The following is a 72089-nucleotide window of genomic DNA, read 5'->3' on the forward strand; positions in this document are numbered from 1 at the left end:
AAATATATACGATATGATTCCATTTACATAGAATTCTAGAAAATCTATACAATGTATAGTGAAAGAAAGCAGATCAGTGGATTCCTGGGTTTGAGGAGGTGATACAGGAAGAGGTGGGAATGATTTAAAAAGGGCACAAAGAAAACTGATGTTCACAACAGCATTATTCACAAATCCTAAACTATGGAAACAGTCTGAATGTCCATCAGCCAATGAAGGGATAAACAAAATGGAGTCTATACATACAGCAGAATACTATTCAGCTGTAAGAAGAAATGAAATCAGTGTACATGTAAGAGCATGGATGAAACCTGAGGACATTACATTGAGTGAAATAAGCCAGACACCAAAGGACAAGTATTGAATGATCTCACTAATATGAACTAAATATGATGCGTAAACTCTTGGAGGTAAACTCTACAGTACAGGTTATAGGAGATAGAATGTGGGTTGTGAATGGGAGCTGATGCTCAGTGTATGTGGAATTTTTAATAAGGTTTATTGTAAAAGTGTGGAAATGGATAGAGTTGATGTTAATACATTATAGTGAGTATAACTAACACTGCTGATTTACAAATGTGATTTTGGCTGAAAGGGTAGTCTGTAGACATAAATGTCAATCCAAAGGATGCTTGAGAATAATCTTGGGACTGTATAACAGTGATTTGGGCACTGGATGAAGAGTGTGGTTCATAGTATAAATACAGGAATGTTTTTCTTTTACAAAGTTTTAAGAACATCATGATATATGGGAAAATTACAACTAATGTAACTTATAGACAATAGTTAACAGTAATAATGTAATATTTTTGCAGCAATGACAAATAAGACAATATACCATTTCTATGAGACTATAATAGGGGGTATAAGGAGTATGAAATTTTTCCTTTTGATGTAATGAAAACATTCTAAAATTGACTGAGGTGATGACAGCACAAGTCAGTAATGAAAATGAGACCCAAATTGTAGACTTTGAGTAGACTGTACAAAGCATGGGACTGTATAAAATAGGGGCTCTTATGGTGGGAGATGGACTACACTTAACAGAACAAATATGAAAACATTCTCTCATTAACTACAACAAATACTTAATACTAATACAGGGTGTTAATAATGAGGTGGATTGGGGGAAAAATATACCAAATGTAAGACATGGGCTATAGTTATTAGTAATATCTTGACAATGACCTTTCAAATTTTGTAATTAATGTTTCACAACAATGCAAGGTGGTGGTGATGGGGGTTATGCATGGGAGAACTGTGTGAAGAGATGTATGTTTGTTTTTTAATTTCACAACTTTCACTGTACATACACAATTTCTGTATGAATGATATACTTCAATAAAAAAATTTAATGAAAAAAGGCTCAAAGAAAATTATGGAAACATAATATCTTCATTTTCTTGATACAAGTAATGATTCCTTGGATATATACACACATCAAAACTTACCAAATTCTGCATTTCATACATGTGTCATTTACTGTATGCAAATTAACCTTAAGGCTTTTTCCTTTACTTTTAAAGAAGGTTTAGATTATAGAAATGTTACATCAAAAATACAGTCAATTCCCATATACCCCACCCCCTTCCCTACCCACACATTCCCCCACTAACATCTCTCATTAGTGTGGTACATTTGTTTCAACTGATGAACACATGTAGAAACTTTGCTACTAACCGTGATCTATACTTTACATTATGTTTACACTTTACACTGCACAGTTTTATATGTTTTGACATAATGATTAATGGCCTGTATCCATCATTGCAATATTGTGCAGAACAATCCCAATATTCCACAAATTCCCCATGTTACACCTATTCTTCCCTCTCCTTCCCCTCAGAAATTTTGATGACCTCTACCTTTACATCAAGGTTACAAATTCTTTCATTACAAAATAATAATGTCTACTTTGGTCCCTATTTGCATTCCCTCCGTATATTTGTTCATTCCTCAATCTTGAGGATTTGGAATGGTGATGCCCACTCTGTTTCCATGGGAGAAGGAGCTTAGATCCCATAGGGCAGAGAGATGGAAGTGTCTTGCTTGCAGTTGTAGATAACGCTCTGCTTTTGGGGATGGGCATTGTCCATCATCATCCTTTTGTCAGTTGTCCTGGTGAGTCCAATGAACTGGAGACTAAGTGTTGCAGTTCTGCTGAGATTCAGGGCTCAACTGGCATATGAACAGACCAAAGATTTAAGCCTCTGGGACATATATTTAATGTGTATAGTACTAACTATAGGTTCAAATAAAGGGCAGAAGAACCATGTGTAGGAAAATTATAAAGGAGACTTACTCTGATATATAGGGAGATAGGAGTTATCATATATTCCATGGTAAGGCCCACGGATGGGGTGCCAATTTGCTGGGGTTGTCTGCCCTGCCTATACTGTCCACAGGTTTCTAGAGTCCTCAGGAACCCCCTGCTTGAGGCACAGTTTACTTTGGCAGTCAATGAGAATCTCCTGAGATTCTAGAGCAAAACCTCTAGAATGACATCCCAACTCACTTTGAAATCTGTTCACCACAAAACTCATTTCTGGGAAGTGGACTTGGCCTAGTGGTTAGGGCATCTATTTTCCACAAGGGAGGTCCCTTGTTTGGACCCTGGGCCTCCTTGTCCCATGTGGAGCTGGCCCACGTGCATTGCTGATATGCGCAAGGTGTGCCGTACAACGCAGAGGTCCCCTGCATAGGGGAGCCTCACGTGCAAGGAGTGCACCCCATAAGGAAAGCATGAAAGAAAGTACAGCCTGCCTAAGAATGGTATCACACACATGGAGAGCTGACACAAGATGACACAAAAGAAAGAAATACAGATTCCCGTGCCACTGACAACAACGGAAGTGAACAAGGAAGAACACGCAGCCAATGAACACAGAGAACAGACAACCGGGGTGGGGAGGAAGGGGAGAGAAATAAATAAATATCCTTAAAAAAATACATTTCTATTTAATATTTCCCCCTTTTGATCAATGTCTTCTTACAAATACATCACTATTTGGCACTCAGTAATAATCCCTTGGTGCCAGGGAGGCCCATGCGCAGCAGTCATGTCCTGCATGGAGGGGGCTTGCCTAGGGGAGGAGTCAGTGAGTTTATATCCCAAGTTTGGCTCAGAGAGAGGCCATATTTGCATAACAAGGAGGTAACATTGTTTTTTAAAAAGCCAATTACCCATGAGCCTTTCCTGTAAACTCCAAGCCTTCTAAATATTTTAATGAGCTTTGATTTTCATTCTAAAAGTATTATTTCTTTATTCTAAAAGATTTAGAAATTTACAAAGACACAGAATAGAAAAATAATCACCCATAACCATTAATCTAATTATAGCCACATTTAATATTTTGGTGACTCTATATATCTCAAGTTCTTTCTTCTAAAAGATATACTTATTTATTTATTTATGGTTTATGAAATTGTCATTTTCCTGGTACTGCATTTTTTTTTTTGTAAGGTCATCTTGCTGAATCAGCTCTCTGTGTGTGGGGCACCACTCCTGGGTGGACTGCGCTTTTTATCACGTGGTGGATCTCCTTGCAGGAGGCACTCCTTGCGCATGGTGCAATGCCACATAGTTGTACCCTTGCATGTCACAGCACTCCTTGTAAAGCTCTGCTCATGGACCAGCTCAACACATGGGCCAGGAGGCCTTGGGTATTGAACCCTGGACTCTCCTGAATGGTAGGCTGATGCTTTATCAGTTGGGCCAAGTCTGATTCCCCACATTTCTGATCTTCATCAAATGTCAGCCCCCAGGGTCTCTGAGGGGGCAGGAACCTTGGGTGGGAGAAGCCACAAGGTTGAGCAGGAGGAGAAGGGGACTTTGAGTTCTAGCTGAGCAGCATGACAGGGAAAAGGTCACTTCCCATCTCTGGGCCTCAATTTCCTCATTTGTAAAACAGGGAATTACCACCAGATCATTGCCTTAGCATTCCAGGAATCTTTGAAAGTGGCAGGGCCTGTCCTTGAACCATTTTCCCTCAGCAATGCTGGATTGGAAGCTGAGCAAAGCCACTGGGGAGGAAGAGTGACTCCCTTTTCTCCACCTATCAGGGGAGGTAGGTGCCTAACTCCAAGAGGCTTCTCCTTTCAAAAGCCCTTTACCTTTGCCACCAAATTCCCCTTAGCTACCAGATTGCAGCTCCTGGCTTGGCTCTGTCTCTCAGCTCAGAGGAGAGAGCCCTCTCCTGGGGGGCCTCAGACTGACACAGCCTCTGGCTCTGGCTACTGCTCTGCTACTTCTGGGACCTGGGCTGCCCTTGGCCAGCCTCCTCTAACTAGGTCTCCCAGAGCCTCCCCAGCCCTCTCCTGTTCTACTTCTCTGCTGGTCCTAAGATTAGGCAGTGAAGCAAGAGCCAGGGCTTGCAAAGGAGAAGAACCCAGGGAATCAAGGCCAGGATGGAGCTGGAGAGAGTGGGGCTGTATGAAGGAAGCCCAAGGCTGGAGAGGGAGCACAGTCTTGGCAGGGATGGTTGGGGGTGGGAGGGGGATCAGGCACTGTAGCACCATCTTCCCCTCATGCAGGCCTGAGGTCCACATGGTCACCTCTGCACATTCCTCCACTGGCTTCCTATTTATCCATATCCCTGGGTCTTCACAGAAGCCTTAAGGAGCCCAAAAGTCCCTTGGTACTACCCCAGCCTGTACCCACTTCACAGTGGAACATCAGAGGGGGATTCGGTGATTCCCCCCCCAAAACAGGTCATCAGGCAACTCACACCCAGCCACAAATTCCAGACAAGAACTTTAGCACCCTCAAGTGCAAGAGCTTGAAGATATCAAAGGCCTCTTCCTTCAGAGACACTCCTTCCAGTTGAGAAGACAATTGATTCAGGGGGAGGGGGGAGGCTGTGAGAGACCTCAGGGAGGGAATGAACTGCCAGCTGGGGGTGGAAAGCAAACCTAGTCTATCAAGTGGAGCAGTTCCACCAGCAAGCCAGCCTTCCCTGGAAGCCATGGGAAACAGGGAACCTGGTTCTTCTTCTGGTTCTGAGAGTGATGTCAGGAGAGACAACAAAGGAAATAAGCAAAAGATAGCTAGGGGGAAATACCTGTGCCCTTGTGTGCAAAGGTCTAAAGGATTTCTGCTCACAACAACTTTATTTCCTTAAGCATAAAAAAAAAAACCATTACATGCATCACCACTGAAAAGAAATATAGAAAAATCTGATAGATGATAGATAGATGTTTAGAGAGATATAGCAAGTGGAGACTGATTTAGAGGAAGACTGAGACAGAGACACAAAGAGAGATTCTTCTGATTGGGTACTCAAAAAAGAGTGGGAATAAATGAATGTGGAGGGGAGTTAACTTTTTCCTTTATATTGTTTTATACTATTTGAAATGTTTCTATGAGCATATGCTACTTTTATAATAAAAGACATTATCATTTTCTCCCCATCACCCCATCCACAGTTGTTTGGGGACAACCTCATTATCTTTTATGGGTAATCATAATTTTTGTGGCAATTTGTAGAACCTTAACAACCTGTTCATATCCCTTTATAGCACCAATCAGATTAGATGAGAAGTATGTGTCTGCCCGACCATCTTCCCCAGTACACTGTGACCTTCTCTAGAATGGAGATCATTGAATGTGAGCATGGAATTGATGGAAAGCTGGGATGGACTAGTGATGGAGGTTGAAGAAGAAAAAGGTCAGGATGAGAAAGATGTGAATAAGGGGAAAGGAGGGTTTCTAGTGCTTCCAGAATTCGTGCAACCCTAAACCAATTACTTATCAAGAACTAGGCATTTTACTCACGGTGGAGATAAATGGTAAACAGGACTGAAAAGGCAATGTTATATGTTTTTATAAAGAGAGAAAGAGAGGTTTATAGAAAGAGTGAATACATTTATTATGGGTGTACATATACGGTGTCTATATGGCATATGTGTACATAAAGAGTGTGCACCTATATATAGACATATGAATAATACTGTCTGTTGTGCATATGTAGCATGTGTACATATTTATTCTATGTAATAGAATTGTACATATATGTGTATATTATATACTTATGTATACTATTTATTCATATTTATGACATGTACACATACATATAGCTCATAGAAGTGTATGTGATCATATAATAGTATGCATACATGTCATTTGTGTATATAATATATATAGCATACAAATGCTCATGTATATGGTGTGTGTGCATAAACATGGTTATTTGTGTTGTTTGTGTCTCTGTGAGCTACAATGCAATGCAATAGGATATTTACAGGGTACATTAGGAGATGGTAAGAAGGAAATGCATTGCATATATTGCATAGTGTAATCAGTGTTATAGATATTTTTGAAGAAAAATGAGAAGTACCGTTAGGTTTGCTTCCATGCTATGGAGACAGATGACCCATTGAAGGGAAAAGAAACACCTGGACAATTAGGAAGGAAAACAGTTTAGAAAAACTTCAATAAAGCCAAGCAAGAAGTATATTCCAAGAAAAGAACAGTCAGCAAAATACAAATATATATAAGAAATAAAAAAGAGAAAGAAAAGCCAAGGAATGGAAAACCACAAAAGAAATCATTAGATGTCATCAGTAGGGATATAGTATTAAAGCAAGAAAGAAAAGTTTGAGGAAGAAGTGGGAGCAGATGATTCAGAGTTGAGGAAGTAGAATCAGACAAACACTGCATTCTGTCTCTTTCCAAAACTTTGGTCTTGAAATGCAGACGAGATGCTTATGAAAGAATCAGGATGAAAAACTCTGCTTTATTTGGTTCTGTGCTTCATTAGTTAGGGTCCTCCAGAGAAACAGAACAAACAGGATATATGCATGTGTTCCTATGTATATATGCATGTACATATATATTTAAAAGATTTATTATAAGGACTTGCTTCACACAAACATGAAAGCTGGCAAGTCTAAACTCTGTAAGACAGGCTGCAGGCTGGAAACTTTGATACAGGTGATAGTGAAGTCCTTAGTTTGAATTCCCCAGGGGAACTGGCAGGCTGGAAATTCCAGCAAGAGCTAGTGTTGACGTTGAGGCAGAAATTCTTCTTCTAACCTCTTAAAACCTCAATTCTGACTTTCAAGACTCCAACTAACTGAACTGAATACTCACATTCAGTGGATAAATACAGAATAAATACAGAATGTTTTTACATTTTGCCTTTAATTGTACAATTTCTGGTAATATTGAATGTTTAATAGGTGACCCATTATTAGCATGCAAGCCTCATTTTTGCTACATAGTAGAGTACACTAGAATAGTGAGTTGGCTGAGCCTGGCTAAGACCGTTGCCTTATTTTATAGACATGTTCATTAACTATATAGAAAGTAAAGTTACCAGGAATTTAATGTGTCTAATATACTTTTGTACCTTATTCAGAATTGAAAAGATAACGTTGTAATTATTAGGCATATGTTTAGTACAGGATAAAAGTACAGCAGTTCAATATTAATTAATGTATTATTTAATGCATAAGAATTCTGTGTTGCAATTAATAGTTTTAAGTTTCAGGTTTATAATACTTTACATGTTATCTCTCCATTTGAGCAGGCCATAATGCCAATTGTGTTTAAGTTTTACTTACAGTATCCTGGTATCATGGCTCCACTCAGCATGTTCTTCACACAGTGAGCAAGTCGCAGCATCGTTGATCCTAGAGAGAGTTTCTAGTATTCTACTGGCTTGGAGCATAGTGTTCTCTGGCACTATGGAACAGTGCCAGTCTGGAGGCAATATCCATTGTACACTTGGCTAGACCGAGTTATCATTGGCTGCTGTAGGAGTTTGAAACTGCAATGTAGTTTCCACCGACTTCAGGAGCAGAACCAGAGGCTGATATAGGAAATATTTCTAATTGAGGGATCAATGACCAGCCCAGCCAATAACTCACATGGAGAGGCAACCTGTAATGTATTTAAGGCCTGGTTTGAATGCACAAGAGAGTTTGACAATGTTAAAGTTTATTTCTTGTTTTTATATATATTTTAAACAATTTAATGCAATACATCATATATCAAATGACTGTTTACTTATACAATTTTACCATGAAGATAATAGTAGGTATTTTACTTTAGTAATAGAGGGAAAAAACAATTTTTCATTGTTAAAATGAAAACAGAAGATTCACAATAGAATCAAGATAATTTTTATTACCATTATTTAAATATGCACCTTGTGGTGGATGGACTTCAGACAGGTTTTATTATCACAAAGTTACTCTTTGCCAAGTTTAGTTAACAATGACTTCTAGAACTAGAACTATTTAAATGTTTTCAGTTTGGAAGATGCTTTACAAACTCTTTATAATTGACTACAACTGCACTCACTAGGTACAGTATGTTTAAATAAACTTATTAAATTACACTTACTAACCAAAGAAATTTATTAAAGAGAGCATATCTACAATTTTTTTCTTTAGCTTAATTTCACTAATGTGAGCTTGCAATTTTTTTACTCTAAAGATTTTGTACTTATAATGTTAATTTTTTTAATGGACATTTTATAAAATAAGGGAGATTACACTCAAGCTGAATAAAATTGAAACCATTATAGTTTATACAAGAATGTTCTCTTTTTTTCTATACAGAAAGCTAAAAATTTCTTTAAGTTATGAAAAAGAACAATTTTTAAAAGCATACTGATTACCACCTTTCAAAACACATTACACAATTACCTAATTTGTTTAATCATAATCCAGGAAATATCTCTCTGGAGTTTTTATGGACTTTTCTTTACATACTGAAATTTGTCAAGAGAGCCACTAATTACCTTTATTTTATGGCTGACAAAAGGTTTAAACTGGGAAATTACAGGGCAAACCAATTCTTAATTCTGCAGCCTCGCAGATATGTTTAATACGCTACACCTAGTCCTGCCCTGAAACCTCTTACAAAGAGGAGGTCCTTTCCCAATAGTTCCTATAATTAGATTTCTATATGACCTTTCCATCCTGCTTAGTCTAATTTGGGCTCCAGGAATATTTATTCACATATAACTGCATATTTAATTTTTAAAAATTTGAATAGAGATCTTTTAGGAATTTTCACTTGTTAATTTGATATTATCATCCTGATGTATGAAGACGTACACTGAGCAAATGGGCAGACACAAATAGAGTTAGACACAGAAACACAACTCTTGGATGTCACTTATAATTTGCATTACTTTATATGCTGTTTAGCTTAATTTGGGGTCCAGAAATATAATTTATATAACTGCATATTTAACCACAACAATTTCAGCAAACAGGCAGACATGAATTGTTTGGCACAAAAACATAAATTTAGTTACTTAAAACTTCCATTTTTAAAAAAAAAATAAGTGTGACTGCAAATCATTTCAAAGACTCCTGAAACTTTTCTTAATTTGCCTTATGACTGTGCAGTTTTACACTGTGACCATGCAGTTGTACAAAAGAATTTTGTTTCTTAACTAATGGATTGTAACCAAAATGTTCCCAAAGTTTTAACACAATCCTCTTTTGTTTCAGAACTTTATATTTTACCTTGAATTTAGCAGAATTTTGGGTAAGCAACAAGATTAATTTTATGTATATTTACTGAGGCTATTTGAAGCCTCAGGGAGACAGACTGGTTTCTCTCATGAATTGTCACTGTTAGGAACACTGATAGTTAAAGCAGGAGGCTTCCTTTATTCCTCGCAATCCTTGGAGATAATAAAACTCCAGTGGTAATTTAACCCTAAGATCTAAGAATTCCACTAGGCAGCAATTTAGTTTATACTTGGATTCAAGAGAGAAAGCACGGTTTCCAATACCAGGGTAGGAGACAGGGATGTCCCAGTTCTTCTCTGGACCATAGGGGCAGAAGCTATTATGAAATAACCATAGGCAAAGACAAGGGGTGAGGTTAGGCTTGAAGTAACCATAAATGAAGGAAAGGTTAGTTTAGAATTTACACTTACAATAATAGTTTCAGGCTAAATTCATTCAGTTATAATTTCAGTTATTATTCCACTGTTTTATAATACAAATGCATCTATAAATGATCTTATCTCTTAGTTACAATTTTCATTAAGTTTTAACCTTAAGGTGAATTGGATACTTTTATTAATTAAGCTACAAGAATTTTATTAGTAACAATTCTGTGAAGTTCTGCCTTTTCCTAGTAATGGAACATATTCTCATCTGCAAGTTATGCATTTAATTTACCAGCAAGAGAGTATTGGCATTTAAAGATTCATTTTGAACTACTTTTTTTTACCTTTTTACACTGAATTCTTAGGTGCCAGCAACTGACAAAAGCCAAACATAGATTTTAAAGTGGTGTTTCATTCCTTTTTCTCCTCTGTAGTTTCATAACCCTGAAGTTGCCAGCCAGACCATTTAAAAGGCTATCAAGTGATCAGAGGTCTATAGTTTTAAGCCCTAGGCTCTTTTTTTCAGACAAGTTTACAGTTCTAAAACATTTCAAAGTATTTTTACAATCTCACAGAAAGATATGGAAAAGTAGAAAACCCTGGGCAGAATGCAAATATATTTGGGCCTTGAGAACCTAGGGAGGGAACTTCATTTATTTTGATCCTGCTTTTCATCCCCTTCACCTCCCCCCTTCTAGGCAGTAGGGTACACAGCGATCAAATAGGAATGCGGCTTACGAAAAAAAGGTGTGGACTTACTGGAAAGGGGCAAGCTGCTCCTTCCTTTCCAGCTTTCTGCCAAAATGGGCAGACAGAACCTACTCAAATTTGGCACCCCTCCCAGGGACCCAGCCACCCTGCCTTGGGCATCCCCAACAAAACCTGGTGCGTGGTATGGACACAGACAGCTTCCAAGCCATGGCAAAGGGGCAGACCAGAGATGAGGCAGCAGAGCATGCGCAGACATATAGACTCTGCAGTTTTGCCCCATAAATTCACCCCCTTGCCAATGGCAAGGGAGGGTTCCAGCTCAACTAAATTCCACCACTTTACATAATGACACAACTCCAACACCAGCATTGAGCTGACAAAGACAGAAGCACAAAGGTCACTAATCTGACCCACAAGTTCTATATATATGTTTTTTCGCCCCTGCAGCCATCACAAACCTTAGACATAACACTTAACATTAACATCTGCTATAAAGACAATTCATTTGCAATTCAGCACCATAACAAAAGATTCCAGCTAGACCTTTTTCTTTGTTTAAATTTATGCCCAGGCCAAGCTTCACTAGGAAATCCAATCCATTTTCCTGTAACCAAGTTTTTTAAAATCCAGACCAATTTCTAGGATGTTAGGACTTGAACCTATAAACCGCCCTTCCTATTATAATCAAGCCTCCACTCCTTCAGTGGATATAAGACCAACAGTACCAGATTTTAACATGCAGTTAGACAAATCCAAAACACCAGGCTTTTTCTGGTTTTCCTCCTTTTTCCAGACCTACAGAGAATGTCTTCCCCCCAATTTTCTGGGGCTACTAGGGTTCTCTCGGGAGGTGATCAACCTCCCTCCCTAGCAAGTAAAGCTAGAGTTCTCCAGACTGTGCTCACACAGAGAGCCTTACCTTCTTCCATGTTTGGAGTTATTTTCATTCCCAGAATCTTTCTCTTCAGAACTTCCATTGCCCTCGATTTTTGTCGGGAAGATTTTGGTAGAGCCCACATCTTTTCTGGATTAAACTTAATCCAGGGGTGCTCAGATTTGGGGTCCATCTGAATCCTCCTGGCTTCCTTGGGGACTTGGAAGGGGCAGCAAAATGCTACCGCCTCTGGCCTTCATTTGCAACCCCAGATGAGCCCCCAAAAACACTGTAGACTTTGAGAGAGGATCAATTATTTGCGTATAGAAAGGCCAGGACTCAGGAATGATTTTGAGAAGAAAAAATGGTTTATTGATGGCTGGCTGAATTTAGGAACTTTCTCTTTCAAACCTGAGCCCTGAACAAGATTTTCAAGTTCCTATTATACAGGGAAAGGGCTAAATCGTTCTTTGTTTTAGTGCTCAATAGGTTTGAATTAGCATATATCTTCCACATTCTAGGTAAGTTTTTAGCATGGACTTCATACATTTGAGATAAGCTTTTAGCATATTTGCTATGCATTTTACCAGAATATTAAAGGTTTATAGACTTTGCATTGCTAAACTGTTTCTCCTGGACTGGTGTCGTTGCCATGGTCACCAAGGGCAGGACTGCAGCCTCTTACCGTCCCACACTCACAAGTCAAAGGCAGCTTATGTTATCTCTTAAGAGACAAAGAGCCTCCCACCCATAGCCCACATCAATATGGGAGCACTCCAAATTGAGGGCAGGAGGTCAGAGTTCTGAACTGCAGGCTGGTGCTCACATCATGAAGCAACAATCAAGCAAAGACAAATACAGCCACATTTTCAACCAACCTAGCATTTTATTTAAAGTAACTCAAAAACCTGCACAACAACCCTGTCAGATAGGTTCTTTGATTATCCACATTCTATACATGAGGAAACTGGGGCACAAAGGTTAAGTAACTTGCCCAAAGTCACACAGCTACTAAATTACTAGAGTTAAGATTCCCACCTAGGTGATCTAACTTGTGAACACCTCATCTCTTCATCAACCTGGAGTGAGGGATGCTGAATAAAAGAGTCCTAGACCTGCCTCCCTGCTTGGCCAACTCCTGCCTAGACTAGCTGAGGTCTTGCTTCTCTGGCTTTCTCCACTGCAAATGCAGAGGCTGTGAATGCAGGGACAGCCACATCAGAGCAGTTGGGCCATGGGTTTGCTGTGCTTGAGGGACCTTGGCTTAGGAGGGAACAAGTGTTGCAGGGTGTGCATCTTTCTCACAGCTGTGACGATCATAAGAGGGGTGTAAAGGACCCCACAAGAACTAAATTCAGGAACTGGCTCCAACACCCAGTATTTTATAATATGGAACAACTCACTAAACTCATTATTATTATTTTGTTGTTCTGATTGTTATTGTTAGGTTTCAAATATGTGAAGAACTGTTCATCCTCTTCTCTCTCTCACTCCCACCCTCCCAAAGCATTACAGACCGGTAAGAAGTGATTTTGAGAAACAAATACTGTCCATGTGGACAATCTGCCCCAAATCCCAATCTCCCTTTTACAGTGAGGCAGCATGACACATTTTTGAAAAAGTCTCTGAAGGTAAGCTGTGAAAAACCCTCATTATCCAAGCTTAAAAGGGCAGTTCCAAGGTTCCTGGAGCTGCTCAAAATGACTAATAGCTGCACTTTCCATATATTCCACACCTCTTGGTTCTGCAGGGGGCAGGCTGCTCATATTGACATACTGCCCCCAATATAGCACCGACCCCTCAGAGCTCACTTCCTGTGTCTGTGGATTTCACTCTCACACCATCAATGCATGAAATCTTTAGGTACCAGCATGGTCCTGTGCTAACAGATGAGGCGGTGACCTCAAGCACAGAAGCCAGGGGAGCACATCCAGGGGGGTGTGAGGAATCAGGGGAGCAGCTGGGCAGCCTGGCTGGCTTCCAACAACCACCTGTACGGCCTAAACACATTTCTAAGGAGACTCAATGGCAGACTGTGGAGACCAGGATTTTACATGGACTTCTTCACCTTGAAACAAGATCGTTTGGAAGACAAGGAATAAGCTGAGCTACAAACCGGCCTTATTTCCACTTTTCTATCGTAACTTCCAACTTTTCACAAAATAAGCTACATTCAAATGCTGAAGTGAAAGCAATTAGGCACCAGCCAGATGTACTGTGTGCTGTGTGACACATGTGTGCTTTGTAAAAGAGATATTTACAGTCAAGAGTAATCCACGAAAACATCTTTAACCATCTTTAACAGATGAGGAATCAGGGATCTGGGGCCAAATTTCACTACATCATTACTTCTTTCTTTAAAAGAGAGATATGCATTTTGAATGATGTCTTAATTATGAAAGTTGAAAATACAAAAATCCTGGATTGCAGACCCACTGAATTCAGTGATCATTTGCATTACCCAAGATGCTGACTTCATGAAAAGAGGTTTACCACTCTAATGCACACATTTGACTTATCTGTTTTGCAAAGCAAGGTGCTTTTCTAATTCTCTTCACCTCCCCTCCCCCCAACATGCTTCCTCCACCTGGACAAAACAATCAGATGGCTGCCCAGTGTTAGTCTCTTTGTAAAACTTCCCAGATCAACTTGCCTCTTAGGCAGAAGCAGCTGAAAAGTATTCACAACAATAGGAAATACAAATACTTGCTGTTTCTCCCTCTGTGCAATCTTTAGACCAAAACAGACAACCCAGGCCTACAACCACCCACACGAAACCCAACCCCCATGGACAGTTGCTCTAGGCTCTAAAGGACACCCCACGCCATCTCCCTCTTCCTTCTGTACTTTTTATCAGTCAAATGTTGGTAAAACAGGAGCCAGTGCTTGTTTTCGTCATGTTTTGCTAAAGCACAAATATCATTACTTTCATATAAATATATGTCTCTATGAAAAAAGAGAAAAAATGACTATAATCTTGGTCACTGTCCAGCAGGAACATATTTCACAGTTTATAAAGTCAGAGGTCAGATCCTCTGTTAAAATCTGTTCTCTCAGTCTGATTCTAGGACACTTTCAAACCTAGGACATTCCTTGTTCTACAAACAAATCATTTTACAGATGATTTAAATATGCCAGTGATGATTATCTAACTCTTTCTAGAATAAAAGCTATTGAAATGAGTTAAGAATTCCACACAGCAGACTACAACTGCATTAATATACAAACATGATATAAATTACTTGCCAGGTAGCAAAAATAGATTTTATCTACAACAGTTTCCATCAGTTAAGAAATTCATGTTCTTTTTTGATGCATAAAAAGAGAAACAGCTTAGTGTTCTTCTCCTGATGCAAGAGTGAAACGCACAGCATCCCGGGTCTGAGAGGGCACCACCCCTGCCAGGCACGCAGCTACTTGGCGTAAGCAGACTGCAGCATCCCCAGCATTTTGTCCCAGTGTGTGAAGTAAGGTGTGAAGTTGCAGTTAAAGCGGGAGGGATGCAGGTCGTGGTGCGCTCCGCCCCCGTACCACCCGACAGGCACCAGTCTGTGCATGGACCAGGGGAAGTCGTAGCCCGAGTGGTCCTCCACGGACAGCCAGATGTTGATCACGTGGAACACCAGGACGGTGAGCGGGTGGCACCCGAGCAGCACCACGTTCACCATGTCGAACAAGCCCAGGGAAAACAGCTCCCCCACGCCCATGTCCTGCGTGGCCAGCGCGAAAGAGGACACGTTCTGGTGGTGCACCTTGTGGAAGGTGCGCTGCAGCCAGGGCACCTTGTGGTGCAGCAGGTGCCACACGAAGAATTCGGCGTCGAAGAGCAGCAGGCAGACCACGACGTGGCGCGTCAGCTCCAGCACCGCGGGGGCGTCGGCGGGCAGGCTGGGGGGCTGCGGGCCCAGTGCAGCAGCGTCGCGGGCAGCACGAACACCGCGTGCTGGTAGAGCGTCTGCCCCAGGCAAGGCAGCAGCTGCTGCGCCCACGGCGAGAAGTCGGGGTGGACCTTGTAGCGCCGCAGCGCGGGCCCCCAGGGGCACACGGCGTCCAGCAGCACGAACGGCAGGCAGAAGCCCACGTAGGTGATGATGGAAAAGATGACGGGGAAGAACAGAGACTGCGGGAAAGCCTCGCGGCTTCTCAAGCGGTCCCAGAGGGGCTGCAGGAACAGCTGGCCCGAGCCGCAGAGGACCTGGGCGTCGGAGCTGTTCCAGTGGCTCATGGTGGGGCGGGCCAGGCTGCTGCTGCCTGCGCGTTCCGCCGGCTTTTTTGGGGACATGCGGCCCCGCCCCGAGTGATGTCAGCCGCGTTTCCTCCCCCTTTCCTGGCTGCGCAGAGCTGGATGAGGAGGTAACCCCGCAAATGAGCAGGGCTATAAACACACACCCCTAAAGCTGCCTGAATGGTCTTTTACATATGCACGCTAACTTTTCATGTCCGTGCAGTTGACCTTTTCTGTCCTTTTTAACTGACGTACAATTTGCACGCAATGCAGAGATCTTCAGTGTAGAGTTGCCCTCAGTTTTGACAACTCAATTCACCCATGTCATCACCAACGCAAGCAAGAGAGACTATTTCCAACACCATCAGAAAGTGCCCCTTTGGTAACCAATAAAGAATTACTTGTACTTTAAACGCGTGTGTGTAACTGCATGTGTGTTTTCATAAAGACGCAAACATGATTGCGTTTTGAGAAAAGATAAAACTTTTAAAAGTGACGTACCCTCTGTATTCAGGAATTTTTCTGCTCCACGCAGCCTTAATTGTAGCTCCAAGCGAAGACCAGCGGCGAAACTCGCCTTCCGCAGAAGGATCCGGGTCCCCCGGGCGCCCGTGGGGCAATCAGCGCAGGAAATGGGACAGGACCAGGCCGGTCGGTCTCAGTGTCTCCGAGAAGGCCTTTCCCGCCCTGGTCGCCGCAAACTCGAGAACCCGCGGCGCTCAGACTCACCAGGTGGGTCCCGCTGCCCGAGCCTGAGTCGACCCTCCGCGGCGCCCCAGGGGCGCACACGAGCAGCTGCGGGAATCCCGGGGCACAGCGGCCCTGGAAAGGGGCCCCGGCTGCAGAGCTTCCTTTTAAAGTTAAAAAATAATAATAAATAAAATAAAATTTTTAATTAGATTTAACACACAGAGCCGGTGCTGGTCTGGGTAAAAAGCCATTGCATTTCAGGCTGGCGTGTAAGCAGTGAAATCAGCAAACCGCCCACTTTGTTCCTCCAGAGAATGATGCGAGCGGTCCTGACGCTTCCCAGGAGGCTGGTGAAGGAGCAGATGATGTCGCGCTACCCTGACCTTCCCGTGGCAGGCTTCGCGGCGCCACCCTGCCCCGTGCCCTCCAGCCCCTTCCCCAAAACCTCGAACCAGAGAACCCGCTGCGGGGCCGCCCTCATCCCCTCTCTTTTACACCCCCGAACTGGGGTCATCTGAACTGACGCTGAGCACATGGAGGTCGGTACTGGAGACCCCCGGATCAGCATAAACGAGCCCCGCTTTTGACTGCATGGCTGACATGAGATGCACGGGACGCTTAGGGATTAGAGGCTTGCGACAAAAACTTTGGAGCCAGCGACCACTCCCAGTCTCAGCTTTGCCTCTTCTATCTTGTGGTTGTGGCCAGCGCTTCACTCCTTCCAAGCTCTCGTTTTCTTGTCCTTCCAAATGGGAGTAGTAGTAGAATCCATTTCATGAGACTGTCGTGAGTATTAAATGGAAAAAATAATATAGCAAAGCCAGCAGGTAATGTCTGCCTATCAGGTGCCAGGCGCTAGCTAAGAGCTTTACCTGAAGCGATTTTATTTACTCCTCAGGAGAGCTGGGTTCCCCACCCTGCCAAGAAGTAGGTATTATTCTTATCACTGTGTTTACAAAAGTGAAGTCATTGTGCCTGGCACTTGGTAAATACACAAAATACGATACATATTTTAAATTTTTACTTCACACTTTACATAAAAATAACTGAGGAAGTTTGTAATTAAAATGAATATTATGTAAAAAAAAATACGGAGTCATACATTATGAGGAAATAATAATTACAACAAAAATACAATAGGCCCAGAAACATATCATAGGGTTTATAACATAATAATTTATAATATATAGAATACATAAATGTATACATATTCACACACACATAGGCCAAGTCATGAATCAGAACTTACCAGTTGGTATGTGGGCACCACTGGTAGAATACATAGATATTCCTTAGATGCCAATTCCCCACAATCCTGAAACAGTAGTCTCTGGACCTACAGTAGCCCCATTAATTTTTTTTTTTTCTTAAACCCCAGGAACGAGGAATATTATCATATTCTGCTTTGCCTGATGAGAAAATGGTTCAGAAGTAATTGTGAGCTTCTTGACAGTCAATTCAAGAAAGGAAAGAGGAAGGATTTTTCTAATGCTGATATCTAGATTGTAGTAAAAACCACAGGTGCAATTCAGACTTCTGGCCTCCCTACTCTTTCTTTTCTTCCAGTTAGAGAACCTGCCCTTTGTAGGATACATCCTCTATATACTGTTTCTACTTCACTTCTAAAAGTGGTAACCCAGGAATTTCTTCTTTTTCTTGTAAAAATGGACCTGCCTTTGAGCTGTGTGGGGCTCAGTCTTGAAGCGAAGAGGAACTAGGGAACTCATTTTTCAGGATTACAAAGGAATTCTGCTTTTAAGTTATTCTAATTTGTCCTCGAAGGAAATTAGGTCAAGCCACAAATTGCCTTTTTCAGCACAGGCCACCTTTTCTTATGGTTGCAGTTTCCATGCTTGGATGCTTTTGATGTCTTACAGATTTTTTAGGTGGGTGGATAGAGGTTTGCTTAACTTGGGCTTAGATCTTAGGTTTGCTGTCAGGACTGTCTCCATGAGCCCCACCACCAACCAAGCCATTCTTTACATTCTTTGGGCTTCCATCCTCTATCCCTAAGCCTGTTAGGATAATCTCCAGGAGCTAATTACATAAAGCCCTCTGTGCAGCAAGACCTAGAAGGCATGGCTTCAACCTTTTTCCAGGTTCTCACCTCCTACCTTGCAGGGTGCTGAAGAACTGAACCAGCTTCTCAGTCTTCCCTGCACAGGCAGACCACGGAAAGAGAAGTTTGTGTCCCATATACAAATGCTATCATTGCAGGGAAATGGATCCATTAAAATCTGTGAGTCATCCTCTCCACATCATGGAGGTTGTTGAAAAAGTAGGTAAAAAATGTAAGGGCGATAAAATAAAATCAATTTCTATCTAGTATTGACTCAATTGATGTGCTTCTTTAAACAGTTTTTATTTCCACAAAATATATTTGATAGCTTACTAGATGTTTAGGTCATTGGATGTATATGTTCTATGCCTTTCTCATACTGCACCAAGCATTATGCTCTGCCCATGAGTCTTCAAAAGATATCTGTGGGTAAGAAGACTTGGCCCAGTGGTTAGGGCATCTGTCTACCACATGGGAGGTCCACAGTTCAAACCCCAGGCTTCCTTGACCCGCGTGGACCTGGCCCACATGCAGTGCTAATGCGCGCAGGGAGTGCTGTGCCAGGCAGGGGTGTCCCCCGTGTAGGGGAGCCCCACACACAAGGAGTACACCCCGTAAGGAGACCTGCTCAGTGCAAAAGAAAGTGCAGCCTGCCCAGGAATGGTGCTGCACACACAGAGAGCTGAAACAACAAGATGACTCAACAAAAAGAAACACAGATTCCCGGTGCCACTGACAACAGAAGCGGACAAAGAAGAAGATGCCGCAAATAGACACAGAGAACAGACAACTGGGGTGGGGGGAGGAAGGGAGAGAAATAAATAAATAAATAGATCTTTTAAAAAAAAGTTATTTGTGGACTCAATTGAAATTTTGAAAAAGATCATGTTAAAAGATGATGGCAGAAGTGAAAGTGGCTCAAGTGATTGCGCTTCCATCTACCACATGGGAGGACCCAGGTTGATCCCTGGAGCCTCCTGGTAAAAGGCGTGCCATGTGGTGAGCCAGTGCCCACATGGTCAGCCAAACACTCCCACTGTGAACCACACAGCAAGATGATAATGTAACAAAAAGAGAGACAAAGGGGAGAGTCAAGGGGAGAGGCAACAGAACCAGGAACTGAGGTGGCACAAATGACAAGGAACCTCTCTCCACATTGGGGGTCCCCAGAATTGAATCCCAGTGAATCCTAGAGGAGAAAATGAGAAGAGAAAAAGAGAAAAAGACACAGATGGTCACACAACAAATGGACACAGACAGCAAAGAAAGCAGGGTGGTGGAGAGAGGGGGGAAGGGAGGGGAAGGAAAGAGAAGGGGAAGGGGAAGGGGAAGGGGAAGGAAGGGGAAGGGGAAGGGGAAGGGGCTCTAAATCAAGCCTGAAAAATAGAACCCATTTTTTTCTGGAGCACTAATTGCTGCACTTGGAGCTACTCACCTACAGGGAGGTTTCCCAAGGAAGAAGTGCTTACTGACTTCTGATGCTTACAGGGTGTCAGTCACACTATTTCTTACATGCTCCAGCTCATCCTGACTTCTTGTACATTGTTTTTATCTTGGTACAGAATTTCTGACAGGATTGGAGGAAAGGACTCCTTTCTTCACTAGCTATCTACAAGGATCAAGTGACTCATGTGAAATACAGTAATTAAGACTGCATATTTAATACTATCTCAAATTTATAAAATATCAGCTCTCAAAACTTCAGAGCCACTCTTCCATTAAAAAAAAAATAGCACATGTAATTGGCAAAGCCCAATACCAATGATGTGAACTCTTTTTTTTTTTAAATGGCCTCTGTGGTTTATTTATTTTCTTTCTAAAAGAGGGTGAGGCCCTTTTGGCCTCTATCAAACCTAACGATGCCTGGATATCAGAGAGGAATGATTATTATGACGTGTTACACAGACAGTGGGGTCACCTCAAAGATCAAAATCAAACCCCTCCTTTTGAAGATGAAGACTTAGCTCAGGAAAGTCAAGATTATCCACCAAAGAGAGAATAGAATCAGGTCATTACCATGGTATCTCCACAGAAATTTGGGGTTGGAAGCTGCATTTAGCTGGCACTTTACAAAGGACTTGGCAAACTTTATTCCTATCAAAAGCAGCAGGGGATGCTGATGAAGAACACGGGGTGTTAGCTCCCCTAAGAGACTCCTTGATGCCCCTACTGGCCCTAAAGTACTGAAGTACATTTGGTTTAAACACTTTTATATTTTTGACCCATCTATGCTAGGCTTCTGCTGAAATTGTTGCAACCACTTCCAACCTCTTTAAAACATTTATACCATATAAAAATCATCCCCAATTAAAATGCATACCATTGCTGTCAAGCAGAGATAAGGATACTCATCTCACCTCCAAAGATAGTGTTGCAAAGATCACAGCCTTAGGAAAAGGCTTTCAAAACTCTGAAAGCACACTGTAAAAGTGTAAAGTATTATTTTAGTACTACTAAAGCCATCTGGTAGAGAAAGAGTTTCACTTGCTTAATTTGGAATGGAACATGGAATCTAGAGTTTAGCACATTACAATACATACTCTGAATGAATGTCTGACAAGCTTTTTAAAAAATCAGAATAATTACTCCCTGATGCTTCCTTTCAGGAGTCACAAGAGACCAGGGTTACTTTCATTTGTCTAAATCTCTCCATATATTAAAAAATACATTTCCAAAAGTTAAAAATGCAGGATATTGTAAATGCTTACGTTGAATAAATTAACACCTTTAATCTCCACAAACACAAAATAACCTTATTTGGAGATCATTTCAACAATCTAAATTTTAGACCTCCTTTACTTTGAGGTCTGGCCTAATGCCTTCTTCATTCCACACCCACCTACCCATGGCTGTGGTGCTGACCCTTTGTTCACCTTCTAGGCAAAATTTTGTTTTCATATGTCACATTTGGGAGAGAGCTATCCTTTGGGAATTGTTTCAGATGTTATCCATTAGACAAGAATTAGTCACTATCCTAGATGGACATGACCGCTGACCCAGCTGATCTTATCAGTCCTCAAACTACTAACTGGCTCCCAAAGCAGCCGAGTTCCTTCCCTGAGGAAAGCCTCCCTAAGAAATGAAGTCACAGGTGCTGGGGAAGGTGTGCAAGCCAAGCCAAGCCTGCCCTCTTGTGGCAACAGGAAAAATGACTTTCTTCCTTGTTAACTGTGGTGACATTTGGTGGCACTTCCTTTCCCGATGTCTTAGAGAAGAATTCCAAGTTGACAGAATAGTCCTTTCCTTGCTCTGAGGATCTGCGGGGGAACATTGCATTTTGCTTAACAAAATATACATCAAAGCCAGTTGAAAACAGAGTCAAAACCCCTACCAACCTGTTCCAGGACTTCTTTAGGCAAAAGTTCCAACCTTGTGTCACAATCTCAGTCACTAAGTTAACTAGATCAGTGAAGCCAGGGTCATAAGGATACAAATGGTCTATGCAACTGTCATGGGTAAGCAGCCTCTAGAAAAGCCAAATGTGCAACTAGTAAGAATCAATGTGCAACATCCCCACCTTTAGACTGGTCCACACACTGAAGGAATCCCCAGGGAAAAGTGTGGAAAAGAGGCAAAGAGCAAAACAGGCAAGTGGACGGCAGCCCCTACACATTCTGCAGCATATGGTCTGGTGTGTGGGAGCTTTACTGACCACAAAAGATACCCACTCACTGTCTCTTCCTCCCCAGCCCTAAGAATCTGCACGTGCCTGGCCAAACCACTTTGTCTTGGTTCAAGGAAAAAGAAGAGCTCCCTGGGGACATATGGTCAGTGAGGGAGGGGGGCACCCTCCTGCAGACGCACACCCTTTGCTTCTAGTACATTTTTACTCCTTCCTCTGGGTCTAACAAAAATCACTCTGATACCACTTCACTCCTTACACTTTTCCAGCTGTTACTTGAGCACCTAATGTTCCTTAGCTACATGAAGAAGTCCACTCATTCTTCATACATTTAGTCTACCTATATACACCTAGTGGGACTGAGACAGGTAAGGTGTAGCCTCTTTCCTCAAACCACACCCTAGTGGGAGAGATCTTACTGGGGCTCCAAGTCTATGTTCCAGGGGCCCATTCAGGAGACCTACCTCTCCTGACCTTGGTTGCTGTGGCAGGTTGGTATTGTTTATGAATTCCAAAAATAGATATTGGATGGTGTTTGTAAACTGTCTGTTCCTCTGGGCATATTAGATTGTATTAGATTCAGAGGTTTCACTTTTACCTTATTAAATCAAGATTAGGGCTTTTATTTAATCACGTCTTTCGGGCATGTAGGGTTGAGTCCCCACCCCCTTGGTGGGGATAAAACAGACTCTCATGTGGAAGGAAATACATAGAGGAGAACACAGAAGCAGATACGCAGGAAGAGAGAGTGCTCCATAGACATGGCCCTCGGAAGAGAGATGAGCATGATCGCCTACAGCTGACATTGTGGAGAGACCAGAGCAGCTGAGCCTGGAATGAAATGAGTCCCAGGGAGAGTGATGAGCCTTAGGACAGCCTACAGCTGTGATTGGAAGAAGCTGGGACCATGGAGCCTTAAGAGACAAGAGGAAGGCTCAACCCTATCAGATATTGTCCACCACGTTACATTTACAGATGGCAAAAGACTTTGGGGGAGATAGTTCCTCTTAATGGTACCTTGAGTCAGACTCTTCAGGGCTTGGAAACTGTAAATTTCTCCCCAAATAAATACCCTTCCTAAAAGCCAACAGATTTCTGGTATTTTGCATCAGCACCCCTTTAGCTGATTACTACAGCCTCATCTCTACAATGAAGAAGATGGCCAAACAGTCCTCAAATCTATGCTCCTGCCTGCAGCCCATGGGCTACCTGCACAAGATTTGAGAGCTGCCAAGTCTCCACCCGCAGCCTTACTAACGTGGTGCCCACAGGATAAGTTATGAAGCTAGTGTTTCCAAACGTCTCTAACCTTCCTTACTCTTGAGACTGTGGTCTCCTCCCCAAAGGAGAGGAACAGATGTTCATGAGCAGTAGCAGCAAGATTTACAATGAGTAAGAAGGACTGGGAAAAGGTGAGAAAGAAAGATTTAAGTCCAGCCAAAAGGAAAAGGGAAAAATAAAAAGGCGATTAAATCAAGGACAAACTGCATACACACAATTCTTCAGGCCTGAGGCTCACTGAATTTTATTGAAACCTTTAAATAAGACTCTTAAATGTTACAAAGTAGTAGTATTCTTCTTGCATATATTAACCAATACTAAATATTGTTATTGCAGCTAGAGTAACTCTATCACAAAAACATCTGTCCACCTGAGAGTACTGTAAGGCAACATTGCAAGAAAAGTGTGTGAATATGGGCTTCCTGACAGACGGATGCAAATCAGGGCTGGAAATATGAACATACAACTACAAAAAGAAAACAAGTCCCTAAATCTTGGTGTGAAAACAGTCATGATCACATTTCTTTTGTGTAAAATTAAACTTGGAAAATTATCATGGGCAGCCACAGGGTTTTTCTACACCATAACATCATTACTGAGATACAGCAGCTGATTAAAAGAGCACACTAATTTCAGAGAAAAACAGTGGTAAAGTCTCTCTATTGGATTCAGTGCAATTAGGTTTCAAAGATTTCAGCAAATTATTTTGCTTGGCCTGAGCCATTTAACCATTTTAATTCACAGCTATCACAGATAAGTTTGATAAATAAAATTCAACATGGGATCTCTGTAACTGGCACAGCTGGGATTTCACTGGATTTAGCTTTGTACCTACTGAATAAGCATGAAAAAAGTATCATCAAAGTGCATAAATACAAAATCCTTAGATGGGAAAGCAAGGAGATGAAAGCTAGATACTTTCACACTGAGATTTTCTCAAGTTATTTATTAATGAACATCACTTTAAAAAGCCAAACATGTGTTAATTTGCCTTTGGTGGGAATAAAAAGGTAATACATCACATTTTAAGTGGGAAGGATAAGCAAAATGATTATCTTTTCACCAAGCCTTAAAGAAACAACACTATAGTTGAGACATTAATTCCTTAATCATCTGGTGATTTTAATTAAAGAAAAAAACAAAAATAGCTAGTGAGTTTCTAATCCTCACTAGAGAAAACTGGGCATCTTCAAAGTTTCACAATTTCTTTGGATATAAAAAGAAAAAAGACCTGGGAAAGAACTCTACATCTTTTAAGGCTGGCTTTCATATTTCCTCATTAGATGAATAATTTCATTATACAATCTCCAAGGGGCATCCAAGCCCCAGATAAAGTCGAGATGCTCCCATTCAGGAATAGTCTTGTGGTACACCAAGCGGGTGATCTGGGTCAGTAAGACATTGACATCTTTGATGTCTGCAAGCAAGTCATGTCCCCCATTCCAGACTGCAGTCGGCACCAGCATGTCTTTCACATTGTAAGTGGGAGGGTAACTCTACAATTTAAAAAAAGGGGAATTTTTTTTTTAATTTTCAAAATCACCAAGAACTGTCTCCATTAAACATGTAGTCACTTTGATGGGAGAAGAAGAGATTAACTTTGAAAAATCACTATCAGGTTACCTTTTCAATTACCATTACCAGAGCAACCAAAAAACCAAACCCACAGTGAAGGATAAAGACTGCTAGTTATTGAGATGCTACCATATGCCACATGGGGCACCATGACAGAGGCTGGGTCCCCTGTGGGAGGTGCAACTCTCCCCACCTACCAGATGGCAGGTAGAGGAACCAAGGGCTTGCAAAGGTGCTTTGGAGTTATAGCCTCCCATGTTCTCCCTTGGCGATGGAAGGCAGGCTGTAAAAATTCTCTAAACATCAGGTTCCTCATCTGTACATCAGAGATAATCACACTAATTTTACAGGAGGCAGGGGAAATGCACCATACACTCAGCACTCAAAAATGATGATTTTAACTGTATGTGGAAAAGGAGGCCTAGGCAATGTCATGTGGCCAAGGCTCCAGAGCCAGCAGGTAACAACTCTAGGATGGTCTTACTGCTAAGTCCATGTCTGTAGTATGATGAAATGACACGTCACAGTGGAGATTCATATTTATTGCCCACGACAGGGCAAGGAGGAGAGGCCCATCCCACAACGCCAACCACAGGGTTTGAGTTGTTTTGGAATCAAATGAGGAAACACAAATGCATTCCTGTCTAACTCTCCCAAATACTTCCCATAGCAATGATCTCTATCAGAACCCAGTAACCCAGGCTGGCTTCCTTGATGAGGTTTCAAGGTCTATTTTATTCTGAAGACTTTGAAGACTTTACCTGGTTGTAATGTAAATAATTCTTGGCACTGCTTCCCCAATCAAAGGCTTGAAATTTTCGGGATTTAACAACCTAAAAAGAAACATTTTGGGGGAAAGTTATCTGATACAGAAGTCTGAGATAAACTCATAGGTTGCTGGACTTAGTCATAGCCTCAGAAATCAATTTTATAGAGATAACCACATTTACTCTTTATTTCCAAACTGTAAGTTAAAATTAAATAACTTTTTTTTGCTTTCCTTTACTAAATGACTCAATTTTTCATAGTATAATTGGACAGTAGCTATAAGAGGGCACAGAAAAGCAGCTACAAATATATGCTTTGAATTATACTGAACCAATACTTGCTTCCATTGGATGACCTTTAGATGATATTTTCTGCTTAAATTTGAATCAAGCTTTTCAGAGAATAACTCTTTTACTTGGGAATGAAAATATATAGAGATACAAAACCATTATGTGTTCTATATACCCATCCTACTTGTCTAATAATGCTATTTATTTGTCAATAATGTAACACTTTTTCTTTTTTGCATACCACAGCTGGTGTAATCACCATATTGTACTGCAGGTCAGTACAACTTGCACCCAGTTGGGGAGACTAAAGCCATGAGTTGATATCTTATTTACAATTTTTTAAAAATTTCTCTCCCCTTCCCCTTCAACCCCCCCCCCATTGTTGTCTCTCCTGTGTCCATTTGCTGCACGTTCTTCTTTGTCCACTTCTGTTGTTGTCACTGGCAAGAGAATCTGTGTCTCTTTTTGTTGCATCATCTTATTTTGTCAGCTCTCCATGTGTGCGGCACCATTCCTGGGCAGGCTGTACTTTATTTCACACTAGGCAGCTCTCCTTACAGGGCATACTGCTTGTGCGTGGGGCTCCCCGATGTGGGGGACACCCCTGCATGGCACGGCACTCCTTGCGCATCAGGACTGCAAATGGGCCAGCTCCACACGGGTCAAGGAGTCCCAGGGTTTGAACCGCGGACCTCCCATGTGGTAGATGGACCCCAATCCACTGGGCCAAGTCCTCTTCCCTTATTTACAATTTTAACGTATGCATATTTACAAGAGTCCAATATAAAACTATTAACAAAAATTCACTTATTTTTAAAATTTGGAATAATGCAAAATCATACTTCCCCCAGAAACCCAAGTTAAAAATATGTCAAGAATTAAATCCATAACTGGCATTCCTAATGAATTGGAAACTATGTGTAAGTTTGGGCCACATGGTGGCGTAACATTAACTGGTACAAAGAGATAGCCAACCATGCTTTTGATGTATGTGAAGTTTCAATCCTTATCAATTGCATAAAATTCTGTTTGATATAATAAAAGCTAGCATCATCAGATACCACAGAGCATTGCTAAAGGAGAAATTTTAGCATCTGCTTTTGTTATTTTAAATGACAGATAATAAATATGTGTGGCACATTTAACGATCAGAACAAAATATGGGTTTACAGCACTCTTAGGACACATGTTCCCTGTCCACTTAGCAGTGAATATATCTCAATGCGAGCTGCTCTGCTGCTGTACTCAGATGTGAATTTGCCACTTGGTCAAATCTGTATTACAGCATTTATATAAAGTTGAGTATGAATATAAAGGGAAAACTTGCCTATAACTCAGACCAAAATTCTAAGCTTGAAATTTGTACTGAGAGTAACTTTAGTACTTCAAAAACTATCCACCTGAAAAGCACTTCAGAAAGAGGGAAATATGGAAAAGTTTGTTTATAGTAACAAAAACACAGAAATAAACTAAAGTCCTTTAATAGATATTTGGTTAATTGCATTATGTTATAACAATATGCCCAAACAGTATGCCGTGCCTTAATAATAAATATAAGACAGAAACACAAAACTGTTTCTAAAGAATGTTTATAAATAATATTACATGGGAAATAGTCAGAAATTGAAACACAATAGGTACTATGGTTACATTTATGTAAAAATGTGGCTGAAGAGCAGAAGGAAATAATTGTAATATTCGGTTACACAGTTTTAAAGTGACATTTAGAAAGTTATTTTTAAGTCTCATTGCTAATAAAAATGTAAATATTACCTTTTTATAGTACAGTATGGATCGAAGTCCTAAATATAGTCTTGAAAATAGTCCAACAGTCTGACCACTAAGTCTCCTTCTTTAAATGTATCCCAAGAAAAACAATCTACCTGATGTATAAAGACATATCTATAATATAATATAACACAATCTATTCCCGGGATGGTTTGATATTGTAAAGAGACTATAATGAAGAAGAGATGGTGGGGAGAAGTGAGGAGCAGGAGGGGGTGAGGGAGGAGGAAGAGAAAGAGGAGGAGAAAAAAATTCATGCAATGGAAAACTTTTTCTGCATTAGGAATATTTTTTAAATTTAGTTTGACCTGGACATTCTCACCCCCAGTGTCTATTCTTGCCTTCCTGCATTCAGTACTAGAACTGCTCAGGCATTTACTGAACACCTGGCCACCCAGGTAGAAAGCACACCTCCCCCCCCCCCCCACAACTAGGCATGGTCTTCTGGCTCACTTCTGAGTTACCTCCTAAATGTCAAGCCCCTCACCCTTCCGCACTCCCCACTTCCTGTGGGTGGGAACAGACATGGAGATGACCCAGCTTCACCCAGGCAGTGGAGGACAGCACCCAGGGGTGGCAGAGCTACAGGGTGGAGTACACTGGTCCCTGCATGACTTTGTAGTGCACACCCACACCCCTCCACCACCACCCCAGACCACTGATCTCTGTATTACAAGAAAGAAATTGCTACAGTGGCTGTTTTTTGGGTCTCTGATATAGCAACTCAGCCTGTATCTAACAAATACAATGCTATTTCATTCAATAAAAAGGAATGTTACAGAAAGTGTGTATCCTAGGATCCTACTTTAGTAATGGGAATGATTATACCAAACAACTGTAAAATTATATCAAAATACTACACTACTACCCCTGGGTGGTACACACACAGGTCGCTTTTCTTCCTTGCACTCATGTATTTTCTAAAATATTATAATGTGCACATGTTATATTACTTGTCCTTTTTACAATGTGTTAAGGAATATTTCTTGGCAGGTCTTTGTATTTTTTTTTTAAACATTAGGTTGCAAACAACAGAGTATGTCAGAGTCATCAGGGGGTACTCATTAAAAATGCATATCCCAGGGACACACCCCCTAGGAATTCTGAGTTTCAACAGATCTTGTGGAGGGCCCAAGAATCCACATTTTCACTAGCACTGAAGTATTTCTGACCAACAATAAAGATGTACTAGAACCAGCCTTCACACAGGAATGAGCACCTGGGCTTTGGGCAGGGCTCCAAGAGGGCCAGAGAGAGAAACGAGAGTCTCAGCTCGGGGGCTTTTTGGAATTTGCCAGGCTCTAACAAGAATAACATTAGTAAACTAAATTTAACAGCCAAGTAAAGATCTAAGTTTGGGAAATGAATAACTGAATGTTAATTAATCAAGTAAAAAGCAAACTTCTGAATGTACTGTGAATAAAATGGCCTTTGAGGGCACCTCCCAACTCATACCACAAGAACCTCCAAAATCCACACCTGAGTTGGGGCTCTCAGTCACCAACACCCAGGCCCCACCCACCTTCAGCAGCCGCTCCCAGCAGGCACCGGGGCTGCGTCCTGGAGCAGCCTGACCAAGGGGTCCCCGATAGGTGGGTGGCAGCCTCTGGCCAAGAGCACAGAGGAGGCGGGATCAAGGAAAGGGTCCTGTGAAGTCACTCTGCCAAGCAGCTATTTTACTGACAAAGAGATGACACAGAAGGCACAAGGGTCAAGGGCAAGGCTGCCTTCTGCAGGGAGTCTGGGCTTTGGAAATGGTTATGAAAGAAATTCCAAAGTAAGTAGAGCCTAAAGTCACAAGGTCACAAGTGGGCAAGAGAGCTGTGCTGGGGAACTCAGCCTGCAACCCTTACTCTAGTCAGCTGCCTCATAAAAGTGGGGGGGGGGGGACAAGAGCAGGGCTCCTGATAGGCTAGGGGGTGGTCATGGGTACTTTGCCAAGGACCTGAGAATCAGGCGCTTGCAAGGTCACTGAGCTAGAGCATAGTCCAGCCTGCACCTTCAGTCAGCTGAGTCACCCTCCACACATCCTTAGGAGTGCACTAACTGCTGAGGTGACAGAATTTCACCCTTTCTGGCAAAAAGTCCTATAGGGAAGAGAGGGGAAAAGGCTCAGAAAAGGTGGAAGAATAAAGATAAGAAAGGAAAGAAAGGAAAAGTAAGGAAGGAAAAGAGAAAGAAAGAAAAAGAGAAAGAAGGAAGGAAGGAATGGAGGAATGGAGGAAGGGAGAAAGGGAGGGAGGGAGGGAGTGAGGAAGGAAGAAAGGAAGAAAGGAAGAAACTCGCAACTACAAAAACAAAAATGGTAGGGGAATTTTGGTTGTAGGTCTAGAAAGAAAACAAGTGACTGTAAACACACATGTGACTAGGAGAAAAGCAGGAACCTGAATGAATGTGTGATTATGAGGACTTTTAAGGGTCCAGGACACCTTAAAAGTGAGAGTGTGCTGTGCAGCGTGTACTGCACTACTTTCCATTGCAGGTGCCCTGGGCTATACCTTAGCAATCTGTCACTGAGTCACTGACATCTGAAATGTGGTCGACCTTCACTACAAAGAGCTGAAGCCTTGGCACGGCCCTTTCTGGTTCCTGAATCCCAGGGAGACGCTAAGAACAGGACTCCCAGGGGAGGATATTTATGAAGCCACTGAGTTCACTAAAGTGCTATCACATGGCAGAGGTTCCCCAATCTAATAAAGCTGAGCAAGCTATTGGACAGCTGTTAATTTATTTTCTTAAAATACAGATTCTCACTGCTCAGCAATCAAAGGGAGGGACAACTGATAGGTTGATAAAATAGGCATAAGTTGTCTATCTACTGATCTTCCAGGCATATTATGCTTATAGGTTAATACTAAAATGGAATCTACTATCTCCAAAGCTGCTCTAAAAGCATGTTTTATGAAGTAACATGGAATTAAATAAATCTGAGTCTCAGCAAACAGCAGAACATCGAAGAGTAGGGAAGAGAAAAGAAATTAGTCAAAACAATTAGTTTGGTGAACCCACGGCATGGTGTAGTATGCTCCAGAGAGGACAGCAAAAGCCAGACTAACTCAATGAGGAATCCAGGACTCCAGGGAAGGAAATCAGCTCATATTTGTAAGCAGATTGTCCTTCTACTTGGAAAACATTTGCAGAGAGGTACTGCATGGAACATGCAGACCTTTCTAGCAATGATGCTACACAAACCCCCAACTTTGCTCCTGGAATACCTACCTGACCCCAGTGTAACAAGTTTTGCACAGAAGTTCCAGCAGGACTGTGTGTTGTATATACATCCACTCTAGACTGCAAAATAAATACATTTAACTATGAATGAAAACAGCATTAAGGTAATATCAATAATACACATATATTATCCTTTAAAACATTAAAACTACAGAGTTGTATCCTCAAATACAAGAGAGATTATGGGCAGGAAAAATTTCTCGACTATAAATAAGTCCTATGAAATATGTACAACACACACACACAGACTATATAGGAAGGAAATGAAAAGCAACCACATGGTAACCATGCAGCCTAATGGGTTGTGATTATAGGTAGTTTTATTTTCTTCTTAATGCTTCTCTGAATTTTACAATCTTATATACAAATGTCACATTACTTTTATCAGCAGAAAAAAAGAAAAGTAGATAACATTTTAAAAAATCTCTGCAACTTTCACCCCAGAATTTTAAAACATGTTTTCAAAAATGCAACATTGTAAACTACAAATATATTTAGTAACACCAGTATATTGCTGGCCAAAGGATTACACATTATAAAAGAAATACACATGAACATATAAACATATGTGCATATATATGGAAAGTCATTCAAATTTAAATACAGAGTAATTACATACCATATTTAAATTTTTCTCATTAAATCCACTCAGAACAAAAAGGAGATTTCCACAAAGCTCCTTCAGAATGACATGGGGACAAATATGAGTACTAAGCCACTTCAAAAATGTACTCTGGGGAAGAAATTCTTTGACTCCAAATAAATTCTATAAAAGAGAAACAAACCCAAGAATATATTCAGTATCTCTTTCTGGTACAAAGGTTTCCATGACCCACATTAGAAGCAGAGACCAGAGGCAACGACATCCATAGGTGAACTCAGGAGTAAAATGACAACCAGTGGAAAATCAAACAACATCCTGATGACATAAGTTTACTAAGGCTAAATATGATAATCTACCCCAATGTTACAGACATGTGCCTAAATTCTCAAATGAAGGAAAGGAGGCAGAAAATCCACTCATTTTACAGCTGCCTTGTATAGTGAGAAAGGGTCTTAATGCTCACTCATCCCAGAGCCAGCCCCAGATAGTTTTCACCTGACTGTGATGGACTGATCCTGACTTCTGAGAAAGACTTGAGACTGTGACTGATTAGCAGTTTCTGCTGAGGGTACATCTGCCTAGTCCAATCAGGGGTCATGAGCCAAATCTGGTCCCCTAACTGTTTTAGAAAATAAAGTTTAATTGGAACACAGACACACTTATTTATCTATGTATTGGCCCTCGCTGCTTTCACACAACAGCAGAATTGAATCATGGCAACAACATATATATGGCCCCCCAAAAATATTTACTATATTTACTCTCTGGCCTGTTAGAAAATATTTGTCAACACCTGATCTTCATCTTTCCTGAGCAATGGTCACTGGACTTGTGCTCAAGTAGATCCAGGGTACTTATTATGCCCACAAGGTAAACTTTCCCACACTTGTACAATAGGAAACAAATCTTCCTTATATTGAACCCAAACCCATTTACAATTTACACTCTTGCTCATTCCTACCCTCTGGATGGTCAAGCAGGAGAAATTCAAAGGTCTAAAAGGCAGCAAGTAAATATAAATTAGTAAAACTGAAGGGAAAATGCCACCTGCCTCAGTGTTTATGACTAGGGACTATTGACAACTGCAGAGAACTGGAAAGCTTGTGCTCAGTCTACAGGGTACAACTGCAGCAGGCTCTGTCCTGCCTGGGGATAGGACTATGGGCCCAGTGGTGCACAGCTTCTTCCTCTCCCCCAAAATAATCAGCAATCAAGATTTTAATGTTAAATACTCCACTTTTTAAATGGTGGTATTTAAATTTAAAACATATTACAGACCATATTCAACCCTTCTCCAGGCAAATTTGACCCATGAACACACAAGCTTGTGATTTCTATGAAAACTATCTTCTACAAGACATCCCATCAAGCTCTAAAGATCAACACTGCATTTTTCTTTAATTTTTCTTTTTTCCAGGCTTATCACTCTAGTATTAGTTGGGGAGATCAAGGAAGTAAATTTGGCATGCAGAGGTCATGTGACATGAAAAGGCATTTTTATAAATTCTTGCTTTGAGACTACATAAGGGTCACATGTGACAAAAGCATAGTTTTGAGGCTCTGTTAAAAACAAGTAGGAACAAAGAAAAAAAACACCTAGCAAACAAGTTAATAGGATGACTCATCAATGACCTGAATCACAATAACTCAAGATTTCCTTTTGACTGACATGAGATGTGAGGTTGACCTTATACTTCAGAACTGCTACCCAGCACTACTGTGACAAACTCCACAAAATTACACTGAAGGGCAGAATATACTGACAAAGCAAAATTCACCTTATGTATATACAGAATTACATATATCAACTTTGATTTCTTTATAATTTGTGTTTTGAGAAAGAATTAGAAGAAAAATTTAACATTCATGGACGTAATGTGCACTTATCAGAGCAGCTAATTCAAAGGTTTTTTTGAATATTTGACCACTCTGTCAATTTTCTGCGATACTCCAAAACACAATCGTCTGGAAGTGATGATCCCAAATCCAGGCTCTTTCACCTACATCAGAATCTACAGGGTGATTTGTGAAGGACACACATCCCAAGGCCCCACTGAAGATTTAAGAAAAAACTTTCTCCAATGCAGAGAGAGAGTGAAGGGGGAGAACAAGTTTGTATTTTTACACACTACTTATTCACAATCTCCAGGAACTGAGGTATTCATGAATTTTTATTGTTATGAAGTCCCCTCAGAATGGGGAAATGCGGTGCTCATAACCTGCTGATCGGGGATGAAACTGGTACAGCCTCTCTGAAAGGCATGTGTATTTAAGAAAAACCATTGTATTAGTCAGCCAAAGAGGTGCTGATGCAAAATTCCAGAAATCTGCTGGCCTTGATAATGAACATTTATTTGGGGTAGCAGCTTACAGATACTAGGCCATAAAGTGTAAGCTTCTTCCTTCACGGAAGTCTTTTTTTACATGTTGGAGCAGGAAGATTGCTGACAACAGCCAGGGTTCAGGTTGCCTGGTTCCTCTGTTCCTGGGTCTTGCTTCTCTCCGGGCTCAGGGTTCTTCTCTTCCTGGGGTTTGCATCTCTTTCCTCTGTGTGTTTACTTCCTGGGGCTCTAGCTTAAGACTTAAGCATCAAACTCCAACATCATAACTCCAACATCAAAAAACTTCTAGCATCAAAAAGCTTCAACTCTGCCCTTTGTCATGCCCCTTTTATCTGAGAGTCCCCACCCACGAAGAGGCGGGGACTCAACACACTACTGATGTTGCCCAATCAGAGCCATAATCATAATTTAGTCATGCCCAGGTACAAAACAGTTTACAAACATAATCCAATATTATTTTTTTGGAATTCATAACTACTTCAAACTGTGACAACTGTGAAGAGAAAAAAACCCTTCTGTTTTATTGAAAAACAAATTGAAGAGGAGGAAGACCTACATTTCCCACCACTGGCAAATTCTTCAAATCTGAAAAGGAAATTTCTGGGCAGGGGGAGGGGCGATCAAGGTACCATGAGGAGAAGATCTGGAAGTTTTAGCAATACGACTAAAGGACTAGTGCTGAATTCGGCTAAAGTCACAGGAGCCAGGGCAAAAAATATTTTAATCCTTTTGGCCAGCCAAGGGATCCGTGAAAATGCTATAAAACCTATGCAAACAAAAGGAAGAAAATAGGAATTCCATGTTGAGAATCTGTTGTTAAAGGCAAGGGCTGCCCTTTTGTGTCATGCTCTAGAGAAAGCCTGAGAACCATGCCAGCAATGCTGCAATCAGGGAGCAAAACATTTGAAATGGGGCCCTTGAATTTTTATGTGCAAAAACTCTAAAACTAAATACGTAAAACAAATATTTTTGAAGTGCTTCTTCCAAATCTCAACCTAGATAAGCACCGAAAGAAATCCAGATTGCCTGAAGCAGAAGATGTTCCCTGTTCCTTGAGCAATTTGAACCTTGCCATGTAAAGTCCATCCCCAACAGCTCCACCTGACCATCTTCCTCCCCCACTCCCCCTTCCTTCCATCCCTAAGGACTGGCAGGCTGTCCAGTTACATAACCACTTAAAAGGAACTATGCACATTTAGAATCTGTAGCTTCAAAATATTTTTGCTTCCTTTCAGGCTACTTTCTGCCATAAACTGGATCCTAGAATGTCACCTGACAAAGAAGTAGGATGAAGGACACAAGTAGATAGGTCAAAGAAGAGAGCCTAACCCCATTCCTAAGATATGCAAATATATTCAAGTTGCTTTTTTGGTCTTAGCCTCCCAAATTTGCAAAGAGTGTTTGGTGGTGGTGAGAGTGAGGCAATTTAACTGTACATACCAAGACATTTAAAAGCATTTGTACTTGCAGTATAGTAATTCTTCTAGAACTTATTCTAAGGAGATCATGCAACATGACCACAAAGGTGTTACACACAATAAACACTCAAATATGCAACAGAATTAAACAAATTATGGGGCAGTTCCTTAACCTCTTAACAAAGTTAAAAATTTTGGATTCTGATGCTTTCATATTAGAATTTATTGATAGAATCATGGGTAATTTTTATTTTCTTTAAATCAACACATTGATTTATAATCACCACAAATAAAAATGCATATAAATTTTAAAAACCAGAAGCGACTGTGGCTCCATCATTTGGGCTCCCATCTACTACATGGGAGGTGCTGGGTTTGCATTGTGAGCCTCCTTGTGAAGGCAAGCTGGCCCACACCCAGCAGAGAGCTGACGGCCCATGTGCCATGGACAGCTGGCTAGCAACATGACACAACAGAGAGAGACAAGGAGATACAGAAAAAAACATGCAGCAAATGGACACAGAGAAGAGACAGCAAAAGAAAGGAACAAGCCATAAGTAGGGGGGGAATAAATAAATAAATCTTTTTAAAAAAATGTCTAACTACCCTGAGAACATAATGTTAAAAAGAAAAATTAGTTGGAAAAAATTTTTTTAACATTTTTAAATAATGTCAGTGTAACCTAGCAATCTTGCAACTAGTTTTGTTCCATTTAACTTTAAAAGTCAATGTATTATCTTGTATATATTTTTTAAGTCTCTCAACTTATAAAACTTCTTGTTCTCCATCTTCTAACATTCCTATATATTGCTTAACTAGTAAAATATATAATATATAGTAGGCTCCTGCAATTTGAACAGAGCAATACACCATGTTTATCCATTTTTATTAAAATCTGAATTTCTAGAGAAAAGCAAATATTACCAAAACTCCTTGCCCTATTTGTTATTTCTGCTTGGCATAAAAAATAAATAAAAAATAAAAAACTTCCATGTGACATAACTATTTCTTTATAGTTCTTTTTTTTTTTTTAATATGTATTTCACTATTAAGAACAAATGCAGGAAAGCAGATGTGGTTCAAATAATAGACCATCCGCCTACCACGTAGGAGGTGCAGGGTTCAGACCCAGGGCCCCCTGGCCTGTGTGGTGAGCTGCCCCACACACAGTGCTGCCAAATGCAAGGAGCACCATGCCACCCATGGAGGCCCCCACATAGGGTTGTCCCATGCACAACAAGTGTGCACCACAAGGAGAGTTGCCACGCGTGAAAAAAGTGCAGCCTGCCCAAGAGTTGAGCCACACACACAGAGAGCTGATGCAGCAAGATGACACGACTAAAAGAGAGTCACAGATTCCCAGAGCCACTGAGAATGCAATCGGATACAGAACACATAGAGAATGGACACAAGAGAGCAGACAGATGGGGGTGGAGTGGGGGAAAGGGGAGAGAACTAAATAAAAATAAAACTTTTAAAAAAAAGAACAAAAGCAAACTCTGCCAAAAAAAAAGACATTCTGTAAACTTTCCACTTTTATTACATACCTATTGTGGTGCCTTGAGAATGAGCCACGTAATACAATTGTTCTTGGCCAGTTTTATTCAGAATGTAGTTAACTGAAGCTGGTAAGTCATAATTTGCCATCTCATCATAACTATAATCCAAAAAGGAACTGATTCACTGAAATATTACATACAAAGAATACCGGCATATACATAAAGAATAATCACAAGCTGAACATATCTGGGTAAACCAGCGCAAAGCAGAGGAAGCAGAACATTACCAGAAGCCCAGAAATTCGCTTGAGCCCCCTTCCTGTCATGCTTCCCAAAGGTAACTATTATCCTAATTTTTTACACCAAATATAGTTTTATCATTCTTGGAAATTGTATATGAATGGAATTATACAGGATGTATTCTTCTGTATCTGACTTCAACCATGTCATAGAGTTATGGGTTGTTAGTTCTCATTCCAGTGTGAGAATATACCACATTTTAATTTTCCAGTCCATTGTTGATGGGCATTTGGGTAGTTTCCAGTTTTTCACTATTGTGAGTAGTGCTACAAGAAACATATTCATGTTGCATCTTTAGGTAAAGGCTCTCATACTTGCGTTTCAAGTCCTCAGCAAGCATGGTCTGGCAGATGGGAAGCAAGCCTGGAGGAGGCCATAGAGCTTCCTTCTCTAATGCCTGGTCCTGGGCACAGGACTCTGAAGCCCTGCATGTGAGTAGTGCACACAAGAGTGAGTGTCAACCACGAAGGAAAAGCCAGCTGTTCATGAGCACTTACGATGGGCCAGACTCTGGACCAGACTCTGGGCCAGATGCTTCTCATGTACCTTCTTTAACCTCCCAATTACCTTGTTAAGAAATAAAAAGCATAACCTTGCAGAAAAGATATCTAATGATATCTTCTGTAAATCAGCCAGGTTCTGTAAATCAGCTTCTGTAAATCAGCCCGTGAGAACATGGTCTTGCAGGAGAATATCACAGAATGACTCCTGCCCCCCACTTCTGTAATCTAACAAACACTCCAGCCCCCGCTTCTATAAATCAGCTGGTGACCTTGCACCTACATTCTGCTTCTGTAACCCCACTTGCAAAATATCACCTAGCAACACATTACCAATGAGCAAAAGTCATGCTGATCCCACATAAAATCCTATATAAACCTGTGAAAACTGAAAAAGGGGCTCAGAATTTGGAGACTGACTCTCCTCTGAGCCCGCACATAATAAATCTGTTCCTTACATCTCTGACTATCATTTTGGGTTTCTCTGTCATTCAGAACTCCTGGCTTTGCTCCAAAAACCTTATGAGATAGGGGTGTCTTATCCCAATTTTACAGATAAGGAAACTGAAGCACAGAGGACCTAGGATAAATTGTTCAATGTCATACTGCTATTAATTGCTAGAGCCAGAAGTAAGAGAAAGAAGAGAATTTCAGAGGTGAGAATTTCTGGAAAGAAGAAAAATGAATATTTCAAATACATGTTTATGGAGGAAGGGGAAGGGGAAGGGATAAAATTTGCCCAGCAGCATCCTAACCAGTAAGAATGCTAAAATAACTTAAGAATTCCTAATTCCTAGTCAAATCTAATGCCTATGATGTAATTATTTATCTATGATGCCCTCTACTGCTATTTATTCAATTAAGGAGGTGTAAAATCTTTCATAAGACATCAGTTTCTCCTCTCCTAAGAGTTCAGAGTCACACTCTATCTGCAATCACTGCTGAAATCCCCACATGTCTGAACTAAGGGCACTAAGGAAAGAGGCCCATGTGGTAATCAACTCAAATATACCTGAAAGCCCAAAATTCATCCTGAGAAACTGAAAGAGTCCTGTGTTTCTGAGACCAGGTGTTTCCCCGGCTGTTCCCCATCCACAAGTCAAAACCAGCATCCGCGAGAATGAAGCCCAGGCTGCTGTTGGCGAGGTTAGAGACCCAGACACTGGAATCTTCAAGGAAGCCATGCTGCAGAAACACAACTGGCTTGGAACCTGAAAGACACTCACATCTAAGAGTTAGCAGTCCTGAATAATATTGCAGAGACAGATGCTAGACATTATATAAGCTGTCATAACCCAGTGAATGCACTGGGGGAGAAATTGTGGGAAGCTGCCTCTGGCACAGGTGTTGTATTGGCTATCTTGTTGCTAAGCGCTATTTTTAGATACTAACCCGGTTAAGTTTCCGTTTCCCCACCCTTGCTGAAGCAATTAAGTTTCTATTCTTACGCCACTCCCCCAGGCTCTAATTGGGCACTCCCTAAAGAGCACAAAAGTCTTTCCCTGGAAGTTGCCAAATAACCATCTGCACGTGTGTGTGGCACGAGAATCAAAAATCTAGTTAACCAATCATTTACTGACACATGTGTTGTCATCAGTATGTACCACCTCATTCATCCCTGGCTATAAATACCCCTGATTGACCCTCAATAAATGAGCCTTGATCAGGATCCTGTCTTGTCTCCATTCTTTGTGTCTCTTGTCCCTTTTCATTCCCACTCCCTCCCTCAGGTCTTGGTTCAACTGATTTGCGGTTGGGTCAGGAGTGAAATTACAATGTAAACTATAATCCATGTGGAGCAGCAGTGCTCCAAAATGTATTCACCAAATGCAATGAATGTGCCACAATGATGAAAGAGGTTGTTCATGTGGGAGGAGTGGGGAGTGGAGTGTGAGAACCTCTTATATTTTTTAATGTAACATTTTTTGTGATCTATGTATCTTCAAATACATACAATAAAAAATTAACGCTAAAAAAAAAGAGAAGCACCAAGCTTCAAAGCAAACATTATATATCGGTAAATGGATCATTCATAAAAGATTCCACAAATAATGAAATAGAAACAAATTAAATTTTGAGAGAGCAATGTACTTCTATATTGTTGTGGAATTTAAGAGAAGTTCAATTATTTGAGTATAGAGAGGCCAGGACTCAGGAATGATTTTGAGAAGGAAAAATGGTTTATTGACGGCCGGCCGGACTTGGGAGCTTTCTGTTTGAATCCCGAGCCCGGAACAAGATTTTCAAACGTCTTTTATACAGAGAGGAAAGGCCAAATCGTCCCTTTGTGTCAGTTCTCAATAGGCTTCAATTAGCATATATCTCTTCCACATCTTAGGTAAGCTTTTAGCAAGGACTCCAGACATTTTAGATAAGCCTTGGTTTTTGCATTTCCCCTAAATACTTAAAGTTTATAGCCCTTGCTTTGTTAAACATTTCCTGGGACTGGAGCCTGCTGGTCCCTAAGAGCAGGACTGCAGCCTCTTACCGTTTCACACCCACAAGTCAAACAACTTAGTTATCTCTGAAGAGACAAAGAGCCTTCCACCCATAGCCCACATCAATATAACATTAGTAAGAATGTTTTTAAACAGTGCTGGAAGGGTGGCAGTTAAACTAGACTCTTTTTACATCCCTAGAAAAAAGACACACTGGTTTGTTAATTTTTTAATATATTTTTAGGAACTTATAAATGATGTCTATAATTTGATCCAGTAATTGGATTTCTCACAATGTATCTCAGCAGAATAAATCAAAAGAAAGCACAAGTTCATAAATATTAATTCATTTGAATATTCATATACATATATGTATATGGGAATTTATTTTCTGCTCACTTGTACCTGGGACCCTGTGACATAGTGGAAGTAACAGACTTGGGAGCCGAGAGATCCTGTTTCATTTCGAACATAAGGGCCCTTGGCATGAGAGAGATGTAGTCGAAATAACCCACTGCACTTCTGAAGCGGTATTTCTATTGTTTTTTTAAAGATTTATTTTGTATCTATTTCTCTTCCCTCCCCCCCCCCCATTTGCAGTTGTCTTGCTCTCTGTGTCCGTTCACTGTGTGTTCTTCTGTGACCCCTTCTGTCCTTATCAGCAGCACAGGGAACCTATCCAGTGGGCCAGTCTGCTTCCTATGGTATTTCTATTAAGCATCATGGGTCATCCACAAAGAAAATATTAAATCCCAGGGTAGAAAATCAGTGAAAAGTAGGCACTAATTGCTTGATTGCATGAAGGCAAGAAAGTGGTGAAGAGAGCAGGGCACTGGAAACAGCCCTCCCTCCTGTCTGCCAGTTCTCTCACTGCTCCCAGTAGGGACAGAAGGAAGGTAAAATACAGCTCTTGCACAAACCAAAATCCATCAAAGACTTGAGGATTTGCTGGCAAAAGAAGTTTCTCTGTGGGTGGGTTAAGCCCACTCCATTCACACCTTCTACTGCCGGATTCTTAAACGTTTTGTTACACAGACCCCTTTGCCAGTCAGGTGAAATGGACACTGCTGTAATTTATTCACTGCATACATTCATAAGTGAAGGAAATGCTAAATTTCAGTTAGGGGCCAGAAAAATAAAAGCAATGAGTCTACTGATTTTTTTCAAATCAAGCATGGACCCCTGGTTAAGAACCCCTGTTCAGGTGAATTGCTTTAATTGAATTTTTCTCACCTTGCTAGAGAGAAGCTGATTGAAATGATAATTAGGTATTATTGAGTGCTTATGTGCTGTAGTGGAGCTGAAAATGCTGTGAGGCTGGTCCTATTCCCATTGAAAGGAATGGGTAATTGTGGCTAAGAGATGTCCAACAACTTGCCTAAGGAAGAATTAGTGCTAGTAAGAGGGGAGCTGGGATTTGAAACCAATTATGTCCTATGTCAGGGTCTGTGCTTTTAACCATTTTGCTATAGGAAAGAAGGTTTAACAAGAGAGAAGTCAACCTAGAACATAGAGAAGGACCCTAGGGAATGATGGGCCAACAGAGGAAAGCTATTTTAGAGGGATGTGCATCAAGTCTTGGAATAAAATAATCTCTTGTAGGTGGAGGAGATAGAGAATGGAGGCAGGGACACCAACCTCAACCCTGCCCGCCCAACCTGCCCACCCAGGTAGTTCCTCTGAGGACCAGCCTACTGCATGCACCTCAGCCCCGCAAGGCCTGGCTTTGTCTGACCAACAAACCAACAAGACAAGGGCTGCTCCCATCAGATGTGCTCTAGGAAGACTGGTAGCCAACAGCAAGGCCTAGAAGGATCACTTCTTGGTCCAGAGATGGCAAGGTACGTTATCCAGGTCAAGTAAGTCATTAGCACAGAGGTGACAAAGAGAAGCAGCATGATGGTGACCACCTGATTAGGCCCAAATGTGGGTGGAGGTGAAGAGGGCATTACGCAGGCTCCAAAACTGAATCTGCTGTGGCCACAAGCCACAGGAGAAAGCTGATCGGGTGAGTGGGGAAGTTGCTCCTGCCTCCCAAGCTCCTGCCCTTCTCCACTGCAACACTTGTCTCAATAAGCCTCCACCATGCTTTGAAAAGGTCGCAAACACCACATTGTTCTCCAGGGAAGAACCAGAAGGAAAAGTAAGCAGTAGGTCAAGAGTAGGGGTAAAAATACAGCTGTAAGCCTGAGCCAGGCCTTGGTTTTTACTAGCTGTGAAACTTTGTAGAAGTTATTCAACCTCTCTGAAATACAGGTGTTCTTTCCTAAAGGGGGATGATAGAGTGCCTGATACCTATCAAAGATTTAAAACAAAAACAGCGGCTGATGATCATAGTAAATATATAATATAAAATAAAATAGTATTAGCACCATAAAGAAACATAAAATGAAGTGACATTCTTTAATTCAGAAAATCGGAGTAACAGTAAGACCATACCAAGTGTTGACTATGTGTTAGGCTCCCTGTAAGGACTTCCATGCATTATCTCAAACAAGCCACATGACAAGCTGCAGAGTTGGCACGGTCTGCTGAATCCTGGAACCCCAAAGACGTCCACTTCCAAATCCCAGGAGTTACTTACATGGGAAAAGGGACTTTGCAGATATGATTGACTTAAGGATCCTGACGAGAGAGCATCCTGGAATGTCCAGAAGGACTCATTGAAATCACAAGGGTCCTTATGAGATAGAGGCAAGAGGATCAAAGTCAGAAAAATAAGCTCTGACAATGGAACCAGGGCTTGGAATGATGATCTACAAGCCAAGGAATGTGTGCAGTCCCTACTAGCAGGAAAAGACCAGGGAACAGCTTCTCTTCTAGAACCTCCAAAAGGAACACAGCCCTGCTGACACCTTGATTTATGACTTGTGACCTCCAAAATTGTAAGATGAGAAATCTGTGTTTAAGGCCACTAAGTTTGCAGTAATTTTCCCAGCAGAGCTAGGAAAACTAATATACCTGGAGACCAGTTTTTCCCCCTATTTTGCAGAAAAGGACTCTGAGGAACAAGGGGATAAATAAGCTGTCCACAGACATGAAGCCAGCAAAGGTGGAACCAAGATTCCAATGCAGGTGGCATGACTCTTGGACCTGGCTTTAACTAGGCAATGCATGGCCTCTCCAAACAAGAGAGAGGATGGGGAGCGTCTTCAAGGAGATGTCAGATATCCACAAGTCCCTCTCAGCCTCCTTGCCTCGATCTACCCTCAGGGTTCTTAAATTCTGACATCCCATGTGTGGGCGTGAGGAGACACAGCCCTTTAGGAAACTGCATGTCACATTTTGGGTGTACAAGCATTTTTTCAGAGTCTACAAAGTAGCTCCTACCCTGGCTGCTCACCAGACACACCTGGGCAGCTTGTTAAGTACTCAGCTTCCTAAGCCCTTGTCCAGAGGCTCATAGATGAGGTCCAAGAATCTATATTTTCAAGATAGTTCCCCAGAGGACACTGATGCAGCCGAGGTCTTTATCTTACCTGGAACCACAGCTCCCTTCCCAACCTGACAGCCCAGGCTCACATGCCCTCAGAATAGCAGAGGAAAAGGTCTGCAACTTGCTAATTCAGAAGAAGCCTTATAACCCAGAGCCTTCTAGAATAGCTGTAAGTTGCTTAAGGATCCCCTGTCCCCTGCAATAGCAGGGTCTAAACAAAAGGGCAACAGGGGTGTTGCTTATGATTCACACACATTCCTATTACTTTGTATTGAGAAATGCAATGAGTTGCCCCACAACACACCTCTGCAATGGTCTGTGAGTCTGAACGGGTCAGGAAGACTTCATATTTATCAAAGCAGACACTCAGCTGTGTAGTAACCCGAAGTTCAAGAGCTGGTTCAACCGTCCCTAAGACAGGCTAAGAACGAGGATACTGAATTCATTTTTACAGCCTAATTCTAATTTTGAAATGCTGGCCCCAAAAAACAGCTAAAAACACTAAACAAGTAACTGTGGTGAGAAGCCTCAGATAAAAGCTCTGGGACTGAAGGGGGTTCCTGAGCCTGCCCCACCTATTCAAGATGAAATTCTGATAACTGGTGAATTGTCCTTATTACTAGTATTTACCCTAAATGTTATCATTTTTGTGCAAGCACTGTATTATATATGGATTACATTAGAAGGAAGATGGTATAATCAACTGGCTTTGAGGATGAGGCAACTGATGCCTGGAGACAGTAAGTAGCCTACCCTGGAGCTCTGTGCTGGGAGTGAGCCACAGCTGAAACGCCAGCCTCCTCTTTTCAAACCCCTTGCTTTTAACCACTGGTCTTTTAACCACTGGAGTAAATGAGAAGGAAAACTTATCTCTAATTCTCTTCTGTCTAGAAACTTAAACAATAGAAGCCTGTCCACCAGACTACCCTGTGGATCTACCAGGGCAAAGAGCAAGAAAATTTTGAGAGGCTAGGAACTTAGTCCAGAGCCCGTGTGAATCCCGTATTCACTATCAACCAAGTTAGACTAGTTATTTAGCCCCTGGAAAGCTGGGTTTTCTCATCTATAAAATAAGGATAGTAAGACACTTATGTCAAGCTGTCTGAGAACTCATTTAACAATCTCCACTGACCCCAGAGTCCAGCACTTTGCACTTACACAAGCAGCTTTCAGAAGTCTGCACCCTCTGCTGCTTCTTGCAGCCTCATCTTACACAGTCTTCCAGCTGCAAAGGGACAACCCACTGCAGGAGTGAACACAATGGCACCTGCACCACAGAGCAGGGAAGGAAACCACCCTCTTCGGAATGCTTTTCTCTCCACCACCAGCCAGAGTCAGCATGATCATTAAGCTCCATGGAGGCAGTGATTTGGTCTGTCTTCTTTACTGCTGTGCCCATAGCATTTAACTCAGAGTATGGCACATGGTGTGAAAGAAGGAAGGAATAAATGATGACAGAAAAAAAAATTCCATTACTTAATGTCCATTGCTTTCATTAGGTTTCCGAAGAGTGCCCTGATATGACTCGTGGTTAGGCTTGCCATGCTCAGGGGCTGCTAATTGCTAGGAGGGCTACAAAAATCTCCCAGTCTCTGCCTTCAAAATTGATGTAGGGAGAAGTTTAGGGTAAGGAGAAGTACACAAACAAATCAACCCTGAAGCAGAAAAAGAGAAGCATCTCAAGAGGCATTCGCTTGATCAGAGGAAGGGGTTTCCTCTTCACTTGAGCAATCAGGGAGAGCTGGAATTCAAGTGGAGCCTGGAAGGATGGAAAGAATTATTATTTTAAAAAAGACAGTCTTTCTGCCACCTTTCCAATCCACCACAATGGTGCACATGAACATCCTGGGTGATGTGAGAGAGAACTGCCAGATTATTATCATGCTGTGCTTGCCAATCATCAGCTGGTTTCTAACTGTGATGATGAAGCAAGACTACCCTGGCAAATTTGAAATCCTTTATGATCAGAAGGCTGGGAAAATTGTTGTGAAACTCACAGGCAGGTTCTTGTGAAACTCACAGGCAAGTACAGAGTGATTAGCCCCAGATTTGATGTGCAACTCAAAGATCTGGAAAAACGGCAGAATAATCTGCTCCCATCTGTCAGTTTGGTTTCTTTGTACTGACGATATCAACTGGTACCATGGACCAAAAAGGAAGCAAGGTGAAAACACACAGGAAAGAAAATCCTGGGATTTTTTTTTCCATGATGTAATATATACACACAAATAAAATGTCTCAGGTGGGGAAAAAATAGAGGACCGAGGACAGTAGGCATCAATTCAGTGGTGTGTGACCAGCTACAGTCCAGGGGGGAGTTTAGCAAAGAAGAAATAATTCATTTGGATTTAAGAGATCCAGGGAGTCCTTTTTTTTACATTTATTAATATAACAGACCTAACTTCAATTATACTATTTATAATTTTGCTCTGGAACCAATTAAAACCTATACAACTAATAAATAATATTTATTGGCTAATGAGTAAACATGATTGACAATCAATGGTTCTCAAGCATTCCTCATAAAAGCTTGAGAGAGAGATCCTTACCCCTAAAGCATAGGTCACCATACACATTACAGCCTATCACAGTAATCACTGTCATCATGAACATGGTGAACTTCAAAGTTCTACTACTACATAGAAAGGATGAATGGTACAGACAACAGCTAGAGTGAAAGAATATAAGTAAAGGTGGGCATGTTCATTCATTAGGGCCCTGAAGATTGTTGAATGGCCAAATCACATTATTATAGTTGGGCTTTTAGAGGCTTAGCAGGCACAAAGAAAACAAAGAAACAAACAGGGAGTCTGCCAGAGAGGAGAGCAGAGCTGCTAAGAGGACACAGAGCTGGGCCACGGACCAGCCCTCTGCTCATTAGAAGTCTCTAATGATTTCCAAGTGAAGTTACAGATAATCAGAGAGGCCCACTGAGGCAGGACTGAAAGACCATCACTACTTGTCAAAACAAGTTCCATGCTGAATGAGGTACAGGTAAATGAATAATGCTTTAATACAAATTCTTATTCTCTTGTAAACTGTACAGATATATAGCATTATATTTGTGAGTGTTAAAAGCATTGCTTTTCTAAATTACAAGCAGACTGAATTTCTATACTCCTGTTTGGAAATTTCTTTGTATTTCTTAATGTATGGGGAGCCTCACAAATGGAAATGGTTCATGTCTCTTGGTTTCTGAACTTCTTTCTAGTGCCCTGTGAACAAAAGCCTAGCTTGGGTGCTGGGCAGGGAAGCAAAGGGTGGGGTGAACTGAAGCATATAACACAGGCAGCCTAGAGAGGAACTTGACAGCTACTTAAAGATGGAAGTCAAGAAATATTCTGTAGTTTCCAGTCCAGGTCATTAGAGGACAGCAGTGCTATTAATACGCAGGCAAGTCAGGAGTGGCCTGGATGAGATGAGTCCCATGAGTCCCACGAGTTCCAGATGCCACTCTAGGACTGAAGGACTTTCGGGATCCTTTTTGTCTCTTTGGTCTTAAAAGAGCCAAATTAACACCACCACTCCCAAACAGGAGTGAAGGACAATTCAGATGGGAGCTGAAGGACAATTAAAACCCTCAATCTCGTGTGCTGCCTGGAGTCAGGGAATTGCAAACCATCAGAGAAGTACCTATTCAGGTCTAAGGAAAATCACTCATTCCCTTAGATTACTCACCCCTTTCTCACAGATTCCCTTTAAAACTTCCTTCTGAGTTGAGCTCACAGCAGGAGTCATATACATGTCACTGATCACCCAACTAGAGAGGCCTCTTCAGCACAGAGTAGGCATTTGGGGGCACTAATATATGAACAGATTTAGCTCAGGCTACTCTCAGTTTATGCTCCCCATTCTGGAGACCAATGTATCAACCTCCCTCCCCCCAAAACACACACACATACACACCCAGAAAGAAAGAGAAAGGGGCAGGTAGAGGAAGGAAGGGAAGGGGAGGAAGGGAGGAAGGCAGGAAGGAAGGAGACAGGAGAAAACCCAAGAGACCTGAGAGTGAAGATGACTAAAGGGGAACATGGAGATTGTCCTGGCCAAGTAACTGTTTTTACAGTTGAAGAATCTGAGGTTCACAGAGGTGGAAGCATATAAACAGTTGGGTGCAGACCAATATCTAGAACTGAGGTCTCCTAACTTTTCTTCCCACCATCTGGGAGCAAATCAAGAATTTTCTTTCTTAGTATTCCATGGTGAGGCACCTGCACATGTGGCAGGAGCAATAAACACATCTGTAGGGCAGGTAGCACCATTTGCTTTAATTAATGAATGGAGAGAAAAGCCTGGAGGAGAATAGGAAAAGAGAAGCCACATTCCCTCAGCATGTTTTACTGAGGTCCTGGCCTTTCTTAACAATTACACACATTACTGATTAGAATCATCAATTAATGACTATAATAAAATATCATTAAAATTATCAACATATATTTTTCTATATGTGGGATTGGAAATCAGTAAACATGTACTCGGGTTGAAAAAAAAAGGGAAGGAAGGAAACAAAGATAATATGCTCACTCTGGCATAAAATATATGCTTGTGTGTGGGATTAGTTCTATCACTCACCAAGGGCATGGTAAATGATTTATTAAAGCTCATCTCTTTTTGCTTCAGAGCAAATAGAGCACTGTCCTTGCTTATCTCTGCATAAGCTATCTCTTTGCACTTGAAATTTGAAAACAGCCACGTCTTGCCCTTTCTGCCACTAGATAGGATGTGAGTCTAGAGACAAGGTTTCTTGTTCCAAGACAAAACATCCTTGGGAAATTTATCTTTAACCACAGTCCTTGGCTGAATCCAAAAAGTCATGATATACAAGCAAGAGAAATACACCAGACGGAGACCTCCCTGCACATGAGTTTTGGCGTGTGAGTCTTTCATTCCCAAAGCAACTGGCACCCAATGTGGGGCAGCTGATTTTTCCACAGCTGAGGGGAATGTTTTGGGACAGCCCCTGGGAACAGCCCAGGGGAACTACAGTCCCAACATTCATCGCTGCCAGTGATCACAGCCACCCTTGAGGTAAGCTGCTCCCTGGGTTCTGTCACAAGAACATCTCTGCATAGTAAGATTGGTCCAAACCATGCATCCTGCACAGACAGGACATCAGCTGCCCTGAGAGAGGTAAGCTGATTGCAGACACTAGTATAACATGGGAAATACAATATTAAAGCAACTAGGAGATCTATCTCCACACTTCACAACAACTATTGAAAGCAGCTAATTGTAGAGTGAAAGAACAACAAATTACTACATTGCTTCAAACAGTACAGACCTTTTGTTCGTACTTCCCTGAGAAGGGAACCTTAGGTTTTGAATTATGGGAACTCTAAATCTAGAATTATGAGTCAAATTGTAAACTTTGTGTTTCTGTTAGTGTGTTATCATTGCTTTTGTATTTGTCTCTTTGTTCAATGTCAGAGAATATTTTAATACCTCCGGATGGTAAAATAAATAAATAAAAATTCCTAAAAGAGCTCTATTCAAATGGCCTAAAAATAAATAAAAGCTTATATTAATAGATAAGTATAAATGCTAATAAGAACTCTACAATGATAAAAATTGTAAGTCCTCATTAATGAAATTCCTACAAGTGTCTTCATAAGAAATAGTTCTTGCCTCAATTGAAAGGAATAGTTTATTTTTCTTCACAGGATAAAGCGAAGGATGTAAAACTTAAATGAATACTAAAAAAAGTAAAAAGTTTGTGGGAATGCTAACTGAAATTTGATGTTTGTTCAAAAAGGTGTGTTTTGTCCTAAAATAAAATGGTAGTTTTCATACAATCAAAATGGAAATATGCAGGACTAAACATGAATGCATATGGCAAGCTGTAAAAAGTATTGTGGTAGCATTCAGTGAAAAAATGTGTTCTGTGAAGGTAAAATTTGTCTTAAGATAAAGTAATTATAGTCCATGTGGTTATGAATAATTATAAAAAGTTTGTGGAAGCATTGTTTGAGTTAAAGTGTTTAAATAGCTAATTCCAAAAATCCATTATTAAACAGAAACTGAATTGATAATAATAAAAGTAACTTCATAAGAAGAAAAGTTATCGGCAGCCAACCTCCCCTGCCAACTTGCCTCTAAAAAACTATTTCTAATATTGCGTGCTTCTAGGTATTTGAAATAAAGTTATATTTGCTTATAACCAAATTGAATCATTATTTTAACATGTTTAGTGTTGATGGTAACTGTATATTGTATGAACTTTGCTTAGAGACAGTTTCGAACATCATTTTGGTAACTTAAGTATGTAGGGTGTACAGAACGTGTTTTTATTATTAAGGAAACAGAACATAATTTTGTCCTAAGATAAATTGACTAGTTATTAAAAAAGAGTAAAATTTAGGACAAAACCTGGATGAATACAAGAAGTACAGAAGGTGTGTGGAAAAGGAATTTTTGTAGATGAAGTTAAGATTTGATGGGTCTATCAAGTATTAAAAGCTTTAGTATCAAATAGTCTACTAATACAAAGCTAAATTTTGTTCTTTCTCAAAGTTTCTTAAGACATTAATCTGTTTTAGCAAAAGTTTATGAAGAGTTTTTCTTTTGATTAATCAGTGTACAAAAGTCTCTTTTATCAAAATAGCTCCTTGTACTTTAACCATATCATGTCTTTGGCTGTTTAAAAAAAAAAACAAGTCTTATCATGTTTAACAGAACATAATGTTCAAACAAGCTTTCTCAAAGTCAGATCCTGAAAAATATCTTTTATTTCAGGTTTTTGCAGAGGATTTGTTCTTTTATCTTTAAAAAAAATAAAGTAATAACATAGTTAAGTTCATTTAATATGATACAAGTTAAATGAACAATATTTAAAAGTGTTATAAAATTAAAAGGATTCTTTAACCCTCTGTTAAAGTTGTATGTGTAAAAAGTTCATATGAATACTTAAAGAGTATATAAAATTCCTGTAAATTTAATAATGTTCCAACATAATATTAAAAATATATAATGCTGTTAACCATAATTTTAATTATTAAAAATTATATATATCATAAAAACCTCTCTACTTAAAAATCAAAACGTGAACGCTTTAACTCATACTCATCTGATTTACACTAAAAGCTGCCATAAGGCAGATACTTTAACTCATACTTGTCCAATTCACATTAAAAACTGCCACAGGGTGATACATAACAGTAAGCTCTCATAAATTAAAGTAACACCACTGCTGTGTGCAGCAACCCTAAATAGTCTTAATTTATTACAAAAATTAATAGCCAATTATGTCACTATCTCTTTATTTTAAAATTTCTTGAAGCTTTCTCTGATATCTCCTTAGGCAAGTCAAGCCAGCTGCATTCATATGTGAACAAGCCAACAGTAAATTTTACAGCACTTTCCCGAAGCTGTGTGCACAACCCAATCATCTATCCTAGACTAAAAACAAAACCTAACTGTATAAAAAATCTGTAGTTTTAATCCTATTTCACTATATTAATAATATTATGTTAACAAATAATTTTTTTACAAAATCATCTCACTCCACCTTAAAATTATTCTTATAAAACAAAAAAAGGGGGGATAGGGTGTTAGGTCTAACCAGCCCAAAGGATGTCATACAAATAGCCTTATATACTTTTTTTAATTGCAGTGAGGATGGTTATACAGCAGCAGAACATTTTCAAATAACAATTATAAAAATTTATCCTAAAGTGTTATACAAACTCCTGGATGGACAAGAGGCTAATATTGGCATGCTCCAGTAAATTTATTCAACATGAGGAGAATGGTATGCATGTGTTCTATCCCTAGGAAAGCACATAAAACCAAAGCATGTAAAACCATACCATGGCCTGATGGAATCTGCAGCACAAGCCAATACCAAGCCTGGAAGCGCTCAACTTGCAGTCGACCAATATCCCCCCAAGGAAATGAACTGGATACATGGGGAGTCTTAAATAATTGGGCAACCAAGCATAAGCTCTTATGTCATGAGTTGGGTGTCCTAAGATGCCTAAAAATAGTTTTGTAGCTTATTTCACAGAAGTCTGCTACTTTAGCTAAGGTGGGAACATGGAAAATGTACATATTGCTCATGCTTATGTCTTTTAACCCCTGCAGTGCTAATCACAGCTTTTGGGCCCATATAACAGGTCCGGTATTTGCCCTCACCTCCTGGTGGGATCCTGAGGCCCCATTATCCTCAAAGGATTCAACATGAATAGGAGGATACTGGGTCCTCCAGGAGGGCCACTAATAAATGAAATTGACTGGAGGCATCCTAACATTTGTGTCACTCCTTTAAAGTGGAATGGCACCCAACATAATTGGAACCAAATAAATAAACACCTTCAAAGTGCCTTGTCCATTCATATATTGGATGAAGTGGAAGCTTTCCATCTCCAATTAAGTCAGCAATTTTGAAACTTAAAAAGTCAAACTCAACAAATCACATTAAAAAACTTAGCTGAACAGTTGCAGTGGCAGAACCGTTTAACATGGTTTTCCAATGTAGATTTTAAACAGTGGGCAACAATAGGAAGATTAATTGTCTCTGTCTTGTTATAGTTATAGGATACCAATGCTTCTTCCAACTATGGGAACATACCACACAACGATATGAGTACGTGTCCGCTGTATATACAGCTACTCAAGTAGAACAACCTGCTCAAAATAAAGGGGGGAGATGTGGGGATTTGTTCCAACATCTTGGCAAGTGCATGGTTAAATGATTTATTAAAGCTCATCTGTTCTTGCGTCAGAGAAAAATAGCTCTGTCCTTGCTTATCTCTGCACAAGCTCTTTACGCTTGAAGTTTGAAAATGACTTCCTCTTGCCCTTTCTGCCACTAGATAGGATGTGAGTCTAGAGACAAGGTTTCTTGTTCTAAGACAAAACATCCTTGGGCAATTTAATTTTAAACACAGCCCTTGGTCGAATCTAAAAATACATGATACATAAGCAAGAGAAATAAACCAAACAGGGCCCTTCCTGCATATGAATTTTGGTGTGCAAGTCTTTCATTCCTGCGGCACTTGTGTGTTTTAGCAAGAAGAAAAACTACAAGTCCTCAGTGCAACGCACCACTCATTTGGTAACATGTCTGTAAGAAGGAATCTTAGAACACGTACGTATAAAAGAGTTAGAAATTAAATTTCAAGAAGCCCATTGGGTGCCTTGTGAACTTAAGAATTATCAAAGCCCTATTATAGCTAGGATTTATTGGGAGGAGAAGTAGGAAAAGGGTAAATCAGATTAAGAAAAAAAGTAGAGAATAATACAAGCTCACATTAACACAGAAGGCTTTTAAATTTGCTTTGAATAATAATTTGGGAAGGAATTGAGGCAAAATAAGGCCCTTAGGTGGCCCTTCTGATCATATCAAATTTTAAATAAGAGATACTTACCTTATTCTCAACCTCAATTTCCCAGGGAAAGTTTGTAGAAACAGAAAGTGTTAAAGAATAAGCTACTTCTGGGAAGATGAATGAATAAGGGTCAGATCCCAACAGTTTCAAGTAAACTGACTAAAATTCCTGAATCTGCATTGGAAATCGCCGTTTTGCTTGAGTTGTAAAATGAGAAACACACACACACAGACACACAAGAACTTTCATACATTACTAGGAGAATAAATATCAGGAAAACTTCATATGGAAATAATTTAACAATAACTATCAAAACTACTAATGTTTATAACCTCTATTTCCAAAAAATGCCTATTTCTGGAAGTGTATACTATAATCTTGCACACATACAAGGTTATTTACTGCAGTAATATTTGTTAGCAGAAAACTGGAAATAGCCCAAATGTCCATCAATTGAACACTTGCTAAATAAACCTTGATATGGGTGCCCGGCAGAATACCACGTATCTGTAGAAATGAATGATGAAGCATTCTACATAGTGTAGAGAAAGATCTCAAAGATATATCAAGGAATAAATCAGTGTGTGTTACATGACACCTTTCATATAAATGAAGGTAAGGAAAATGAGAATCTCTGTTTGTATTCATTTTTACATACAAGAAGAGATTTTGAAAGAATACACAAGAAATGGGGGAGATGGGGAATGTGATGGGAAGGAGTTCTCCTTGATTTCTGAACTCTGCAAATGTATTACCTAAGCTATTTAATGCTCAAAGGATTTCACTCAAGAAGATGCCTTCTGCTTCCCTATAACAAAGGAAAGATTCTGGTCAAGGTTCAAACAAAATTCGATTGGAAGCCTCAAGCAAATTATGAAACTAGATGACTCTTGTCCTTCTTTAAAATATGAAGTATTTTGTATGTCTTGCATGAATATAACAGAAATATAACACTTTTAGTACATTGGTCTAAAAATAATCTCATTTCAAGTCATTTCAAGTTAGTTCCTGCCATAAAAACCAGCCAAATTTCAGCAGCGCAATTACTTTTAAGAGCTTTTCTTTCTCTCCCAGGAAAACTCCTTACCTCTGTCAGAGGGGTTCTGCCTCCCATGAGGGATGTGGTGAAGACAAAGAATATATCCATCTTCTGTCTCAACTAGATGTTCCTCACCAGGGAATCCCCAGTAAGCGATCATTTCACTCTGTGAAGAAAAAGAACAATGGCAATGCTATGGACAGAATTGGATAAGATCTCCCATAATAAAAGGCAAAGGAGAAGATAAAAGCCAATGATATTCTCCAGACTTTATTTTTAAAAATCAATTGTTTTTGAATTTTTGCTCTGCTGAAACTGTAGCCAACATCCTATCCCAATGAGCAACCCCCTTAATGTCCTCCAACTACTTTCCCACTAGCTCCCTCAGCCCTTAAAAACCCTGCTGTCCTTCTGAGGACATTAGGTTCTAGGATCCCGTTCCTACAGTCATCTTTGAATAAAGTCGTCCTTGTCTACTCAACAAGATCAGGCACAAATTTTTCTTTTACATTCATCAGGATCTCAGTGGAATAGGGAAAACTCAATAATGCAGAAAACTTCATGTTAATGAGTAAGTGACCATAAACAATTGCAAGGTTTTAATTTTATCATTCTTACAAGGAGGAATAATAAAAGGGAGGTAGGGTGGAATGATTTATGAAATATTTGGATGCAAAAAAGACTTAACTTTAAGATCTTGATGTCCAGTCAAACTCTCTTCATTCAACATGAATTGCTTTCAAAGTCGATAATCATGTTTTCAAGTTGCTTTCTTTAATAACATTGTTTCCCATATTTTACAACAAAATGAGGCATGCATATATCTTATTGTTTACTTAAAATTACTAACTTTGAGATGTTTTAAATAATCATGGCATTATTTTTGCATATTTGTTCTAATAAAATTTTTTTCAGATACCTAAGATTTTGAATCTGAACTGTGTTCCCTGGACATCCTTAATCACAACCCTGTTCAAGGTATTCTAAAACTAGCATTCAATAGTAACATTCTTGCGAACTTTTGACACTTTTAGTTGTTTTTTAAAACCAGTGTAGTGTAACTTGAAAAGGAAATGAATTAATGAAAATGATTTTTCCTTATGAAGATGTATCTAGTCTTAACAATAAAATGAGGTTTGTAAACACATATTACCTGGTTAAAAAAAAATTAGCAAACTGAATCTAAGATTGAGAGGTAGTAAAAAGCATATCAGATAGATGGAGATTAGAGTTGGTGGCAAAACTTAGGCCACACAAATGGATTTAAGGAAAAAACGCTTGTCACAAAGGCGTTATAAAGCAGGTTACTTTGAACTTACCACATTCATATATGCTTCAGGATTCACAGTTGTCAGCTTCCCTCTGGGCTGATGGCAAAGCATAGTTGCGAGGATCAACGAGACCATCCACTCAAAGAACCACATTTTCATTCTGTATAAAACAGTCAGTCCATTATTAATTGCCAAAACTTTACTACATGATATTACATGGGCAAATTTGTGCTCCCGTACAAGTTCTGAAAAGGCACCCACAGGTACCCTAGGCAAATATGAAACAGATTTCTATGGCCATACAGTGAAGTCAAAAATACATATACATTGTACTAGGAACAACTCCACCTTTACTTCCACCATCCCCCCCTCTATCCCCTTGCACCCATTAATATGTGACCACAATATCAAACTCATTCCTGAAAAAATAACAGACAGGAGGGCTCTGAAGTAAACAGAGTGAGAAAAGGGGAGATCTGCAAAATTCCAGTCTATTAACCTCCCACCTCTTCCCTTCCACTTAAGTTGGGACAATACTAGCTCTTGCCTCCCACTATCTTACCGGAGTGATGGGGCAGGATTCAAATGTGTCAACTCCGGAAGAAAGTGAAATGAAAGGAGAGAGACTCCACAAGAGAAACAGAGGGGGAAGGACAGCCCTGTCTCCTCCTGAGTCCCTCCGACCACCAACAAAAACATCTAGTCTCTGGCTATGACTCAAAACCACAGTGTAGCAAAGACCTTGTGGGTGTTAAAGGCGAAGTAAAGACTCTCCCAAGCATGCTCAGGTGGTTGGTGGCAAAACTGGGACTACAGTCCAGTCCTTTTTTTCTTAATAAATTTACTCACTTAAAAAGATGCATGAATGTATGTCCAAGGACTTGTATAAAAATGTTCATAGCAGCCTTTTTATGTTATAGCCAAAAACTGGTAAAATCCAAATGCCCACCAATAGGGCATTTGTGGTATATTAATATATTGGAATACTATTTATCGATAAAAATGACATGGATGAATATCAATATAATTATGGTGAGTGAAACAAGTGAGGCAAAAAAGGAAACATACTGTATAATCTCACTTTGACAGAAAGTATGTCAATGGTTACCTCATGAGAGGAGGGTTAGCAGGGGAGGAAAACCAACGAGCATGAGAAAATATGAGGGGGTGAGGGATAGATGTTCATCATCTTGATTGTACTGCTGATTTCACAAGTTCATGTGTATGTCAAAATTACTAAAATTGTACACTTCCATTATGCACTATGTTCTGCTATTATATATCATTTATGCTTCAGTAGAGCTGTTCAAAATTAATATGGCTCTCATTTAAACTCCTGCTGTGCAGAACCACCGCAGGCAGCGCTCCCAACACATTATATCAATTATTCCACCAACTCTACGCAGTACCATGAAACCTATTTTGCAGCAAACTGAGATTTATCCACTTAAGAGCGGGGAGTAAAGTACCACCTGATGAAACACCAGTATCTTCAGGATTCTAACCAGGACTGAGGCTAAACTCTGCTCTGAATCACGCCTTGGCTAACAAGTGGAGAGGTCAGCAGCGTGTCTGCGGGACCTAATAGCAAGAAGGAAGGAGGAGAACGAAGAGGAGCTGGAAATCAGGGATCCTGGCGCGCCCCATTCTGGGGGCTCGGGCTGCACAGGGAAACCAAGACCGCGCGAAGAAGGGCGGGCAACTGCAGAGCCTCGCCTTCTGGGTGCTCGGGACGCCAGGCAGGACGCTCGGGGTCCTACAGCGGAGGGTCCCGCGGCCAGCGGAGGCTCAGGTGCGCGGAGGGTGAGCACCCTGGGACCACGCGCGCCCCCAGCAGGTCCCCCGGCGGCGGGGCGCGGCCTCCCACGCCGCCTCCGCGCCTGCAGGCGAGGCCGGGGCGCACTCACCTCGGAGCCGTCCTACCCGGCCGCTGTCCGAAGCTGCAGTGACCGCGGCGGCCCGAGAGCGGGGACAAGCCTTGGAGGGGGTGACGAGCCCCCCACGCCTTTAGGGCAGACGCCTGGACCCGCCCAGGCTACTGCAGCCGCCAATCAGAGCTGCGGGCGCCCGCGAAGTGTCAGGGGACTAGGACCCCGCTGAGCGTGGCTGTTTCAGAGCTTCCAGCGGAACTTGATCGCCCCCAAGCGGGGATGGCAGGGAGCACAGTCGCAGGAGACCGGCGAGCCTGGCTGCCCCACGCCACACCAGCCCGGTCACATAGGGGGCTGCCTCCGCTCTGCCCCAGGTTCTCCTGTACTTCTGGTGCCCTCTGTACCTAGCACAGACGGTTCGGGCTCTAAATGAATTTAAATTGTTTACTCCATCTAAATCGCTTAGAGTTTTGCCTGACACAATGCATGGCTGTAATACATAGTATTATTTACCTTATTATTAATGTTTTGTGAAAATAGAAAGGAAATGGAATAGTTTTAGTATATGCATGTTATTTATTGAACATTTCATTCCACAAAAACTACACTGAGCACTACTAAGTGCAGGTAATTAATACACTGGGGGTATAGCAGCCAACCAAACAAGGCCACTTTTAATCTGGCTCTTACATTCTAATGGGAAGAGACACACTATCAACAAAGAACTATATAACATAGGAGATGACTAAGAATTAGGGTGTAAATTCTCTGAGGGGTGAATTGAGGCACATTAGTAAAGGGAAAGAAGGAAAACTGCTGGGAACCAGCAGAGAACAAGCCTGTGAGACGCTGCCTGCAACTCCCCTGCTACTGAAAACAAAGCCAGGAAAAGCGGGAAGACACCCTGACCACAAGGTCCCATTTGGAACTCTTCCCAGCCATGAATTCCTCCAAACAGCAGGCCTCCCCATTGCGCCCTTGAGCGCTAAAGGGGAACAACCAATCAGAACAGCAAGCAGCCGGGGACCCTCCCCAACATTAGGAAAGGGGAGAAGGAAAGGCTCAAAGAAGGTCTAACATGGGGCTGGTAGCATGTCCATAAGCCATGTTTCAGGTTGTATACATATTTCCAGTTTTCTTGTTTCTTAATGAATTCTTTACTCCTTGGCTACTCAATGGCATGTCCTTAAATTCTTTTATACAACACAGCCAAGAGCCTAGAAGCCCAGAACACAGAGCATTCCACTACCAGTAAGTGCTATGAAGAAAAATAAAACAGAGTAAGAGGATAAGTGAAGGAGACTGCCGTGTTATATATACTGTGCTCAGAGAAGGACTTCTGGTTAAGTGACATCCATTGACAGACAGGAAAGAGGTGATTGAGAGCCAAGTTTATAATGGGGAGAGAATATTCTAGAGTGAGAGATTAGCAAGTGCTAAGGTCCTGAGGCAGAAATATTCCTGGTAGGTTTTATCAAGACCAACAACACTGTTGTGGCTGGAATAGAACACATAAGATAGAGATTGGTAGAAGATCCAGTCCTGGCAGTAGTTTGTTGATTAGGGGCCAAATGTAGGTCATGATAAAAATTTTGTCTTTTCCTCCAACCAAGATGAGAAGTCAGTGTTTCAGTAGAAAGGCAATATGATCTGACTTACAGTTTAGAACGATCACTTGGATCACTGGTATCAAATATGGAAGCAGGGAGACTAGATAGAAGGTTACTGCAATTATCCAGGCAAGAATTAATGATGACTTGGATCAGGGTGGTGATGGCAGTGGAAGTGGAGCCACTAGTAAACTCCCAATATGTTCAAAAAGTCAAGCTGACAGGACTTGCTGGTGGATTGGAGACATTGTCAAGGCACCACCCTAGACCAAGAGAAGGAAGCTAGAAATACCATGGCTTTCCCTGCTCTCCAACTTCCCTCCAGTCTGTCCCATGAGTCAACCTCAGCCAGAAGCCAGCTGACACAGGAGCCTATGAAATGCACTCTGCAGGGACCACACCTCCATCTCCAGCCTCTGTAGTACAGAGTAGAATAGGAGAAGGACAGGAAATGGATCTGGAGACAAAGGCAAACATCAGCAAAACTTTCTTGTGAAGAAGGTGAGTATATAGATACAGATGTATATACAGGTACAGGTACAGATATTTCAAAGTCAAGGACCAGGCTAGAAATACAATTTGGAAACAATACGTTTAGTGACAATATTTAAAGTCATGAAACTGGATGAGATTGAAGAATGTTGTGTTCCAAAGACTTCTCAGTGAGAAGACAGTGAGGTTAGAGGGGAGCTAACAGTTTTGAAATTAAACCAAGTGAAGAAATATTTCAAGAAAGAGGAAATGATCAGCCAGGACAAATGCCAGAGATACCTTGAGGGAGGTGAGCACTCACTGAGAAATGAGCATCAGAATTAGCAGAATTTCTGTGTGCTGGACACTGTGCTAAGCCTTTACGTAGAGTGTTTCATTCAAACCTCACAACTACCTCCATATCGCCATTTTACAGGTGAGGAAACTGGGGCTGAAAAAATTAATTACTTGAAGTCATTGTATTGGTCAGCCTAAGGGGTGCTGATGCAAAATACCAGAAATTGGTTGGTGTTTATAAAGGGTATTTATTTGGAGTAGGAGCTTACAGATACCAGGACATAAAGCATAAGTTACCTTCCCTCATCAACATCTATTGCGAAGTGTTGCAGCAGGATGGATGCCAATGGCTGTGAGGGTTCAGGCTTCCTGAATTCCTCCCTTCCTCAGGATTCTTTTTCTTGGGTTCAGGGTTCCTCTCTTTTCTGGGGCTTGCCTCTGTTTCCTCCGTGATCTGAATTCCCCGGGCTCCAGCTTAAGGCTCCAGCATCAAACTCCAACACCAAAATTCCAACATTAGAAACCTTCAACTCTGTCCTTTGCCATGCCTTTTATCTGTGAGTCCTCACCCACCAAAGGGTGGGGACTCAATGCCCTAATGGCACAAGAGGTGTACATAATTACTTATTCAAGTAAACCTATGAATCCAATATAATCTAATATGCCCACAGTAGAAGATCAGTTTACAAACATAATCCAATATTTCTTTTTGGAATTTATCAATAATATCAAACTGCTACAGTCATAAAACAAAGCAGTCCAATATGCAACCTGTGGGCAGAGCTCCTGAAAACTTCAGTCTCACTGTGCTGCACACCACCAGATGAGCAAACACTCAGGCATACACGCTTTAGGGCACACTCTAAAGATGGCGCAGCGGCAGAGAGCGGAAGCGATCAAGAGCCACCTTCCTGCCTCTGTCTGTTAGCATACAGTCCAATTTAAAAATTACACATAAAGCAACACTGCACTAGCACCAATAGCTAACTAACACCCCGCCATTCATTCTATATAAACCGTCGATGCTGTGCAATAAAATAGATTCATGTCCTGAACCGGTCTCCGGATGTGTTTATCTCTGTCGTCTTCACCCCAGCGGGTAACAGAGTTCAACAGCAACCCATGGAAATTAGCTCCAGGTGTCATCTAAGAATGATGGAAGGAAGGGAGGAAGGGAATACGATGAAGAAGATTCTTCATCCAGGTAAGGGAGGATTTCCACCACCTTCCCTTTTGTTTTTGCCCATTGTAGCCCACATGACTGATGAATGACCTATACTCTTACTATAAAAAAGCGAGTTTACAGAAGACCCGAGGTGACAGGAATTGTGTGTGTGTGTGTGTGTGTGTGTGTGTGATGGGCACAAGCCAGCCTAGTGGATCAAAGACTGGAGCAATATCCCCATCTCCACGTCGACATGTGGTATAAAAGAATCCTCGTGCTTTGTGGCAAGTGTGGCTCGAGCCTTGGAAGCACCATGTGCTCTGCCTGCTGCCACGGACAGAGTTGAGGCCGTGACCAGAATCGGATCCACCACAATGTGAAGAGCTTCCCCACATAAATCCCCAATAAATGCTCTTTCGCTGACCACCCCCCCCCCAAAAAAAAAGACTGGGGCAATAATACTAACAGTAATTTGGCTTCATGCCTAGATTCTGGAGCAATCATGATTTGATTTACTCTCCTACCTTAAACAAACAGAAAGTAAAAGGTGTGCAGCAATGGTTTCAGACATTGGACAACAGAACAACAGCGCAGGACAGTGCTTGCTCCCTGAGAGAAGGAAAACACATGAAGGAGGCTCTGCAATTGCCCAGATTAACACCTGGAGAGAATTCCAGAGCAGGAAGCAGGGAGCCCAGGCCAAGACCAGCAGCCTCTCAATGGAGGAGAGATGAGGATTCAGGGAGGTTGAGGCAGAACACTGCCATGGAGAGAGCTGTAACGTACAGGGCAATAGGCAGAGGATTCATTCAAGTATTGCCTCAGGACTGGGGCAAAATTAGGCCTAGACTAATGCTGCTTAAAAGTGAGGTCGATTTTTCACCTAAGTGCCAAGAAAATTCAGTGGGGAAAGAATAATCTTTTCAACAAATGGTGCTGGTACAATTGGAGAGCTATAGGCAAAACAATGAACCTCAACACTTACCTCACTGAATCTTACACAAAAATTACTCAAAGTGGATCAGAGTTATAAATTTGAGAGCTATAGTCAGATAACTTTCAGGGAAAATATATGCGTGCCTTTTAGGGAACTGGGATTTGTCAAAGCTTTCTTAAATATACCAAAAAAACACAGTCTATGAAAAAATTAATAAATTGGACTTCTTCAAAATTAAAAAAAAGAAAACTTGCTCCCCTAAAGACCTTTTATAACCACAGTGAGATACAGCCTCATACTCACTAGAATGGCTACAATCAAAAAGATAGATGTAGCAGTTTGATAATATAGATGAATTCCAAAAAGAAATATTGGATTAAGTTTGTAAACTCATATTTTCCTCTGGGCATATTAGATTATATTGAAGTCATAGGTTTACTTGATTACATTATTAGGTAAATCTCTTGTATCAGTAGGGCATTGAGTCCCCACCCTTTTGTGGTTGGGGACTCACAGATAAAAGGCAAGGTAAAGGACAGAGTTGAGGGTTACTGATTTTGGAGTTTTGATGTTGGTGTTTGATGCTGAAGCCTTAAGTTGCAGCCCCAGGAAGTGGGAAAATGAAGCCAGCTCCAGGAAGAAAGGAACCTTTTTTTTTTTTAAAGATTTATTTATTTTTCTCCCATTCTCCCCTCACCCCCAGTTGTCTGCTCTCTTCTTCTCTGACTGCCTCCACCCTTATCACCAGTACCGGGAATCTGTGTTTCCTTTTGTTGCATCATCTTGTTCTGTCAGTTCTCCATGTATGTGGTGCCATTTTTGGGCAGGCTGCACTTTCTTTCACACTGGGCAGCTCTCCTTATGGGGTGTGCTCCTTGTGCATGGGGCTCCCTATGCAGGGGACACCCCTGTGTGGCAGGGCACTCCTTGCGCACATCAGCGCTACACATGGACCAGCTTCACCTGGGTCAAGGCCCAGGGTTTGAACCATGGACCTCCCATGTGGTAGGTGGGTGCCCTATCCATTGGGCCAAGTCTGCTTCTGGGAACCTTGAACCCAGAGAAAAGCAAGTCCCAGGAATATGGGAACCCAGGAAGCCTGAACCCTCACAGACATCGGCAGCCATCTTGCTCCAAGTAGATTGGTCAGAGAAGTAAGTTATGCTTTATGGCCTGGTATCTGTAAACTCCTATCCCAAATAAATACCCTTTAGAAACATCAACCAATTTCTGGTATTTTGCATCAGCACCCATTTAGCAGACCAATACAATAGATAATAACAAGTGTTGATGGAGTTGAGACTTCAGAACCCTTCACGCACTACTGATGGGAATGTGAAATAGTGCAGCCACTTTGTAAAACAGTCTGACAGTTCCTCAAAAGGCCCAACACGGAGTAGCTCTATGTCCCAGCAATTCCACACTTAGGTATATACCCAAGAGAAATGAAAATGTTTATTCACAAAAAAACACTCATACGAATATTCACAGAATAATTATTCAAAATAGCCAAAAAAGGGAAACAATCCAATTGTCCATCAACTAATGAATGGATAAATTAAATGTGATACATGCATACAATGGAATATTATTCAGCAGGAAAAGGAATGAAAAAATGATCCATTCTACAACATGGATGAACATTGAAAGTGTTATGCTAAGTGAAAGCCAGATATAAAATATCATCCCATTTCTATGAAATTTGAACAATAAGCAAATCTATAGAAACAGAAAGCAAAATAGTGGTTGTCTATGGATAGGGTTGTGGTGGACTGTGGGGTTGTATTTAAGTGGTACAGATTCCTTTTGTGGGGTGATGAAAATGGTCTAAAATTAATTATAGTTACACAACACTTAGAAAACACTAAAAGATATGGAGTTGTATACTTTAAATGGGTGAAATTCCTGGTATGTGATTTATATCTCAATAAAGGTATATTTAAAACTTTATAAAAATGACAGGGTATGCTCTTTACAACTTAAAAACCAGTAATCACTTGAATTATGTCCCCCGAAATATGTTCAAGTCCTAACCCCAGGATCTGTGAACCTGACCTTATTTGGAAATTGGATCTTTGCAGATATGATTAAGATGCGATTAAGATGAGATCATACCGGATTAGAGTGGGCCCTGAATCCTATCGCTGGGATCCTGTATTAGTCAAGGTTCTCTAGGGAAACAGAATCAGCAAGAGATATCTGTCAATACTATGCAATTCTATCAGAGTCTCTCAGGCAGTCGTGGGGATGCACAAGTCCAGGTTCCACAAGTAGGGTGCAACCAGGGTTTGAAATGAAAGACCAATGAAGGTTCTTGATGAGTTCTGGAAGATTTTATCTGTCCAAAGATGAGCTGGGAAATTCTCTCTCAATGCTGGAATCACTTCCCCCCTTTTTTTTTTAAAGATTTATTTATTTATTAATCCCCCCCCCCCCCCCCCGTTGTCTGTTCTCTGTGTCTATTTGCTGTGTCTTGTTTCTTTGTCCGCTTCTGTTGTTGTCAGTGGCACTGGAAGTGTGGGCAGCGCCATTCCTGGGCAGGCTGCACTTTCTTTCCCGCTGGGCAGCTGTCCTTACGGGTGCACTCCTTGTGCATGGGGCTCCCCTATGTGGGGGACACCCCTGCATGGCACGGCACTCCTTGCATGCATCAGCACTGCGCATGGGCCAGTTCGAAATGGGTCAAGGACGCCTGGGGTTTGAACCGTGGACCTCCCATGTGGTAGGCGGATGCCCTTACCACTGTGCCAAGTCTGTTTCCCCACTTCCCCTTTTAAGGCATTGAACTGATTGGGTTAAGGGTCACTCATTGCTGATGGCAATCTCCCTGATTGATGTAACTAGAACCAGCTATCTATGATTTACCACTGCAGGATGTCAATGGTGACCAAATCCATAAACACCCTTGTATTACAGTTAGCCCAGTGCTTCCTTGACCAAACAACTGGGCAAAATTATCTGACTGACTTGACACAATAGCCTAACCATCACAGTCCATTCCTTATCAATTTGGCAACCATACACATTATCTTAAACCATACTTAGTCTCTAAGTAAAAACAAGAACAGACATGCATATATATATATATGTGTGTGTGTATATATATATATTCCCACTTAACAATACTCAACTCTCTTGTGTACAACCAGAAACACATTAATTCCATACAGAATATGGTGCAAGTTCTTTGGTAACATTCACTCTTAAACTTGACATCATCAAATATTATGACATGAAACAGATACAACTTGTTATATCATAAGGGAAAAGTTTGGGGAAGAAGACAAAGAAATTAGTTTTGTGTACATACACAATCATCATCATAATGAAACAAAGAAAAAAGATTCATGAACATTATAGTCCTCATTACTGTAACTGGTCACGTGATTGAAGTTCATATTTATCACTACTTTCTTCCACTACCCATTGCATGTTTCCATTACCCTCAGCAAGCACTTTAGCTGGCCATAGTTCTTTGCCTGGTGAGGTGACCTAAACTTTCATTCCTGAAGATTCTGGGCCATCATTAGTCCTGCTTGGATTGGGTTGTTGCAATTTTCCATTGACTTTAATCATAGAACATGGCAGTACTAGGAGATGCCCAAGAGGATCTCCTGTATTCCAGGCAAACTCTTCTTTACCCCCATTATGTAGATGAAGTCCAATTTCCCCTTGGCACTCAGGATCAATCACCCCAGCCAATACAGTGATTCCCTTCTTTGTTGATTCAGAGGTAAGAGGAACCCAAAGTGGCCAGGTTGCAGTTTTAACTTCCAGTTCAATGGACTCATTGTTGTGTTCCCTGGTGACAGCAGTCCTCCTTTTGGGGCTAAAACCTGTAGACCAGCAGAGTTTGAGGTTACAAGGACAGGAAGCAAAAATTTTTCTAGTGGGTCACTAGGGGTAAGAGTGAGTGGTGCCAGTCCCATTTCCACCCCTTGATTCTTGGACCCATGGATCCTGGTTATGGGAGAAACAGCACCATAGAGTGGATGCTGATTTAGAGCATACACAGCCTCGTGGAGAACATTGTCCCAGCCCGGTAAGGTATTATCTCCTAGTAGGCACCATAATTGAGTCTTCCAAGGGCCATTCCACCATTCTATCAATCCAGCTGCTTCAGGGTGATGGGGAACATGGTAAGACCAGTGAATTCCATGGGCATGTGCCCATTCCTGCACATTATTTGCTGTGAGATGGGTTCCTTGGTCAGAAGCAAGGCTGTGGGGAATGTCAGGGCCATAGATAAGACATTCAGTAAGTCCACAGATGGTAGTTATGGAAGAAGCATTGCATGCAGGAACTGCAAACCCATATCCAGAGTATGTGTCTTTTCCAGTTAAAACAAATCACTGCCCCTTCCAGGGTGGAAGTGGTCAAATGACCCCTAGGTAGCAGGCTGGTCACCTTGAGGAATGGTGCCATATCGGGAGCTGAATGTGGGTCTCTGCTGCTGGCAGATTGGGCATTCAGCAGTGGCTGTAGCCAAGCCATCCTTGGTAAGGGGAAGTCCATGTTGCTGAGCCCATGCATAACCTCCATTCCTACCTCCATGGCCACTTTGTTCATGAATCCACTGGGCAGTGACAGGAATGGCTGAGGAAAGAGACTGAGCATTAGCCAAAAAGTGGGTCATTTTATCCACTTGATTATTAAAATCTCCCTCTGCTGCAGTTACCCTCTGGTGAGCATTCACATGGGACACAAAAATTTTCATGTTTTTTGCCCACTTGAAAACATCAACCCACATACCTCTTCCCCAGACTTCTGCAACCAATTTTCCAATCATGTTTTTTCCAAGTCCCTGACCATCCAGCCAAACCATTGGCAACAGCACATGATTCAATGTACTAATGCACCTCTGGCCATTTCTTCTGCCAAGCAAAATGAACAATCAAGTGCACCACTAGAAGTCCTGCCCACTGGGAGGATGAACCTTCACCACTGTCCTTCAGGGATGTCCCAGAAAGGGACTGCAGGGCTGCAGCTGTCCACTTTTGAGTGGTACCGGCATACTGTGCAGAACCATCTCTAAATCAGGCCCGAGTTTTCTCTTCCTCAGTCAACTGATTATAAGGGACTCCCCAAGATTTCAAAGCTGTGGGCTGGGAAAGAGTAGGTAACATGGCAGGGGTGGTGACCATGGGCATTTGTGCTACTTCCTCATGTAACTTACTCATGCCTTCCGGACCCACTTGAGCCCTATCTCATATATACCACTTCCACTTTATTATGGAGTGCTGCTGTGCACGCCTGGCTTTATGGTGACACACCACTGGGACGATACCTACCATCGTCAATCCTATCATTTTTCCCACAGCTGAGGCATTTTATTTGTATGTTTGTATTACACCCCAGGGAAAAAATATCCTAGGATTTTCCTACCTGTGCATTTTCATCTAGTTTCCTTTTTGGTCCATGATACCTGTCAATGTCATCAGTACAATAAAACCAAACTGACAGATAGGAGCAGATTATTCTGCCATTTTTCCAGATCTTCGAGTTGCACATCAAACCTGGGGCTAATCACTCTGCACTTGTTTAACCTGCCTGTCAGTTTCACAACAATTTTCCCAGCCTTCTGATCATAAATGATTTCAAATTTGCCAATGTAGCCATGCTTCATCATCACAGTTAGAAACCAGCTAATGATTTGGAAGCACAGCATGATAATCTGGCAGTTCTTTCTCACATCACCCAGGATGTTCATGTGCACAATTTGGTGGATTGGAAAGGTGGCAGAAAGGCTTTGTATTTTTAAAAATAATAATTCTTTCCATCCTTCCAGGCTCAGCTTGAATGCCAACTCTCCCTGATTGCTCAAGTGAAGAGGAAACCCCTTCCTCTGATCAAATGAATGCCTCCTGAGATGCTTCTCTTTTTCTGCTTCAGACTTGACTTGTTTGTGTACTTCTCCTTCCCCTAAACTTCTCTCTACAGCAATTTTGAAGGCAGACACTGGGAGATATTTGTAAACCTTCTATGAAGTAGCAGACTCTGTGCATGGCAAGCCTAACCACAAGTCTTATCAATGCACTCTTTGGAAACCTAATGAAGGCAAAGGACAATAAGTAGTGTAATTTTTTTTCAGTCATCATTTATTCCTTCCTTCTTTCACACCATGTGCCATACTCTGAGTTAAATATATGGGCACAGTCAGAAAGAAGACAGACCAAATCACTCCCTCCATGGAGTTTAATGATCAGGTTGGCCCTGGCTGGTGGTGGGGAGAAAAGCACTCCAAAGAGGGATGGTTTCCTTCCCTGCTCTGTGGTGCAGGTGCCATTGTGTTCTCTCTTGCAGAGGGTCATCTTTTGCAGCAGGATGACTGTGTAAGATGAGGCTGCAAGAAGCAGCAGAGGGTGCAGACTCCTGAAAGGTGCTTTATAAGTGCGAAGTGATGGGCTCTGGGGTCAGTGGAGATTGTTAAATCAGTTCTCAGACAACTGGACATAATTATCTTACTTTCCTTATTTCATAGATGAGAAAACCAAGCTTTCAGGGGCTAAATAACTTGTCTAACTTGGTTGGTAGTGAAGACGGGATTCACACAGGCACTGGACTAAGTTCCCAGCCTCTAGAACTTTTCTTGCTCATTGCCTTGGTAGAGACACCCTGTAGCCTGGTGGATAGGCTCCTCTTAAGTTTCTAGCCAGAAGAGATTTAGAGATACACTTTTCCTTCTCATTTACTCCAGTGGTTAAAAGACCAGTGGTTAAAGCAAGGGCTTTGAAAAGTCGAGGCTCAAGGTTCAACTCTGGCTCCCTCTTAGCCCAGGGCTCCAGGGCAGGTTACTTTCTGTCTCCAGGCCTGAGTAGCCTCATCCTCAAAGCCAGTTGCTTATACCATCTTCCTTCTAAAGTAAACCATACAGTGCCTGCACATGCTTGGCAAGTTAGGCTAAACACTAGTAATAAGGACAATTCACCAGTTGTCAAAATTTCACCTTGAGTACGTGAGGCAGGCTGAGGAATCCCCTTAGGTACCAGAGCTCACACCTGAGGCTTCTCACCACACTTATTCATTTATAGTGTTTTTAGCTGGTTTTTGGGGCCACCTCTTCAAAATTAGAATTAGGCTGTAAAAGTGAATTCACTAGCCTCCTTCTTAGCCTGTCTTAGGAATGGTTGGACCAGCCCTTGACCTTCGGGTTTGTACAGAGCTGAGGGTCTACTTTGATAGATATGAAGCCTTCCTAAACTGTTCAGACTCACAGATCATTGGAGAGAGGTCTGTCCTGGGGCAAATCATTGAATTTCTCAATACAAAGTAATAAGAATGTGTGTGAACCATAAGCAACATCCTTGTTGTCATTTTGTGTAGATCCTGTCATTGCAGGTGTTAAGGGGCCCCTTAAGCAACTTACAGCATATCTTCCAAGCTCTTCTAGAAGGATGTGGGTTATAAGGCTCCTCCTAAATTAGCAAGGTGCAGACCTTTTCCTCTGCTATCTGAGAGCACAAGAACCTGGGCTGTCAGGCTGGGCAGGGAGCTGTGATTCCAGGCAAGATAAAGACATTGGCTGCATCAGAATCCCCTGGGGAACTATTTTGAAACTACAGATTCTTGGACCTCATCTATGAGCCTCTGGACATGGGTTCAGGAAGCTGAGTACTTACCAAGCTGCCCAGGTGGGTCTGGTGAGTAGCCAGGATAGGAGCTACTGGATAGACTCTGAAAAAAGGCTTGTACACCCAAGATAAAGCACACAGTTTCATAAAGGTCTTCATCCCATCACACCCACAGAGGGGATGTCAGGATTTAAGAACCCTGAGGGTAGATCAAGGCAAGGAGGCTGAGAGGGACTTGTGGGGATCTGACACCCCCTTGAAGACACTCCCCAGCCTCTCTCTTCTTTGGGGAGGCCATGCAGTCACGTAGTTAAAGCCAGGTCCAAGAGTCATGCTGCCTGCATTGGAATCTAGGTTCCACCGTTACTGGCTTCTTGACCATGGACAGCTTATTTATCTCTTCTGATCCTCAGAGTCCTTATCTGCAAAATAGGGGTAAAATCTGGTCTCCAGTTGTATTAGTTTTCCTTACACTGCTGGGAAAAATACCGCAAACTCAGTGGCTTTAAACACAGATTTATCATCTAATATTTGGAGTTCACAAGTCCTAAATCAAGGTGACAGCAGGGCTGTGTTCCTTTTGGAGGTTCTTGAGGAGACCATGTTCCCTGTTCTTTTCCTGCTTGTAGAGACTGCACACATTCCTTGGCTTGTAGATCATCATTCCAAGCCCTGGTTCCATTGTCACAGCTCGTTTTCCTGACTTTGATCCTGTTGCCTCTATCTCATAAGGACCCTTGTGATTACAATGAGTCCTTCTGGACATCCCAGGATGCTCTCTTGTCAGAATCCTTAAGTGAACGATATCCACAAAGTCCCTTTTACCATGGAACTAATTCCTGTGATTTGGAATGGACATCTTTGGGTGTCCAGGATTCAGGATACCATGACAACTCTGAAGCTTGTCATGTGGCTTATGGAGATAATGCATGGAAGTCCTTACAGGGAGCCTAACACATAGTCAACACTTGGTGTGGTCTTATATTACTCTGATTTTCTAAGCTAAAGAATGTCACTTCATTTTATCTTTCTTGATAGTGCTAATACTATTTTATTATGTATTATATATTTATTATGATCATCAGTGACTTTTTGTGTTTTAAATCTTTGATAGGTATCAGGTACTCTATTATCCCCCCTTTAGGAAGGAAAACCTGTATTTCAGAGAGGTTGAGTAACTCCTACAAAGTTTCACAGCTAGTAAAAGCCAAGGCCTGGCTCATGTCAACAGCTGTATTTTTGCCCCTACTCTTGACCTACTGCTTATTTTTCCTTTTGTTTCTTCCCTGGAGCACAATGTGGTATTTGCAACCTTTTCAGAGCATGTTGGAGGCTTGTTGAGACAAGTGTTGCGGTGGAGAAGGGCAGGAGCTTGGGAGGCAGGAGGAACTTCCCCACTCACCCAATCAACTTCATACTGTGGCTTGTGGTTACAGCAGATTTAGTTTTGGAGCCTGAGTAATGCCCTCTTCACCTCCACCCACATTGGGCCAAGCCAGATGGTCACCATCGTGCTGCTTCTCTTTGTCAGCTCTGTGCCAATGACTTACTAGACCTGGATAAGGTACCTTGCCATCTCTGGACCAAGAAGTGATCCTTCTAGGACTTTCTGTCAGCTCCCAGTCTTCCTAGAGCACATCTGAGGGTGGCAGCCCTTTTCTTGTCAGTTTATTGCTCAGACAAAGCTAGGCCTTGTGGAGCTGGGGTGCATGCAGTAGGCTGGTTCTCAGAAGAACTGCCCGGGTGGGCAGGGTCAGGCAGGCAGTGTCGAGGTTGGTGTCCCTGCCTCCATTCTCTATCTCCTCCACCTACAAGAGATTATTTTCTTCCAAGCTCTTGATGCACATCCCTCTAAAATAGCTTTCTTCTGTTGGCCCATCATTCCCTGGGGTCCTTCTGTATGTTCTATGTTGACTTCTCTCTTGTTAAACCTTCTTCCCTATAGCAAAGTGGTTAAATGCAAAGACCTTGGCATGGAATATATTTGGGTTCAAATCCCCAATTCCCCTCTTACTAGCTCTAATTCTACCTTAGGCAAGTTGCTTGAAATCTCTTAGCCACAATTCCCCATTCTGTTAATTGGGAATAGGACCAACTTCACAGGATTTTCAGCCCACTACCTATAACAAATAAGCACTCAATAATAACTGGTTATCATTTCAGTCAGCTTGTCTCAGCAAGTTGAGAACACAGTCAATTAAAACAATTCACCAGAACATGGGTTCTTAACCAGGGTTCCATGAACTTGAATTGAAAAAGCAAATCAGGCGGTGGACTTGGCCCAGTGGTTAGGGCATTTGTCTACAATATGGGAGGTCCATGGTTCAAACCCCGGACTTCCTTGACCCGTGTGGAGCTGGCCTATGCACAGTGCTGATGCACACAAGGAGTGCACTGCCATGCAGGGGTTTCCCCCATGTAGGGGAGCATACGTGCAAGGAATGCTCCCCATAAGGAGAGGCACCCAGCATGAAAGAAAGTGCACTATGCCCAGGAATGGTGCCCCACACATGGAGAGCTGACACAACAAGATGATGCAACAAAAAGAAACACAGATTCCTGTGCCACTGACAACAACAGAAGCGGACAAAGAAGATGCAGCAAATAGACACAGAGAACAGACAACTGGGGTGGGGGGGGAAGGGGGAGAAATAAATAAATAAAAATCTAAAGAAAAGAAAAAGAAAAAGTAAATCAACTTCTTTATTTTTCTGGCCTCTAACTGAAACCTAGTATTTCCTTCACTTATGAATGTATGCAGTGAATAAATTACAGCAGTGACTGGCAAAGGGGTCCATGGAACAAAAATTGTTAAGAACCCAGGACTAGAGGATGTGAATGCAGAGGGCGTAACCGACCCACAGAGATCTTCTTTTGCCAGTAAATCCTTAAATCCTTGAAAGGTTTTGAGATGTCCAAGAGCTATATTTTGCCTTCCTTCAGTGCCTGCTGGGAGCAGTGAGAGAACTGGCAGACAGGAGGGAGGCCTGTTTCCCATGCCCTCATCTCTTCTGCACGTTCTT

The 72089-nt window shown here is 41.4% G+C and overlaps 2 protein-coding genes across 2 annotated transcripts; both read right to left on the bottom strand.

Annotated features, from left to right (window-relative positions):
• Window positions 1-14855: 14855 nt before the first annotated feature.
• On the bottom strand, window positions 14856-15667 carry LOC131278979 (cholesterol 25-hydroxylase-like). The gene is given in 2 exon segments (XM_058299616.2): window positions 14856-15331; window positions 15334-15667. Coding segments are annotated over 2 exon segments (810 nt in total).
• Window positions 15668-23546: 7879 nt separating this feature from the next.
• On the bottom strand, window positions 23547-57175 carry LOC131278730 (lysosomal acid lipase/cholesteryl ester hydrolase-like). Its single transcript, XM_058298834.2, has 10 exons — window positions 57052-57175; window positions 55193-55304; window positions 53922-54039; window positions 38647-38845; window positions 36883-36992; window positions 34547-34683; window positions 31591-31737; window positions 30960-31031; window positions 25656-25727; window positions 23547-24815 (listed from the first exon to the last, which is right to left on the bottom strand). The coding sequence occupies exons 2-10, from the start codon at window positions 55301-55303 to the stop codon at window positions 24573-24575; spliced, it is 1209 nt and encodes a 402-aa protein (XP_058154817.1). The 5' UTR covers window position 55304; window positions 57052-57175; the 3' UTR covers window positions 23547-24572.
• Between the last annotated feature and the right edge of the window lie 14914 nt (window positions 57176-72089).

This window comes from Dasypus novemcinctus, chromosome 6 (assembly GCF_030445035.2).
Source record: "Dasypus novemcinctus isolate mDasNov1 chromosome 6, mDasNov1.1.hap2, whole genome shotgun sequence".
NCBI classification, from domain to species: domain Eukaryota; kingdom Metazoa; phylum Chordata; class Mammalia; order Cingulata; family Dasypodidae; genus Dasypus; species Dasypus novemcinctus.

What these genes read in the sequence shown, in the direction of transcription:
- LOC131278730 (XM_058298834.2), bottom strand. Translation starts at nt 55,303, where the DNA reads ATGAAAATGTGGTTCTTTGAGTGGATGGTCTCGTTGATCCTCGCAACT. An exon ending in TTCTCAAGGCACCACAATAG is followed by an intron (nt 34,684 to 36,882) that starts GTATGTAATAAA and finishes TTGTTTGCATAG; the next exon opens with GTTTTATAGCATTTTCACGG. An exon ending in ACTTGTTACACTGGGGTCAG is followed by an intron (nt 25,728 to 30,959) that starts GTAGGTATTCCA and finishes GTTTCTTTTTAG; the next exon opens with GTTGTTAAATCCCGAAAATT.